This window comes from Taurulus bubalis (assembly GCF_910589615.1).
Source record: "Taurulus bubalis genome assembly, chromosome: 5".
Taxonomy (NCBI): domain Eukaryota; kingdom Metazoa; phylum Chordata; class Actinopteri; order Perciformes; family Cottidae; genus Taurulus; species Taurulus bubalis.
Window position 1 is genome coordinate 4,699,830 of NC_136593.1, and position 63,884 is coordinate 4,763,713.

At 42.0% G+C, this 63,884-nt stretch overlaps 5 protein-coding genes across 5 annotated transcripts in view; 3 read left to right on the forward strand and 2 right to left on the reverse strand.

The window, feature by feature from the left end:
• pdhb (pyruvate dehydrogenase E1 subunit beta) overlaps window positions 1-82 on the forward strand; it is a 5,407-nt gene extending 5,325 nt beyond the window's left edge. The window contains exon 11 of the mRNA XM_079217744.1: window positions 1-82. This exon is cut by the window's left edge and continues 736 nt beyond it. The gene's annotated coding sequence lies outside the window, so the exon portion shown is untranslated.
• A 1,123-nt stretch (window positions 83-1,205) lies between these two features.
• Window positions 1,206-10,096, reverse strand: LOC306736595 (DNA-directed RNA polymerase III subunit RPC5-like; the record flags this gene model as incomplete). The annotated part of the gene is made up of 20 exons (XM_079218248.1): window positions 1,206-1,262; window positions 1,350-1,472; window positions 1,691-1,719; window positions 1,981-2,199; window positions 2,298-2,349; window positions 2,482-2,643; window positions 2,986-3,045; window positions 3,154-3,235; window positions 3,408-3,528; window positions 4,084-4,175; window positions 4,271-4,315; window positions 5,222-5,307; window positions 5,415-5,534; window positions 5,656-5,705; window positions 7,092-7,199; window positions 7,423-7,505; window positions 8,415-8,530; window positions 8,611-8,688; window positions 8,820-8,870; window positions 10,058-10,096. The coding sequence occupies 20 exons, from the start codon at window positions 10,094-10,096 to the stop codon at window positions 1,206-1,208; spliced, it is 1,773 nt and encodes a 590-aa protein (XP_079074374.1).
• A 5,321-nt stretch (window positions 10,097-15,417) lies between these two features.
• LOC306736596 (uncharacterized protein) lies at window positions 15,418-21,435 on the reverse strand (the record flags this gene model as incomplete). The annotated part of the gene is made up of 7 exons (XM_079218249.1): window positions 15,418-15,558; window positions 15,817-15,948; window positions 18,615-18,719; window positions 19,506-19,746; window positions 19,906-20,084; window positions 20,209-20,376; window positions 20,905-21,435. The coding sequence occupies 7 exons, from the start codon at window positions 21,433-21,435 to the stop codon at window positions 15,418-15,420; spliced, it is 1,497 nt and encodes a 498-aa protein (XP_079074375.1).
• Window positions 21,436-38,608: 17,173 nt separating this feature from the next.
• On the forward strand, window positions 38,609-39,267 carry LOC306736463 (transcription factor HES-5-like; the record flags this gene model as incomplete). Its single annotated transcript, XM_079218105.1, has 2 exons — window positions 38,609-38,731; window positions 38,845-39,267. The coding sequence occupies 2 exons, from the start codon at window positions 38,609-38,611 to the stop codon at window positions 39,265-39,267; spliced, it is 546 nt and encodes a 181-aa protein (XP_079074231.1).
• Window positions 39,268-51,499: 12,232 nt separating this feature from the next.
• Window positions 51,500-60,657, forward strand: kctd6a (potassium channel tetramerization domain containing 6a). Its single transcript, XM_079218550.1, has 6 exons — window positions 51,500-51,638; window positions 53,985-54,087; window positions 55,206-55,375; window positions 57,353-57,605; window positions 59,629-59,787; window positions 60,121-60,657. Exons 2-6 carry the CDS (start codon window positions 54,061-54,063, stop codon window positions 60,229-60,231), a joined length of 720 nt encoding a protein of 239 aa, XP_079074676.1. The 5' UTR covers window positions 51,500-51,638; window positions 53,985-54,060; the 3' UTR covers window positions 60,232-60,657.
• The last annotated feature ends 3,227 nt before the right edge of the window (window positions 60,658-63,884 follow it).

Here is a 63,884-nt window from a genome sequence, read left to right on the forward strand (position 1 = left end):
ATATTTATTGTAGCTGCAGCAGCTCTGCTGTTTTTGTTGCTGTAAATTACTGTTACAGAAATAAAAACCTTTCACTCCTTCACGCTGCTTCATTCTTTCAGGAGTCCGTCCGGTTTACTTCCTGGTCTTTGTCGACGAAGGCCTCTGATTGGCTGGTTTGTAGGTGGCTCTACAGGTGTTCTCGTGATGAAAAACTCGGTTTAAAATTCTGTTTTGCACCCAAACAAAGATGTCACCCTCCCAAAATGATCTATGAAGATGAAAACTGGATAAGTATGCAGAATGGCCCAGTTCACAATAAATATATAGAAAAAGTATATTACCCTTTTTAAGAGGCTGTATGTTTTAAGTATGTATAAAGTTCAAAGTTTGAACAAAGTATAAAATATCAAAATATATTGAATATGCTCAAAAGTTGCTGCAAAACAACTCAAATACACAAAATAGACGTTGAACCTTAATTTACAATACAATCTTTTTATGAAGACTAACATATATATTTGATATATTCATCATATAAGATAATTAGTGACATGCATACATCACTAGTGCTGGGAAGCTTAACCTAAAATAAATATATCATTATTTATTCGTCGATTTATATTTTGTAATCTGCAGATTAACCAGCACCGAATTCTGTCAATTAAATAAAGTAAAAAGTACTAACTTTGCATATAAAATGATATAAAGTAGCATTAAATACTTTTAATTCTCCATTCAGGTAAATAAATAAAAATAACATTGTTACTAATGACATCAGGGACTTTCTGCATATTGCTTCTCACCCCCTATGCGTTTCAGTTTTGGCAACGTTTCTTCACGTGCCTCCCTGCGTTTTAATCAAGCAGCTGTCACAATCAACCATAAAGCTCAACTCTTTCATGTGTGTATTGAGCGTGGCGTTAAATACTCTAAACAAGTCAGATCAAAGACAATGTGGTAAGTTAATAGAGGAGAAAACAAGTCAGGGCTTAACCAATGTTTGCTTTGCTGATGATACGATAAAGTAACGCTTGTGTCCTCTGGCAAAATGCATGAATCAGGAGTAAAATGAAAGCAGTTTGAGCCACGTTGCTTTAAATGGTGAACGCCATTCTGAACTGGAACATGTTTATTTAAAAAATATTCAAACATGGCGGTCCAAACAAAATCCCAAACATTGGCTGTCGATGAGGAGGAGGAGGAGGGCGGGGCATCAGACCAAATCAGGACTGTAGCGTTCCCTTTGGGTACCACATCCCCGCGTGGCTGATGCAGCACTCCTGCAACAACAGACGACAAGTTAGATCAGTGATTCAAATAAAAGCTCCTGAAAAAGATGGTGCATGTTCAGTCTCATCTCTTCTCACATGGAGCAGCCGGTCAACGACCGCCTTCGGGACGTCTCCGAACTCCTGAGACAGTTTGACCTGGACCACGTTCCCCCTGATGCGGTGGTTCTTGTTGAACAGTTCATACAGCGCCCGACGATGCTGCGGGAGGAAAACAAGAACACAGAACTAATTTCAGGTGACAGTTTGGCATTTCGGGAAATACGCTATTATGCCGCGAGTTAGATAAGAAAATCTATAAATCTCAGGCAACTGGGAAGACTGGAAATGGGAGGGAGGAAACACCTTGTCTGAATATAACAAAATCCATCTAACAGCACCTCAAAAGCTAACTTGTGCTTGAACAGAGGTGTTTATACTCTATGCGCTGCATTATTCTCCAAAGCGCCTGAGGGCGTACAAACAACACGGTGTGTGAAGAATCAAAAAGACAACAAGTGGAACCCAGAGATATGCTCACAGACCGTAGGTGTAACTGGCAAAAAGACAGAAACCATCCTCCACAATGCCGAGGAGGGATTGTAATTTTCCGTAAACTCGTATCTCTAGACTACTTTATTGCCGTTGTAGTCAAGCACTAGATGCACTAGAAAGAAACGAAAAGGTTGAATATCATGTAAACAATTTGGTTTGGTTGGGGAGGCGGCACCGGGGGAGGCGGCACCGGGGGAGGCGGCACCGGGGTACCCGTTGGCCGAACCGTTGGGGATAGAGGAGGTGTCCATCGGCTCGTCTTCGGGTTCCTCTTTGACCTGGACGCTGCTTCCTGCCCGCCTGGCGTCCAGGTTCTTCTGTAGCGACGCCTGCCTCCCTTGAGCGCGCTCCTGAGCCACCTTCAGACGCTGCTCCCCGCTGACATGTACAGGCTCTGGAAAACAACACGCAGACACATCAGCTCAATTCTGCCGAACGCTTCATTTTCAATGTGTTAACAGCTGACTGCGAGAAACACAGCTCGGTACACACCAGGCTGCGGGGAATTCTTTGGCTTGAAGTCATCTTTGGAGAAGTTGAAGACCTTTTCCAACCTTAAAGGAAATAGATACAGCGTTTAACAACACTTCCATGACTGACAACATCAATCAACACCCTGATTCATCAGTTTAAAAAAAACAGAAGAAATATTCCTCCTGCGTCTTTAGAGTGGGACTTGCTTGCTCTGAATGCCGAGCCACAGCATTTGCTGCCTGTGGGCAATATCTGGGTGTTTCTTAATGAATTCTACATCAGTAGTCAGCAGGAACTCCCAGCCCCGGTTGACTCGAGGAACGGCCACATGCTCCAGGAACTCCTTCACATCTTCTGGAGGAAGCTGGCAGAAGACGGGAGGAAGACGTCGTTAGTTCTTTTTACCTGAATGAACGGACTCTGAAATCAGTGCAGTCTACTTCCACAAACAACTTCCTTGCACTCAGTAGAGTAATCTACCATGAAAGCGCCCTCTGGGTGGTGGTGCCTCAGACAATTTTGAGTTTTTCACTGCTAAGATAGTTGAATTACACAAAAGGGTTGCAAACTAAAACATGTTGGTTATAAAAATGTACCCTCCTTTTAAATACCTCCATGTTTTGCACAACAATGCATCTGTTGGGCCATCTTGCGATCTCATTACATTAAGCAGGAACAATCAGCCATTTGGGGAATATGGTCTTACTTTGATAATGGCTGCGATCTCCTTCCTCATCACAGAGCGCTCCAGAGTGAACCTCCACATCTACAAAAGAAACAACCGAGTCACTGACTTTGAAACCACACTAAACACATTCTCATGGCACGGCCCTTTTATTGGTTTAACTTTGGGTGAACAGTATCAGCAGCTCACCACAAAGTCTCGGCCACGACAGAGAACTTCAGCAGGGACGCCACTGTGAGGACTGCAGGTGTTTTTAGGATACAGAACATCACTGCAGAAAAAAAAAACCACAGAGACGTTAATCTGCTGCCAGGTGTGGGAGTTTAATGTGAAAAATATATAACCGTTAAGAACACACACACTCTCGTTGTAGGCTGCCGAGTTCTGTCAAACATTAAACACCTTTAATCTGTTTAAATTCTTTGAGTGACATTTTCTCTCACCTCTTGACGACCCAGTTGCCCTGAACCAGCAGCGACACCTGCTGGATGCAGCGCAGCGCTGCAGCGGAGTCTGTGCCAGAGGCGAGCAGGTCCATCAGGTTAGCGAACGGCATCACCTTCACTAAAGACGAGACATGGGCAAGGAAATATGAAATATTACTGCCAGAGGGAGGACAACCCGACTGAACGTTGATTTTAGGGTGTAAATAGGATGCATTGCATGTTTGTGAGAAATGTACAGAGCAAAAAACATCTGAAAACTAGCTGCTGAGGAAAGTCTGCACCCGTTTGAATGCGTTCAATAATTCTTTACAGAGTTTTAAGTTATTTAAAATGCTTAACATTGATATTAAGGCTTTATCGCCCCCGTCTGGCTTAAAGAAAGACTGCATGAGAAACCTTTAAACGTAATAAACAGATGTCCTACTATCTGACTGATGTGTAAATGGACTGCATTTACTACCTTACCAGACAAATAACTTTACAATTTTCCTCTCATTCACCTATTCTCACACACATATTCATAAATACACTGATCGTGGCAGAGCAGCCGTGCGCAAGGCATCGGGAGCAACTTTGCAACCACCAAGCCTGTGATTAAAGGACGACCTGCTCTGCTTCCTGGCTCTGTTTTTGTCTGAATGTGCTACGTTTGGTCTTAAACGCGTTGGCCTACCATTCTTCATCAGCGTCTTGACTTGCTCTCCCAGTGGCAGAGTGCGGAGTTGAGCCATGGAGAGAACATTACTGGGACCAACTGGTTTCACACTAGCAAACACAGAAAGAGAGGAACATATCAATGAAGCATCTCCGAGTCATCCTCTTTAAATCTCAGACTGGTTAGTAGGAGGAGGAACACTTACATTTTTTCCTCTTCAAGAGGCGGCATCAGCATTGCCAGGTACTCCCTGCACACACAAAAAGCGAGCATGTAAAAAGGGAACCATCAGGAATTATTATACTTAAGGACAGAATAATTGAACCAATAGTCTGGAATCCTGCCAGAAGATATATCAAAATCAATACAAGCCAAACCCAGGGAACGAGTTGTCACCATTATCAGACATCAAATCCATATGTGTGATATTTGCAATCAGACCAAACAAGTATTTTGGTGGCAGAAAATACTCATAGATGCAACATAAAGTAACAAAGGAAAGTCTGGCCAATTAAAAAAGGGAGTGACTATGGACAACCAGGGAAGATAGCACTGGCTTGAGATGTCACAGGAGCGAGCTCGACACTCTTGGCAAAATAACGAAGCTAGCAGTTAACGGAGGTTCATCATCTTAAACTGCACTGCAACTTTTATTCTATTTTTTGCTTTTTGATAGTTTTTTATGTTTAAAAATGAATGTTTTTAAATCTTGTTTTCTTCTGCATTATGTTTTGATGCTTTTAATGGTTTCATGTGAAGCACTTTGAATCGCTTGGTTGAAATATGCTCTACAAATGAACTTGCCTTGCCTAATGTGTTCAAGCTCTATTCAGTAAAAATGAGAATTAGGTGATGGTAAGTTATAAAGTCAACATGATGTGTTCAGATGTAATCTTGTAAAATAGAGTTTTGGGCGAAAAACCTGAATAAAATACAGTTGTGTTTCACAGTAATATAAAAAAAATATTAAAAGAGTGAATCATCAGCTGTTTAAGTTCCTAACACTAGCTCCAAGAGTTTATCGTCTTGTTTTTAAATCATGGAATCGTAAATCATGGCTTGTATCTGATATCGCGGCATCCCCATCGCAAAGTAAAACATAATCTACACTTGAAGTCACAGTCATGAGATTCAAATGTCACTTGTTGATGCTCACTTAGGAGTTTTGACCAGCTCAGAGTTCTCGGTGGAGTCTCCCGACTGGCAGAACAGGTACTGCCTTTCATGCTCCGAGCGCCCATCCTAAAAGGTAAATAACACGACGAAAGCTCTGTCACGTTTGCCCACAAACCCAAATCTAACGGTCAAAGTATTCTGTCGAGGTAGCCTGATGATGAGTGCTCCCCTACCTTGACACCGTGGTAGCGCAGGTGAACCCAGGGCTCCTCCGCCTGCTTCTTCTGGAGGAAGTCGTACGACTGGATCCTCCTCTGCCGCGCCTGCTCCGACTCGGGTCGAGAAAACCTCACCTGCAGTGGAAACATGTAGAGTTTATGTATATATATTTTAGAAGTGATGGGTTCAGTCTGTGTGTGTGTGTGTGTGTGTGTGTGTGTGTGTGTGTGTGTGTGTGTGTGTGTGTGTCTTCACCGTGATGGCCTTGACGTCCTCCTCAGCTTCATTCTGGGAGGAATCCCCACCTGCAAACAAAAGACTCTGGTCACACAACAGTTGCGTTTTAAGGCATTTTTACAAGTTAGCAAAAGCATCATGGGTATTTTTTTTCCCCCCTCTTTAAAAATAGAACAGAATTCTACATAATAACAAAACTTGGAACTATATTTCATGAAGTATTTGTGCGGAAACCCAAAACGTGAGCTCTGCTGAAGGAGCTCTGGGTTGCAACAATATTTGTTCTGAATAGTTTGATTAATTTTCTCCACAAAAGCTGATCAAATGACACAAAACATGCACGACTAATTCTCTATGCGCCGCTAAAATGGCTTCACCAGAAGAATGATATGAAATAAAGAAGGTTATATAAAACAAAGAAGGGTAGCAAGTAGGAGTGGGAATCACCAGAGGTCCCACGATTCGATTTTATCACGATATTTGGGTCCCGATTCCATACTATCACGATTCCTCGATATATTGAGTATTGCGATTTTATTCCCTTTTTTTCACCGCAAATTGTCGCCAAAGGAAAACTTTGTCAACATATTGTATCTAAGAAGTTACAGTCTGAATTGTCGCGTCATTCGAGCGCACGCGCCAGAGAGGGGGCGGGGCTTATCTCTGTGGTTTATCTCCGTGCAAAGAGTTTCCATTTCTGCCATCCACCATGAAAATAACTACTATTTCTGCTTGATACTTGTTGTGGAAATCCCAAAGAGGTCGGAGCATCAAACGCCGCCGTGTCTGGGTTCATAATATTACTTCTCCAGGAACTGCGTCGGGATGACGGTGTTACGGATTAACAGGCAGCCGTGTTAACTGGTGACTTTCGGCGGGAAGTCACCAGTTAACACGGCCGCCTGTTGATCCGTAACACCGGCCACTTCCAGCGCTACGAGAGCACCAGCAGCCAGTTTGATTCATGCTTGAGTTAACGTCTTTGACCAGCGCCGTGTCCTGTGCGCCGTGCAGCAGCTGTGCAGCAGCGCCGCTACGAGTGACAGGAAGTCCAGACGTTTGATTTACAAGCGGATGCCGCATTTCTCATTTCTTTCTCCGATGCCTCCCATAATTGATTACATTAAAAAAAGATTGATATTTGGCTTCCGTGTATCGATACACTATCGCCACGCAAACTATCGCGATACTATGCTGAATCGATTTTTCCCCCCCACCCCTAGTAGCAAGTATTGTGGCATTGTTGCTTTAATAAAAAAAATTGAAATTGATGCAACACTGAATTCTGTCATTTGGTCATTCGTTCATCTTGAATATTATAATGAAAGACAACAGTCCACCGAAAGAGTAAAAATACAAACAAATCTTTCCTCTTGTTCTCCGTTATTTAAAAATTAAATTAAAAAAAACAATCTACTCTGTCTCAATTATTTAATTTTGAAAAACTGGCACACCTTCATTGGCCGCCTCCCTCTCTCTGCTTTTGGTGTCAGCCTTGTCCAGGTAAGAGAAGCTCGGTCTCATCTGGAGGATTCCCGTCAGAGGTGTGATGTGAAGCTCACCTGTGACACAAATATTAAAACAATCACAAACCCAAATACTATGACTAGTGCTCAATTGTGGATCATAGGGAATTTGGTTGTCTTCCACGTGAACACAGAGAAGTTTACACAGATATTAAACAAAGACTGTGAACATATTAGTATTTACAAGAAGCAGCGACGAGGTAAAGACAAACCAAAACACAAGTGCGGTGCTAAAGTGGACTACTGAATCGATTCAAACCTTTACGAAACACAGCAGCAGCATATCTGGTGGTGTTGGTGGTGGCCTGGCTGGAGGTGAAGGACTGCTTATCCATCATTTTCCTGGAGAAAAAAAAAGAGAGAGAGGAACGCTCAGACCTAACGGGTTAATTATTCTGCTCTTTTGCAAAGAAAAGTCAGCCAAAACTCATCAAGTGCTACAGAAATAGTTTGAGTTTTTGGAAAGTAAACTATTTGCATTCTTGCCTAAAGTTGGATGAGAAGATCAACAACACACTCACGCCTGTACAGTAAACAGGAAGCTACAGCCAACAGCTGATCATAGCTTAGCATTAACAATGGAAACAGCTAGCCTAGCTCTGTCCAACAGAAACAAAATCTCCCAAATTAACACATTATATTCCGCGTTTTTAGTCGGAGGGCAAAGTAGCGCACAAATCAGAATTTGCCGTTTTAGGAGGGGTTAGGTGCTGAACTAGTTCCTGGTTCTGAAAAGCTGTGGTGACTTTGGAAAGCTGCTGTTCCCTGCCAAGAATTTAGCGCATTCAATTGGGACGTACTACGTCGTCATAACACTGCACCTTGAACTTTGAGCATCCGCTACGCAGAGGATTGTGGGTCAGAATGGCCAGAAAAACATGCTGAAAAGTACTGAAAATAATGCACCGTGATGCTGTGGGACATCCTGATATTTATGTATTGCTGCTTTGACTTACTATGTATGGGGACATACTTCATTTTATATTGTACCGCTCAGATAGTTCCCCTTGTTTCCTGTCTTTATGCTATGCTAAGCTAAGCGTTTCCTGGGCTGCGGCTTCCTACTTGACGTACAAACATGAGATTGGCACCCAGCGTCTCATCTAGCTGTTTGCGAGTTTAAGGCGAATGTTTCCCAAAAGGTTGAAGCTGTACTTCACAACACTAGAGGTGAGTCCCAGCTTGCTCACACTGACATATTAGACAGCAACATGCAGACAGGCTACAGATGAAGTTTGACAGGAGACTCACGCTGAATAGGTGTTGGTTTTGTCATAAGTCGTGCCGTCCACATTCAGAGCGATCTGCTCTCCTTTACTGCGACAGTAGTTTGGACTCATTGCGTCGATGGCCATTTCCAACTCCACCTATTGAGTGGGACAAAAGATATATTACAAACACGTTCTACACTGATGGATGATTTAAAAAAAGAGCCCTTTTTTAAAACCTTTTGCTGCTTGGGTTTGATCTTCGCTGTCAAGTGGTTGACATCGTCATAGGTCATAGTGGATGGTCGGACAGGGTACTAGTCAGGAAAAATAAAATCCATTAGAGATTAGAGACTCATGATACTTTGAACATGTTGAAAAGAGTTGAGATAACTTATAGAAACAAAGAGTACTCATCAGCATTAAAGGCAACAAAGGAAAGTATTACCTGGAAAAGATACAGCTTGTCTGCCAGGCTTTTGGCAAGATACACATCGATCTAAACAGACAGGGAGACATTAATCAAAGTTATTTGAGGAGCTGATGAGTCGTCTCAGTTAAGCCTCTTCTACAATGTGTGCGTTTGTATGTATGCGCGTGCGTGTGACTGGTTAGCTGGTGGTGTTTTGATGAGTCATCTCCACAAAAGAGATCTTGATTTCATTGAGATTATCTAAAAAGTGTATAAATAGATGTTCTTATGACATTCATTCATTCATTCATTCAGTTTGCAGCACCACAGTCCCCCTGGGTTTACGTTACACAACACAGGAATGATCCCAGTTCAGTGAGGCGTGCCAATTTCAAATGATGGAAAAGAAGAGGTATGATTGGGAACCAGGGTTAATAGAAACCCTGAAACGAGGAATCAGAGTCAGGAGAGAACAAGTCAGATCAGTGCAAAGCCATTTATAAGCCACAGCCAATGTATTAAACTGTGTAAATGTATGTTCTGTATTTAATAGTTAACACTTTGGACTATTCAATTCCATCGCGTCGCAGGAGGACTGAGCATGTACACAGCAAAAAACACAGCAGCCGAAGTGAAACGTTAAGGTTTACACACATCAGTTCCCTGGCAGAACCGATACACAAAAAGATTATAAAATGTAAAAAAAATCCAAGATTAATAAAATAAAACCGCACAACCAAAACAATAAATAAAATGGACAAGTTGTACTTAAATATTGTGACAGGCCTTATAGTCAGCAAATCACCGGACAGTGTTTTAGGGTCTGTCTGTCTATGCCAGGGGTATTCACCTCAAATTTAGCGAGGTCCAGTTAGAGAGAATGTCCTCATGCAAAGGTCTGGAACATCACAATAATGTTCAATTTACGTTTTATGATTTTGTGCCATATGTATTGAAGTAGCCAACAGTTGTATTAGCGTCTGTATGTAGTCAACAACTGACTGTCAAATGGATTAAAGAAAGTTCAATTGAATAACATCTAAACAATATGTATCATTACAGATTTGCTCCGACCTCAGGGTTCTATGCTGCGACCTCAGGGTTCCTGACCTCAGGGTTCTATTCTCTGACCTCAAGGTTCTATGCTAAAAAGAGAAATGTGTGTACAGGTACTTTATCTGTGGTTATTAAACCACTTGTGTCATTGTTGGGCAGTTAATTAATGTGTTAGGAAAATATCTCTAGTCCAGTCGGATACTGGCCTGCAGACATACCTCCTCTATAATGGGGTCATCGCCATCCCCGCTGGCCATATTGATGTGGAGGGGAGAGGAGATGAAACAGGAGCAGCAGATCTCAGAGATCCAACCTGGAAACAAAGACACACTTAGTTACTGGAGTTGATTCTAAGCTACACATCACTGTTGCCAAGTGGCTACACCCAAGCTGGTTATATATAAAAAAATAATAAAAAAAAGATGGCAGGTAGTTAGTTGGTTCAGTAAGGAGAATGTGATTCAGCATATCCAGGTTAAATCAGGATATAATCAGGATTTATTGCGGTTTTGTTCCAAGGTTGTCAGTCTTCAGGAGATTTTCTTTTAAATACAGTCTTTTTTCCCCACTTAACTTAAGAAAGTTAACAATGAAAACCCCAAAGTTAGCCCACAGCCAGACATGACAGACTGTCAAGTGATGCTGTGATTGACACAAACCAGTAAATCTCACATGATGCAAGACAATGCAATCAACATTAAACCACTGATCTTCGTGCAAACACTGTGTGACAAAGGTCACACGTAGCTAACACGTAATAAACAATGTCAACTTATAATAACACTCATTGCAGTATTTGTAGAAATAAGTCACATCACTGGCTAGTTTAGCTCGATTAGCAAGCTAGCAACAAACCCTCCAGTCACAGGCCTGTTCTATACATGCGGGGCATTAATGTATTCTGACACATCGTTAAAAAAAATACCTGTAAAAGAAAGCAGGAGAAAGGCCCACATATCAATATTGAAATGTCCATTACACAAACGTACGAGCAACGAAACTAGCTAACATGCAGCCTAGCACTAGCAAGCTAGCTTGGCGTGCTAACATGCACATCAAAATAGTCACCAACGGCCTGTTTGGTTTCCTAAAACAACCCTCAGAATATGTTGAGCGCTCACCTGCACACTTCACTCTTTAGTTTGAGCTTTCTCATTAGTGTCTAAAAAGTCCAGAAATGCAGAGCTGCCAACTTTTCAAAAAACCTTGGAGTGAGATTTTGTCGGGGGTGACCAAAATTTAGCCGCGCACGCAGCCACACACGTTGGTGGCTCAAATATCAGGAAATTTTAATTAGTTTGGTGTTGTACCCATGTTGTACCCTGCATTTTGGTGGTTTGTGGGGCCTAAAGTCGTTGATAGGGGCGGACTACTGGAGATGGACAACATTGGTTACATTCTGTGAAGCAAAGACATAGCTGATGGTCCACCCCAGGACATTTTGGGTTAAGTAGATGTTATTTGATGCATTCTAGTGGATTTGCTAGTGGTATGCTAAAGATGTAGCCTGGTACCAGCCAAACTTAGCCCCGCCCACAACATTTGAGGTCTGGAAGTTCGGTCTGGCACGGCTCCGTTGGGGAGAAATGATCCAAAATCAAAAATTGTTCGGACCAATCAAATTGTCAGGGCGGGCTTTATACGATGATGGACAGATGACAGTAACGTAATCAACCACGTCACCAAAGAGCGCTTGGGAACCGCATGTCATTAACATACCTTAGTCCAGGGGTGGGCAATTAATTTTCCCAAGGGGCCACATGAGAAATTTGGACCGTTGTGGAGGGCCGAACCAATAGTCTGAACTTAATTCAATTAACTCAATATGAATGTTATTACTTTATTAAAAAACTGTAAATTATATTGTTTTGAGCTGCTACTGGTAAGAATACATGTTACAATAAGGCTATGAAAATAAGTTAACAAAAATGTAAAGACCAAAGACCAGCAATTTATGAACTTCAAACAAAAGCAATAAGTGCTTTTGATGTTTTCCAGTTCAGTTGTTCTTACTCAGTGAGAAAAGTCCAGTCTGTGTTGCTTGAACAAGAGCATGAAGTCTGGTTAAATGAGGTGGAGATGAAGGACAGCTGACAGGTATCAGAGAGAGGATCTGATCTGTTGAACTTCATCACTAGAATGTTTGTTCTCATGTAGGTAGATCCAAAGAGAACCAACATCTTCTGAGCATCTTTCCTCATGTGAGGAACGTTCTCCTCTTTGAGAGAAGAGTGAAGATCCTGACTTAAAGTGCTCTGTCATAGTGGATCAGACCGCAGGTCAGATCCGCAGCGGCTTTGCGCGATTCATTTTCAATCTGGAGGCGGAGACTGCAGCGCGAGGCTCCTTGGGAGGCGGGGGTCTCGCGACAGAAACTGCAGAACAATACGCTTTCACTTCAGTCTCCAAGTCGGCAACACTGCCCGTAGTGAGGCTGCATAAACGCGCGCGCAGCCGTAAGATGCCCAGGTCTGCCTTAGCCGTGTTCACACCGGACGCGGCGCGAATTTGCGGCGCGACCAGATTACATGTTAAGTCAAGGCACAGACGCTTAGGTTGCGAAAAAGCGGATTTTTCGCCGGGCGTCGCGATAGAGGCGAAACGGCGTTGCGAATATTCGCAACTCCGCTTTTCCGCTTTTTCGCCGGCGTTGAAATATTTCAACTCCAGCGAATAATTCGCCCGACGCGGAGTTGCGAAAGCCAATCAGCGTTGAGAAGCTCCGCCCGCCATCACCGCCGTCCTGCCGTTACTGAATCTAACTGCTGGTCCGCTGAAGGAGCGCTGGAAGCGGCTTCATTCAGACGCTCGTCCTGGAGGAGTCGGAGCTGTGTGCGACTACGGATAATGTTATGAACCCAGACACGGGGCGGTTGATGTCCCGAAGTGTGTGGGACTTCCTCAACAAGTATAAAGCAGAACTAGAGGTTATTTACCTGGTGGATGAAGGAAATAGTAACTGTTTTCACAGACACAGAGATAAGCCCCGCCCCCTTTCCCCAGTGATGGTTGCCATGGTTGCGAAAAAACGGATTAACCACATAGAGCGAATTTTTCACCTGCGGCGCGATATAGGCGAAGTTATGATATGGAAGCCCGTTTCCGCCACACAAAAAAAAAAAGAGATGAAAAAAAAAACACCCTCATAATTATGAGATAAAAAAGTCGAAATTATGAGATAAAAAGTCATAGTGATGAGTTAAAAAATCATAATAATGAGATAGAAAGTCATAATTATGAGATAGAAAGTCGAAATTATGAGATAAAAAGTCATTATTATGAGATAAAAAGTCATTATTATGAGATAAAAAGTCATAATAATGAGATAAAAAGTCGAAATTATGAGATAAAAAGTCATAGTGATGAGTTAAAAAATCATAATAATGAGATAGAAAGTCATAATTATGAGATAGAAAGTCGAAATTATGAGATAAAAAGTCATTATTATGAGATAAAAAGTCATTATTATGAGATAAAAAGTCATAATAATGAGATAAAAAGTCATTATTATGAGATAAAAAGTCATAATAATGAGATAAAAAGTCGAAATTATGAGATAAAAAGTCATACTAAGCTTCCATACTAAGTGGCGTTGCGAAAATTCGCAACTGTCGGCCACGCTACCCCGTACTGGGTGATGAAGTAATACGTGAATTCGATCTCAAACTCATAGATAGATGATTAAATATAAATAATACAGCCATAATTTCATAAAATGACAACCCTCAGTTATCAAAGAAATGCGCCGGTCACTTTGAAAGTATAGACACGACTTTGATTTTCAATTTATTAACGTCTAGATACCGTAGCGTAAATAGTATATTTAGTATCACATTACTGGAAGTACTTGAGTTTAATTTGGTGCACTTTTTTTTATGAATTAATGTGCATACATTTCAAAATAAATTATTAAATAAGACATGAAAGTATATTTGCTGGATTTCTGTACGGTAGAATATTCTTTCTCGTTTTGTATGGGATGCTTGTTTGGACGCATTTTTAGGTTATTGTGTTGTAAGTGACAAAGTGTGTTGGTTGCATTTGTGAATTTGGGATTTGAGATGAACTGTTCTGAGAGCAGCATTTCTATTATAACGAGAACCATGTAAAGAGTGTTGAGAAAATTTAACTCAATATTATGAAATGCTTTTGAACATTTGTTTTCCTGTCCAAAGACATGTAACAGACCTTTAATGACAGAGCTCTTTTCTACTGGAGAGAGAAAGAAAACAGGGAGAAATAGTGACATGTTTACTCATGAAAAGCAAGCTTTATTTAACCGTTTTATACTCCAATAATTTTTAAACATGCATTCTTCCAACATGAATGTAGAGCAAAGAAGGTAAACCATTTTCATTGTTTTTATAATTCAGACCTTCTCTTCCATGCAACCACATTCAAAAGGTCTAAAGGTCAAAAGGTAATCAGAGACAGGGAATTAAAGAACAGAAACCTGGATATTTAAGCCAGATTCTAGAAGGCTGAAAACACATGCACACCCACACAGCAACTTAGCAAAAAGATAATATCATACAATAAACATATGTAAACTGTACCCATTCAGGTTGTATTTGTAAAATTAACTCCGGTGGTCTTTTTGTGATAAAAATGTGTATCTAAAATTACTCCTCCATTAGCGCCCAGGCTTCTTCAGCTTTCGTGTAGTAGTGGTTAGCCAATCGACCTTTCATGGCCTCCATGGCAGCTTCTGCTGCTTCTGTAAACAGATCACCTGCAGAGAAGGATGGAAGGAGCCGTTAGGATGGAGGCAGACACATTTATATACATCAATTAATGACATTCAATGAGAAACGTTCAATAGAGACAGTTAAGAGAAAATTACACCATTCTGCCCATTCTCAGTAAACTATTCTAAGGGAACACCGCACTGAAAATCTATCTTTTGAGTATAACAAATAATCAACCCGTGGGCTGCACGTGGTGTAGTGCATGCAATGTCGCCTCACAGCAAGAGGGGCCAGGGTTCGGATCCCGGTCTGGGCAATCCTTCTGTGTGGAGTTTGCATGTTTTTCCCGTGTTAGCGTGGGTCCCCTCCGGGTTCTCTGGCTTCCTTCCACAGCCCAGAGACATGCAGCTTAGGTTAATTGGAACCTAAATTGCCCATAGGTGTGCATGTGAATGGTTGTCTGTCTATATATGTGCCCTGCGATAGACTGGCGACCTGTCCAGCACCCCCGACCCTAATTAAGATAAGCGGTTCGGATAACAGATTGGAATAATCCACCTGTGAGGCTCTGAAGGGTTTGAAGCTTAGATTCACAGCAGTCATGATGGATCACAGGTGACCTCTGGTGTGTCATGAGTCTCTCAAACCTGCTTTCTGGAGGCATCAAAAAAAGTCATGTCTTCTCTAGAAATCCCTCAAGGGGTCAGTGTTTTCATATCTTATCTTCATCCACAAGTCCATTCATAAAACAGTCCAGTTTTCCAGAGTTTAAAACTCAAACACCTACCTGTCAGCTGACAGATTGATCCCAGAATCAAAGGCTCTGGCCACTGTGATCATAGAAGATCTGTCACCGGCCTCGGCAGCCAGCACCAGGTACTTGAAACCTTTCATCTTGTTTCCACGATGGCCTCCAGCTCTCTGCACAGCGCAGCTCTCTCCAGGTGCAACATGGCCGAGTCCTGATCCCACGGCTCGTCCTTCTCAGAGAAGCGGCCGCCTTCATGGTACCGCACCATCGCCAGGTGGACCTGGTTCAGGAGGAAGGTGATCCAGAATATATTCAACAAATGAAACTCACTTTGAAAACCAGCTTTCAGCTTTCAGCAGACAGGTGACTATCAAGACTAAATCAATCTGTGTTTGGTGTAAATGTGTGCGAGGTGTGTAGTTTTTGTTGAAAGGTTTATTCCTGTTTGAGGCCCACAAGTGTGAGTTCATTTCATTCCTTCGACCCAGCCACATACATGATCTTTATTACCGTCAAACCAACCACTCTGATCTTTCACCTTGCCGAGGATGGACTGGCCAATCTTCTTCTGCATCAGAGCGTTGAGCCGCTCCACCTCGGTGGCCACGCAGGAGGACCGGTGGACGTGAGAGCGAGACGAATGGTAGAAGCTCCAGTTCTCCTCCGTCAGCTGAGGAGGAAAAGGCAGTCAGGATATACAAAAAGGAGAAGGAATGGTGACGCTCTGAACCTCAACCGTCAGAAAACAAAGCATATGATGAAGGGAGAGTACCCAGACAGACAAGTTTGGTTTTAAATATTAGCTGATGGATGACATGATTGTCCTTGGGCTCAGAGCTGGAGGAGTACAGCCATGTAGGACTCAGTGAATGCAAAAATCATGCAAAGCATGACGGGAACAGAAGCATGCACGGACTGAAGGGCAAAGGAGAGTGAACAAGAGAAGTCTTGTATGTCAGGGTCTAATAATCATTTGTTTAAGATAATATCCGTGAATAAACTTACAAATGTGTCAAAAAATATAATAAACTCAGCGGGAAAAAGTATTTCCTTTTAAAAAAATTAAATCGAACAAAAGTCAGACGTAAATATTTACCCCGTCCACGTGGTCATTCGGGTCTCCTTCACTCCTCTCGCTGGGGTAGCCGCTGTCAGTCCTACAGGCAGAAATACGTTTTAAAAACCAGCGCAGTGACTCGTGTTAGTTGTGTTGCAGCACTGCAGTCTGAGTGCAGCTCAACCAGCTGAGAAGCATCTCAAAAATACAAGTGTGTGCTGTTTAAATGGTTATAAAGTGATTCAAACCTTTCTGCGTTAATTCTGCACCAGCTGACAGGAACGAGACGGCGAAGCCTTCAACGTTTTTATTGGTAAACTTTTACAGAATGTTGTGCGTCCGACTCGCTGCGGTTCAACTGGCTGAACATCAGATCCACAAACCAACAGACCAGAAAAACACAACCGCCACCTCGACTTCAAAACACGAAGAAAAGAAAAACATTTACTGAAGATGCGTTGAGAAGAACAAAGAACAAAAAAACCCAAATCAAACTATTACAGCGCCTCCCGGCTCAGAAACCTTCATTTCATCATTTTCTAACTGGGAGAGCCGGAGTTTTACAAACGAGGGAAGTATTCAGTAAACACCAAAGAAAAGGATCAGAAAGAAACTCTTATTTTATGGGCCCTTAAATAATATCCTAACAATGTCCTGGGAAGAACTGTGTAATCTGGTGATAATCAGAGACGGAGACACATTTTTCACGTTCATTAACCAGCCCAGTTGAGCCATCAAAGGAAGTGAACGCAGTCTCTGTTATTAGCGCCTCATTGTATTGTTATTAAATTTACATTATTGGGAGATTGTGGACAATAAAACATTGCATTAAAAATACATTTCAGTTTTTGAATTCTACGACAACGTTCATGATTTAATCGTAGACTTGTCTTCTTCACGTCGGTAACAGTTGTTCGACTTGTAGAAACCAGTCAAGTGAACATCGACCCTTTAATCCTTTAACGTAACGGCTACAAACGGATTTGTCTGAAAGCTCAGACAGAAGTCGTTAATAATTCGTGTTTCTGAAAACGAAACACGTAGAAGCCCGTCGTCGGTCAAAGTCTGTTTTTAAAAAAGTATTCTATAGTTTTAGGGTGATATTGTATTTATTATATAGTATTGTTAACCCTCACATTATCAATCCTGTGATCATACAGAAGTAAGTAGACAGGAAACTACAAATAGAAAAGAAAAACAAAGCAATAATTTTCTTATTTCCCTCAACTGAGCTTCCACTCGGCTCACAGAAACATGTCAAACAAACGAACATCATTATTCCAGAAATATAACTTTTTCTTGAAGTTATTAAATTGTTTGTGGAACATTATTTACGACAAATGTCTTGATTCATCTCATGTCCCAAAAATTGCAATCAAACTTCGTACTTCTGCCCAGAAACCTCCCTCAGAGTTGAAAACAGTACATCGGTTCATCTCGAGTAAAATTACTCGGAGATTATCGAACCTGCAAAACAAAAACGTCACAGAATAATAGATTTTGGAAGCTGCTACACGTGGAAGGCGGAACAAAAAGAGGAAGTCGGTTGATTTTGCGATCCAACCAGGCCGAGACACACGAGACCATCGGGGTAAAAACGATGCCGGTCGATCAGCTGTGAGTGTTTCATTGTTCGGTGGAGCAGTTTTGTGTTTCAGAGACTTTTCTGGAAACAAATCAACTCATTTCTGCCTCAGACTGTTGGTTTTTTTATACATTTAACGACAAAATGAAAAATTAAAGTAAAGCTCTCGATAGATTTCCTCCAGTTACGGCCCTCCTACTAGTCCCAGAATCCCTTTCAATGACACCCAGGGAAGAGGGCGGGACCTCTGTCCTGCTCTCTGATTGGACGTGAAGTCTCAGGGAGCCGACAGGTCGGATCGGCCGACTTCCGAGTGCCCCTTCAGAAGCCCGAGCCTCACCACCACCACCCGACTCTTCTTCTGCTCGGGCTCTTCCTCCTCCTCTCCTTCCACCTCCCCCCTCTCCTTCAACTTCCGTTTCCCTCTCTCCTTCCTCTTCTCCTTCTTCGCCTTCTTCTTCCTCCTCTTCTCTTCCATCTCTAACTTTTCCTTCACGGCTTGATCCTCCTCTTCCTCGTCCTGCACTTCTTCCTCCTCCACTTCTAACTCCCCCACCGCCATCTCCATTTCATTGTCTTCTTCCGCCTCATCCTCCTCTTCGCCTTCTTCTTCCTCCTCTCCCTCCTCTGATTCCTCATCATCATCGTCGTCGTCGTCTTCATCCTCCTCCTCCTCCTCCTCTTCCTCCTCCACCTCTTCCTCATTCTCCTCGATATCCCCTTCCTCCACATCGGTCAGCTGTTCTCCTTTCAGCTGCTCTAGTTTAATCTTCATCCTCTGTCGTCCGTTAAGGGTTGACTGTCAGGAGGAAACACAAAGTTAAGAAACAAGAGTTATATTTCTTCATCTCCTCAACAGATACATATAAAAAATAAATAATCATAATCTCCTCGAAAGAGGTTTCTTCCTTTTGTGTAACTCGTTATTCCTCTTGCGACCCACTGACGGTTCAGAGCCTCAGGTTGAGAACCTTTTTATCAAGTCTCCATGTTCACGGACTTCAACGAGTGAAGAAGTCGTAAAGCAGTCGACCCCTTTGTTAGCAAACCGTAAACTTACTTTACATGTTTATTATATCAGTATTTACTGACGATGTTGAAATACTTGTCTCTGAAAATGTGTTTAATACGGGAGACAGTGTTTTCTAAATCTACCTTCTTTCCCATTTCTATTAATTCATTGGGTCATTTATTTAATTGTGACAAATCATGTGCAAAACTACTTTAATATTATTTTTCGATATCATGCAGAATATTAATTTTCTATTTCAGTTTCTGTCAGTATTACTTTTTATACACTTTATATTACTTTTGAGTGGAGTTGAGTATTTTTTTTCATTTACCTAAATTTTAATGCTATTCTAGTTTGCACTGGTGCTAGTATAACTTCATATACACTAAATACTCTACTGTTAATATATTTGTAATATATTCTTTATTTTTCTTCTCATTCTTTTGTTGTAATCTTTAATCAAACTCTGGCACAAGAATGTCCTTCTGGATCATATTTTAAATGCAAACGCATACAAATATCTGGCTGCAGCAACGTTTGTGCTCAAGATACTTTGTGCGTAAAGATACTCACAGCCCTCTTGCCGTTTCGGAGCCGGTGCAGCAGCAACCGGACGGTGTCTTTGTTCTGACACAGTCCCATGGTGTTTAGGGCGTCCAGGGCCGAGCCAGAGCAACCCTGCAGGCGCAGCTCTGCCCCCAGAGCGGCCTGCAGGAAGTTGTTCTTCCAGATGTTCCTGGTGAAGAGCGGGATGGAGAGCGCCACCACGGTCCGGCGCATCAGCAGCGTCTGGGCCTGGTCCTCCGACATCTGGCTGCCGCACAAACAAACAGAACAAACGCTCATCAGATCGCGCGCGCACACACACACACACACACACACAGTCGGGTTTAGATCCAGAGAGGACAGCAGGGCCCAATCGCCCGTGCTAAATCCCCAACTGAGCGCCGGCGTGTCCCAAGCGCAGACGTACTTGCTGCTCTTGGCGAGAGCGTTGATGTCGGGGAACAGCGAGGTGAGGCAGGTGGTGACGAGCGGCGCTTTGTCCTGGGCCCAGCTCAGGCAGCGCCGCCAGGGGAAGGACGACAGCGGCTTTCGGCTCGTCACCTTCTGGTGGAAGGGATTGTCCGTCTGTCGCGTCAGCGCCTTCATCTGCACCGCCACCCGGAAACACATCGCGCCACGATTACACAACGATGACACAAAACAAACAAGCGCTGGATACGTTTGTCCCGATCGACAGGTTTAATCAACCAGGAGGAGATTCTGTCCTCACCTCTTCTTTCAACTGTTTGCTCCAGAACTCCATCATGGGCTTCCGGGCGCCTTTAGCGGACCACAGCATTTTGAAGGCGGCCTTGTAGCAGGACTTGCTCACCAGCAGCGCGGCTTTGCTCTTCTTCCCCATCCGCTGGCCTTTCTTCCTCTTGTCCCTCATCTCTGACTGCAGTCACCAACAACAAGGACACGAACGTCAAAACATCTCAATGAGTCAAGCCCGCTGACCTATTATTTATATTTACAGCTGGACACTACAGGTCATTATTTTCATTTGGTATTTCATAGCCTGCAGTCACCATTGACGTACACTAGGTTTGGACATTTTTGATCTGAGTCAAACAAATACTAGATGTAAACTATTGCAAAACACTCCAGAGCTATGACTCATTTCCTTATCCAAACAAAAGGTGTGAATGAGTTAGTACCTTGTGAAGCATTTGTTGTGATATGGCATTTTAAATGTTTATTCTCCATTATTTCCATAAACTTTAACAAATGTATTTGCTTGGTGGTGTGTAGTATAGAGCAAAGAGATGTGACATCTATACATTTCTTTGGATTTGGAACTAGGTTTGCAATGAGGGAACATGCATCAGGGGAAATACTTTCAAAACAATAAGCATGGGTGAAATGTCCACTACGAGGTTATGATCTCCAATCAATACATAACGATAGTGTCACACAGCCCTACCTGTTTGGTCTGAGGCGGTTTCAGCCACAGAGCCCGCTTCCCGCTCTGTTTGCGTTTGCATTTGCTCCGGATGACCTGAGCGCAGGTCTCGCACAGGAAGGACTTGTCGTGCACCGCGGCGTCCGGGAAGACCCACAGCACCGTCTCCGGGGTGGTGAAGGTGAACACCGCCCTGCGGTTGAAGCTGCGGCCCTGCCGCTCGAACGCAAACTTGCAGGAGGAGCAGCTCATGTCCTCCGGCCGTTTGGGACGCCTGCGGCCGCCTCGGTCAACCGAGGAGGCGGCCGCGAGGACGACCCCCGTGGCTTCCGTTTTTAGGGGTCTCTGCTCAGTCTGCGCCCCCACGTCGTGGCAGACCACCTCCGCACCCACGGCCGGCTCGGGGCGCTCCGGAGAGCCACGAACCGGTTCACCTTCCGAGCTTACCGGCGCACCTTCGTTGGCGGCCACAGCGTGGGCATAGTCGTGCTCGGGCGGGGGAGCGGCTTCCTCATCGGGCCCCAAGTTCGTCTCGGTGGTTTCACTCGCCATAACGGACATGGAGCCTCCGGTTGTTTTAGTCAACAGTCGAAACACTCGGAGAGAAAAACTCCGTCGGCGCTCATCGCTGTTCGCGGAGCAGCGAGCTAACGGGTCGAGCTAACGGGTCGAGCTAACGCAGAAGAAGAAAAACTATATGGGGTTTTCAGGCGGATCTTTCTAATGGAAAGTCTCCGGAACACTTTACGCGGCGCATGCAGTGAAGTTTGAACTATTTCAAAGCGACGGAGACTAACTAAATATCGTTTTTATAGTAAGAACTACTCTGGAGCAGATGGAAAACAGAGATGTGACCCAACCGGATGTAGCCGCCGATAAACAATGTCGTTTCCGTGTTTATGTTAACCGACGGTCCGCGGGCGCTCCCATGTGGTGGGAGGCCGGTACTACATTTTTCAAATGCAATTTCTTCACCAGCTAAAATATTTAGTAGTAAATTATTCTGTTTTTCGTTAACGCCCATAGCGCCGGGTCTGCATGCAGTTTTACCTGGATGTTTGGAAAGTAAACTCGCTTCAACTTGTTTATTTTTATTTTTTATTTAACTATTAGTAATTATTAATAATTTCACATTATTCACCTGGGAGCGAAACAATTTCCGTTTGCGGAATTAATAAAGTAACTCTCTATTTAGCCTCTAGGGAGTACACCTCTGGTGTGTGGACTTGTCACCTACGTCAGAGCAACGCGTTCCGAAATGGAACGCAGAATCAAAGATCAAAGATAAATATACATTGACATGTATACCTCTTGTCTAACTTGTCGGTGGTCTAAGCGATTAGGCGTTCGCCCCCCACACGAGAGCTCCGGGTTCAAGCCCAGCGCGGGATTGAGCCTGGGTTGAAAACACGTCCAACTGAGTGTGAACGACCCAACGGGGTTCAGTAAGCAGTTCGAGGGCAGCTCGAGTGTGCCGAGGGGGTGTCCTAGCACCGGCAGGTTAGACGGGTGGGTTGGTGTATCCTACATTACCAGGCAAAAAAAAGGATCCAATGGAGGTCTGCCTCACAGTCAAAAGACAATCCCAAAAGCTCAAAGGGATCGAATGGTGGTTCTGCAAGAGTGGGATGTAGGGATACTATGGGTTTTTTTTACAACTGTCCTAGATATAAAAAACTGTCCTTGATATAAAAAACAACATACATATTTTTATTACAATAAAAAAATTCAACATACGCATTTTGACCAAATTCCTATGTCCCAAACATTTTCTGAAATCTCGGTGTAAATATGAAAAACTCAGAAAATTTAGTATTTTAACTAACAATGACAATTACAAAGCATACAGTAAACCTTAAATGACAAAAGAATGAGTTTGATTAAAAGAATAAACATGTATATAGCTGCCTGTATGGATGCCTGCTTATTTATTTTTAAATCATCTTTCTTTTAAAAGCATATTCATTATTTCAAACTCAGAGGAAATGAACGTCATGAACATGTGAATATAACACATTTCCATGACTTTTCCAAAACTTTTGGGATTTCATTTTTTTCAAGGACTTTTCCAGGCCTGGAAATAACCATTTTAAAATGCCATGACTCTTCCATGACCGTAAGAACCCTGAAAATAAGATTGCAAAGAGATGTAATCACAACGCAAACTGCAGAAGCGAAAAAAACAATAATTGGAATTCACATATAAATGATTTTCATGTCATTTTATTTGTACAAAGAATTTTCACAAAAATATTTAGAAACTGTTGCAGACACCACGGACGCCATAAAGCAAAGGATATCACATGACCAGAACAGTGCCACAGAGAGGAAGAGAGAGAGAGAGAGACAGAGAGAGAGAGAGAGAGAGAGACAGAGAGAGAGAGACAGAGAGAGAGAGAGAAAGGGACAGAGGGAAAGAAAGATAGTACGTAAACAAACACTCTCCAGACTTCTTAGAGAGCGACTTCCTTCTGGTTCGAATCAACAACAGTTTCTAAATATTTCTGTGAAAATTCTTTGTACAAATAAAATGACATGAAAATCATTTATATGTGAATTCCAATTATTGTGTTTTTGTTTTTTTCGCTTCTGATGGAGGACACTGTGGTGTAGCACGTCCATCTTTATCGAACACATTCCCCTCAGACCTCGCTGATTATCTTACAACTTCAACACATAGGCCAAGAACTACAAGAAGGAGGAACGTGAAGTGCTCCCAGGGCTTAATATGCAGCCATACAACAAGCCTGGTGTGTGCGGCCATCAAAGTCAGACTTCATGAAGAAGTCCTGCCTGACTTGTCAAACAACACATTGAAGTTGTCTCGATCAATATGCACCGTTTGCTCGCAGCAAATCCCATTTCGACCACTTTACAACTTGTGTAGCATTGTTTTGGGGACAGGAAGTGCTGGAAGGTGCACATTTTCTGCGTATCAGCGTAGAAACGTTGTGATAGTGTTCTTTATCTTTGGCCATCTGCTTAGTGAGTCATGTCAGACTTTTCACATCTTCTGAGGTCACTTGCTGCTCCTCTGCCGGCATGTCTTGTGTTCCTTTCTATTCTTCATCTTCTTCATCCTCTGCGTGCGCTTCCTCCATGGCCGTCTCTGACCGATTTGTCTTGCCCTCTCTGGCGCCCTCCTGCTGAGCTTTCAGCGCACTGCACAGCTCCATCTCGTGGATCTCCACATCTGACGACGCGGTGGGAGGCACAGTGGGCTGAGACTTGCCGCCTGTACAGCCCTGAAAGAACCCAGAAACAAACAAACAAGTTCATTTTCAGCTCTATGTTGTTACTTGATGCATCGAAATAATAATTCATCCTGTTAACCATTCAAAGCTCAGTGGTGAGTGCCCTTACAGAGATGTTGATGGCTCGGGGCGTCCTGTGCGGATCCAGGGGTGCACCTGGCTCAGCTCCCTCTTCTGGTCCTCGCTGAAGCGTGGCTGGTGTTTCTGTATGCTCCTCAAGGCCTCGCGGTCTTCTTGCAGCACAGTCTCCATGTCTCTGTTGTGTGGAAAGAGGGGGGGAAGGGTCACTGAAAGTCTGGCATTGAGTTTGTAAAGTTCTAAACTAACTGAACTAAATCAGCTGCGGTGTTGTGTGGTCACATTTCTGGCCATCGGCAGCCAGATGGGGTCCTGCAGGACACACTTGATGAACTGCTCCTCGCCAGCATCTCCGCCGGCACTACTGCTGCCCCCTGCTGCCTGTTTGCGGGAATGATCCTTCTCTGATGAGTCGATGCTACCAAAGTACTTGCTGGTGTGGCTGCCCTGGCTGCTGCCTGAATGCACAAGGAAGTGAAAATTGAGAATTAATTTCAGAGTACAGCAACAGGGGGAAAGAAACATAAGAATAATTACACCATGATGTTTCATTTTCTATAAACAATTTTTTTTGAAATACTAGAATTTATATAAGACATCTCTCCTGGAAACTTGCCTTCTGACATCACTTATCTAGGAAGGAGTCTGTAAAGTGTGACTTACTCACGCCACTGGTGCCAAAGGAGCTGCAGCCGTTTGAGCCGGATCCTGAACCAGAGGACCTCGTGCCTGACGACCCTGAACCAGAGGCGGCTGAGCCGGTGCCTGACCGGGCGTCTTCCTGTAGCAACATATCTAGCAGGTCGCTGGAGGTGGACATGGCATCGTTGTTGGACTCATTAGCTTCACCCTAATGGGGGAAAAAAATAGTTCAAGACACATTATAAATGCCATATATAATGGTTTTCAAAGGTTAACGTCCAATCCGGAACGTCTGTGTACTTACGTTCTCCTTGGAGGCATCATCAGAGCTCCTCTGATTGGCTGAGCTCTGTCCCCCGGCTGCACCGCCATGCACAGAAGGCTTGCTGTGTTGCTACCAGGGCCGTGGTGACCTCTAAACGGTTGCTTGGTGATTCCTCCAGCTGCAAAAGGTTGAGAGGTGACGAGCATCTGGACCGGAAGAGGGGAGACTCTGCGCCCTCACGGTAAGCAGGTGTCTGGCAGTGGGACTGTGGGGTGCTGCTCCGAGACGGGGCGCAGGTGGCCACTGGAATCGGTGGGGGGGTTGAAACGATAGCTGCTTGAGTGGCAGCGGGGTATGTGAAGTTAGGGTTGAAGAAGTGTCCGGGCACGGGGCGTGGCTGAGAGATGGGTGCACCCATCTGGGGGGAAATGTAGTTGGGAATAACGAGGGCCACCATGGGCGGTACCAGCCGGGTAGCGGGGAAACATGATGGATCTGGGATGGCGATGGTCTGGGCCAATGGTGGGTAAACAGGGTAGATTGGAAGCATACCAGGAGCATAAGGGGCGGCGGGAATGCTGGCCTGAGAGCCTACAGACAGCCAGGAGGATGAGTTTGTTGGGTGTCCGATGGGCATGTTGAGAGGCATGAGAGCTGTGCTGGTCCTGGGGTCAAGCGGACTCCCGCTTAGCCCCAGAGAGCTGTGCTGGTCCTGGGGTCAAGCGGACTCCCGCTTAGCCCCAGAGAGCTGTGCTGGTCAGATGACTCCTGGTGCTTGAGCCTCTTGCTCAAGTTGTTGCTGGTCGGACCCTTGAGAGATGGACAGTTCATCGTGAAGATAAATGTGGACAAATGATTCTCTCTCACACAGACAGACAGACAGACACACACACACACACACACACACACACACACACACACACACACACACACACACAGTATTTCCCCAACTGCCAGCACCCTAATGAGAGAGCTCTTGTGTTGTCTTTCTTTCCCTCTGTCCCTTTCTCTCTCTCTCTCTCTCTCTCTTCCTCTCTGTGGCACTGTTCTGGTCATGTGATATCCTTTGCTTTATGGCGTCCGTGGTGTCTGCAACAGTTTCTAAATATTTTTGTGAAAATTCTTTGTACAAATAAAATGACATGAAAATCATTTATATGTGAATTCCAATTATTGTTTTTTTCGCTTCTGCAGTTTGCGTTGTGATTACATCTCTTTGCAATCTTATTTTCAGGGTTCTTACGGTCATGGAAGAGTCATGGCATTTTAAAATGGTTATTTCCAGGCCTGGAAAAGTCCTTGAAAAAAATGAAATCCCAAAAGGAAAAGTTTGGAAAAGTCATGGAAATGTGTTATATTCACATGTTCATGACGTTCATTTCCTCTGAGTTTGAAATAATGAATATGCTTTTAAAAGAAAGATGATTTAAAAATAAATAAGCAGGCATCCATACAGGCAGCTATATACATGTTTATTCTTTTAATCAAACTCATTCTTTTGTCATTTAAGGTTTACTGTATGCTTTGTAATTGTCATTGTTAGTTAAAATACTAAATTTTCTGAGTTTTTCATATTTACACCGAGATTTCAGAAAATGTTTGGGACATAGGAATTTGGTCAAAATGCGTATGTTGAATTTTTTTATTGTAATAAAAATATGTATGTTGTTTTTTATATCAAGGACAGTTTTTTATATCTAGGACAGTTGTAAAAAAAAACCCATAGTATCCCTACATCCCACTCTTGCAGAACCACCATTCGATCCCTTTGAGCTTTTGGGATTGTCTTTTGACTGTGAGGCAGACCTCCATTGGATCCTTTTTTTTGCCTGGTAATGTAGGATACACCAACCCACCCGTCTAACCTGCCGGTGCTAGGACACCTCGGCACACTCGAGCTGCCCTCGAACTGCTTACTGAACCCCGTTGGGTCGTTCACACTCAGTTGGACGTGTTTTCAACCCAGGCTCAATCCCGCGCTGGGCTTGAACCCGGAGCTCTCGTGTGGGAGGCGAACGCCTAATCGCTTAGACCACCGACAAGTTAGACAAGAGGTATACATGTCAATGTATATTTATCTTTGATCTTTGATTCTGCGTTCCATTTCGGAACGCGTTGCTCTGACGTAGGTGAAAAGTCCACACACCAGAGGTGTACTCCCTAGAGGCTAAATAGAGAGTTACTTTATTAATTCCGCAAACGGAAATTGTTTCGCTCCCAGGTGAATAATGTGAAATTATTAATAATTACTAATAGTTAAATAAATAATACAAATAAACAAGTTGAAGCGAGTTTACTTTCCAAACATCCAGGTAAAACTGCATGCAGACCCGGCGCTATGGGCGCGCCTTGGGGTGCCGGGCCCGCCCTCGGACTCGGCTGGACCCGGCCTGGACGGACAAGCCTGTCAGTCACTTATCACACGTAAAAGAAAAGAGCGCAACTCTCTGTCGCCGGCGACAGGAGCTGTCACAGGATGCAACACTAAGATTACCGTAACTCCTCGAATATTTACGCCATCGACGTAATTCCAACGGATTCTGAATGCTAAGAAGCGTAGCTTAAACACTGCGGCGTGTCTGTGGGGGAGGGGTGGAAGAGAGCAGGGCAGAGCAGCAGCAGAGAGCAGGGAAGAGAGTTTGACTGGCTTTTCACTGCCTTTTGAGTGGTGTTTTCTTTGGAAATAATATGTTGTGGTTGTAAATAATAGTATTAGTATAGTTTCTGAGAGTTCTGCCACTTGCTGGCCCACCTAAATCCCCCACTAAAGGCCACTTTTCTGTCCACACAAACACAAAGAAGCTGCCTCTAAAAGCCTGCCTGGATGTTTGAGGAGGGCAATAATGGGTTCTGTCTTCAGCTGGACCGGAACTGCTTAAGGGAGATAAACAAATCTCTAAAACGCCTGGACACCGACACATAAAAGCCTATAACATGGATATTGAAGCGTGTCTGTGATTGGAGAGCGAGTGATGTTGTTGTGTGGTGTTGTGTTACACTGCGGTCAAGTGAGCCCACATCCGCCGAGTGAGCCTCAGTTGCAATTCTAAATGCACCTCTATTCAAGGTGTTACGGTACGTGGGCCAGCTCAATTTCACAATATTCAAACAGCTATAAAAACAGATCCTTAGGTTTGTATATAGAAATTCCACTGCCGTCTTATTCAGGGTGACCTCTGCTATGCCCATGTGCATGGCCTCTAAATATTACTGTACAGTTTTGGACAAAATTGAATTCAAAGTCTGCTTAAATTTCATAATGATATTCATAATTTCACAATATTCAAACAGCTATAAAAACAGATCCTTAGGTTTGTATATTGAAATTCCACTGCAGTCTTGTCAGAGGGACCTATATGCTGTTGTTGCTTCATCAGGATTCTCTGCTGCTGTGAACCGGTCCATGCTGACGTGGTGGAAGCAGGAAGCTGTGGAGGACATGATGGCTCACCTCGACCAGAATAAAGACAAAGACAATTAGTACGATTGGGTGTAACTTGATGTCATCTTTTAAAAATGTACACAACCAAATGAAGAACATTAAAATACTGACTTTGATCTCCTTGTGCAGTTGACCGGCTCTGCAGACGTCTCAGGAGGACCCGGGAGGGCCTCTGACTCTACAGAGAACAAAGCAAAGCAGAGGCTTCAGGTCAGCCCAGACTGCTGAGCTGATGATTCTGTAAGAGTCTGAACGTTCAGTTGAAGTCAAGACGGGAAAGAAAGGGAGAGAGCGGCTCCAGAGTGAGAAGGGTTGTTTCAGTTTTTCCAATGTTTAAGTTTCATCCTAAACAAGGTTTGTTTATTATCAACAAATCTCATGAAAAGTCCAAAACCAACAATGCGTTGGTCCATCTCTCAATACTTTCTGACTTCCCTACCAGGCGGCAACTTCCGGTTCTAAAAAGTGAAGCCAATGCAGAGTTAAAAAGGAACTTGCATTGTGCGCACTTTAATGTCTAAAGCTACGGTCTATACGGTCAATTTTAAATACAGATTGGAGAAGAACAGTTTAGACTTAGACTTAAACTTACCGTTTATCAGCTTCTGAGAAGCTCAATGTTGTGACACGGAGCAACATCCCGACTCTCCTCTTTCTCATCCTCGCGCTCGCAAACGGCGCTGCGTGAACTTCTGGTTCATGTCTTTTATTTTAGTTTGTATTAAAGTAAAAATGTACAACAATATATAGCAGGTGATACATCACCATCACTAGGCTCTTTATAAAACAAATCACACAATGTAAATGGATTTATAACCTCATAAAGACAACACATAAATAAATAAATGCAGCAATAAATAAATAAAATGTGCATAAATAACTAAATAGAATTGCTAGAGGGTCTTCCAAGGCATCACGAATGTTCAGTACAGTGCTAGTTCTCTCATAAAAACACCATTTATATTTATGGATAAAAAAAAAGTATCCCTAAATTAAATTAAACAATACAAAAGTATTCAACAGACACAGGAGTTTTCGTATCCTCCATTATGATTCCAGTATTTATATAATTTCTCAATTAGCCCAGTCATACATGTCACCGCCCACATTCAGACTCACTGTCTCCCCCATCTGGAGAGAGCAGGAACAGCAGTCAAGACAACAAGAACTCATTTGGGCTCTCGAACTTGGCTAGTCGACTTCTGGAGTGAAGAAGAGCAGAAGTGAGGACACACCTGGAGTCCTTTTATCCCACATGGATATTTAAAATATAACCAAATCTGATATCACATGTAGAGCAGCTTGCTTTACCAACATATACTTACATTTATTATTTATACAATGGCTATACATTGTAGCCATCGGCCTTCAGTCTATTTAAGTCACAACGGGCTAGAACGCTTTATCTGGATCTATCGGGGAGCTAAAGCCAATGAAAACGCAAGCTGTCTGTTGACCTTGAAAGTGGTGTAGTGTGACCTTGGCTTTAGAGAGGACTGGTAGCACAACTTAACTCGGTAGCAGCAAATGTTGAGTTGATGTTGGGACTGAAAAGTAGCACCTGTACGTCCCTAAACTGAATCTTAACCTAATTCTATCCTTAACCCTGGAACCAAGTTTAAACCCTCAAACGACTATTTGAAGGTCCTATCAAAGACAGACGTACAACGATACACACACTCACACTGCAGCAACACAAAAGCACGTGTCATCACTGAAATGTCCCACACTGGCTGTGTACAAAATTGCATACTGACACACTATAAGTGGGAAGTCAAATGGAGTATGTTGTTGTGCGTGGCAGGCTGCACCAGAATACGCTTTAATGTCCAAGTAAGTGTGTTCTCACACGAGGAATTTAACTTGGACATAACAGCTAAACACATTAATCCACTATTTCTTTACATAACTAACGGATTTTTAAGGCTATATATTAATGTTCAAATAGAGCTCCAATTTACATAGTTGTGACCATACAGTCATGTGATGCAGAGAAGACGCGTCGCTTGAGTAAACTTCAGTGTCTGCTGGTAGTGGCATCCTTAATCGTTTATGCAGCACTGATACGTAACGTGTAGTCTGTGGACCGGATGTGACTTTGAACACAGCCACTGGTCAACTAGCAACAGGCTGAACTGAAGGAAAGCGGGACAGTTCAGACCGTGAAGAATGTCTGCAGGGAACCCTCCTCCCCCCCACACACACGCACACACACACACACACGCACACACACCATGTGACCCAGGTCTCCATTCTTCATCTGCAGCCCTCGGCCGGCTGACCGCGGTCGTTTCTCTTCAGGGTCGTCAGACTGTTGAGATCATTTCCACCAACACCTGCAAACAAGGGGTCGATGAGATGGTTGCCATGGAGATGGGCGACCAGCTGATGCTACGTTGCCACGGTCCAGACATCATCTGGCCGATTAGTCTTGTGTAACTGATGTGTGCTCGCCATGTGCCAGCCAGGGAGAAACAGGAGGAGGAGGAGGAGGAGGAGGAGCTGGTTTCTTAAATCTCAGAACCCAACGCTGATTTTAAACGGACAGATTGATTCGTGACGCGACGTTTTAACGAGCTGCGATCAAATCGTACGTCACGAATGAAACTCGGCTGCGTTCAAGGCGGAGAATCTCTCAATGTCCGTTTGAATTTTCCGCATGCTGCAAATTGATGCAGCAGCACCAGAGATAGTCCTTTTTCATTGCATGCAATCGGCTTCATTGTCAAAACATGCCGCCTACATTACCCACAATGCAACTCGATTGGTGACACTTTATTCAAAGTGAGGTTTCACCACTCTGCAGTAGGTTGAAGGGAGAAGCTTTGTGGCCTCTTTCAGCTATAAGATACAGATTTATTGTTTTGGTCGGTCTCACAGCTGTTTCCATCAAACACGATACTTACGGCCCAACGGAAAGGTGTCTTTCTTTCTACAGTAATATGTACAGCAGTCAACTGCAACAGACTAAAGTTAGTCAACTTAAAAAGGTAATTTGTCTCTCGTCTCACACGATGCCCGTCGCCAAGTTCAGCAGTTTTTGTATAATATATCTTTTATTCATTAACCCCTCTATAATTTGACCCATTTGTTTTCTGATAGATGCATTACTGCATTCCTTTTTTAATTTCATTTAAACATTTCTCTAATAATTGTATTATTTCCTCTTTTTGTAACTGTCCGCTGCTGAGACACGTGGAGGAGGCAGCTTCTCAAGGTGTTAATCGACCGGAGCAAAGACCTCGACCTCGTGGTTAAGGTCAGGATGGAGGACTTTGAATATGTCATGTTTGTGGTACCGGCATCAGGCCGAGGGGAATTCTGGACCAGCGGTTGCACAGGCTAGGTAGCACTGTGTAGCCGGTAGGTGTAACTGTGAATTGACAGAGAGAGGACCAACTTTATGCTCAGGCTCAGAGCTGGATTTATTCTGAACTCAATTACAGATCAAAACCTTTATCAATTTACATAATATACAAACAAATACTGGCTAACACTCCTTTAAAACACATTCTCCTCTTACAAGCTATGGTGTAACACTGAAGGTCACGGACTGAGCTAGCTAGGTAGCATTAGGACGGTCGTCAGAACCGTTAGCTACAAACTGAGGCAAAACACATTTAACACACATCTCCAAGTCATGTTAAAACATTACATAACATTTACTACTGCATTCACCTTAGATGGAAACCCAAACTAAAGACATAAAGGGTCTGTTTTACTATAACTAACCTGTAGTATTTCCAACCTACTACATTTGCGACCTCAGGGTCCACAAAATGGACAGCAGAGTCTGAGTCCAGTGAGGAGGAGGACTCTACTGGTAGTGAATCATCTGGGTCTAGAAGTCGTAGTGGCAGAAAACTACAGTGTGGAAAGAATTCAAAGGTTTCTCAAGTAAACTAAGAACGCGAGGGAAATTAGATGGGTTATGGGAATCTGCTCTGTCTCTCATGCGCAGCAAAGGCAGAGGAGGCTTCACTGATCTGGAGTACTACAGGGTCAAGAAGCTGGTGCGGAGGATCGTTGATGAGCTGTATGATGAGAGTGAAAGAAAAGGAATCCGGAAGGGAACAGGGCCAGGATGGAGAGCTGGAGTCCATTTGGCAGAGCGGGAGCATCCTGGTGGACCGAGAGACTGACGGAGGAGGGAGGATGCTGCAGGAGTTCAGGAGAGGAGAGCCGGGCTACACACTGTGTGGAGCTGAATGGACATTCGACGAGGAGACCGTGTCTCGTGTTTTTTTGTTGTTGTTGTGAATTAAACTGATCTCTCTCTCCTCCTCCCCAGTATAAAACATTAAACTCAGAGATATATCTATTTCAAAATATTATGCACCAAATGCTGCTGATCATCAGGGACTTTTACTAATCAAACACGCCTTAAAAAACACTGGGTTTCACTTCTAACTGGCATCACACTCACAAACATATAAGATAAAAGGACCAAAAAAAGAGAGGCATTACTGCAGTTGCAAGCTTTCAATTCAACTTCAAACCATCATTAAGAGCAGGCAAGGAGTGTATTACAATACCCATAATACCATACTATTCAGCATGCCAGAACACTATGTAGAATGCCCCAAAGTGTGATCAAATGCAGCAGGAGGTCAGAGATACCTGGATGTCCTCCTCCAGCCGGTCACATTTTTTTAGAATTCAAGCCGGCACGGTTCTCTGACTATTCTGACCCACTATAGTTATATATATATATATATATATATATATATATATATATATATATATATATATATATATATATATATAGGATATTAGTTGCATTAATTAGGCTGGTGATGTCACAGGCCTACAGCTTTTGTTGTCCTATGTCCAATGGAGACCAAATCCTAAAAAAGGAGGAAGAAAAACAACATATTTAGTCCTCCTATAGGCTGTTTTCATAGCTGACATTTGAGCTTGTCTAGGATGAAAAGCGCAGGTGTAGGTGATCACACGCCATGAAGCAGCTGTGACGAGTCTGTAAATACTGGTGAATGACTCTACTGCAGCAGAGAATGCTGCATGAAATGCTGCAGATGCTTTCTCTAGATGCAAGACTACCCTCAACACTCCTTGTGGTTGGAGCATGGAGTCTGCATTTAATCAGAGCTGTGGATATTTTCTGCAATTTCTGCGGTTTCAAGTCTGAAATGCACCGTTAAGTTACGTTAGCTGGCGTACGTTCGTTAGCCGCCATTTTCAATTCAATTCAATGCAATTCAATACAGTTTATTTTATATAGCCCAACATCACAAATACAAGGTTGTCTCGTAGGGCTTTACAATCTGTACACAAGACATCCCTATCCCGGGACCTCACATCGGATCAGGAAAAAAGATTCTCAGTCAAACAAGCTAGTTTGGTTGAAGACTGTCCCGCCGTGCTCCTCGGCTGGTCCGATATGCACCGCCAAGTAACGTTAGCTAGTGCTAACCTACGTTTGTTAGCTAGAGTACGTTAGAGTACGTTAGCACACGATTAGCGTATGTTAGCAAGTACGTTAGCACTACTTTAGCACACGTTAGCTAACGTTAGCAGAAGACTGAAGTCTCTCAGCGAGTGGAGCAGACGTAGTAATATCGCTCGCGAAGCAAAGTCCGGAAAATTATTTAAATTAAATTATTGTTTTACTTTTTCGAGGTTTGGCAACTGGCTGATTGTAACATAATTTAACTTCACAGATTATATCAATTTATATAGGCTAAAAGCACTTATATATAAGCACTTACAATACTAATTCAGTTGAATGTGAATTAAATTGTCATTGAGATGTTGTGTTATCATGACAACTTCAATAATCTTTTGTTATATCAGAATCAAAAACCGTTTATTGCCAGGAATGTTTACACAAACGAGGAATTTTGCTAGGTGGAAGGAGCCTTCATTAGACGAGACAAACAACAATCAACAGTCAGCGACAGCAACAGTGCACTGATATTTAAATCAAGTATAAGATAAAGTGCTCAGACAAACAGATAACGTTAATGTAAGTGTATGTTAAGTGGCATGAGTGTTTAAATATGAAGTGTGCAGTGGAGTGACCGGTGAGAAGAAAGAAAAGAAAGAAAAATAGTCAGAAAAATCTTGAGAGGGGCGGGTGGTGACACACTTCCTGTCCAAGGAGCAGGTGAAGACACCGTCCAAGAGAAGACTGATGCACCACTTCAACAAGCTGCAGTCTTCCTCTGATAAGAACCTGAGAGAGGCTGACTTCTCTCCTCTGAGCTCCACAGTCCAGACCAGCATCAGCAAAGAGAAGAGTCCAGTCAACAGCGCCCCCTGGAGGCCGTGGTAGACGCCTACAGACTGGAGCTACTAGCAGACAAACTGAGATGACCACATTGGTCAAAGATTACTGGAAGTGAATTCTTCTGAATTCTGAGATGTTATGATCTTGTTCTTCTGTTTGTACAGAAGGTTGTTTTTAGTTTCTGATTTCTTTGTGGAAGATGACATTTCCTGAGGAAATAACAGCAACTTCATCTTTCAAGTTAAGAAAGAGAACATCTTGTCATGCATGTTGCATGAACCAAATCTGATTGCATCAGCATTTATTACTCTACATCACTGTACTACATGTATTGATGGATGGTTAAAGCTATGGATACATTAGTATATTTTCATTGTTATTGATCATTTTGAGCAGAAACTTTAACTCTTCTTTTTGACACATGTTATAGGACTTTAATCTCTGATTACTCCAAACTGATCTGTTGTTACATCCAAATGTGTATCCCTTTTCTCTTAAGGAGGTATTAATGACACAATTTTCCTGTGATACTTTTATTCCTGACAACATGTCATGTGTTGGTACAATATTATGCATTGGGAATTTTTGTTACCTCTTGATTAATATTGATTCATTTTGATTTCATTTTCCTTTTATTGGTGGATCTGTCATAATGGATTTTTCCTCACATTATGTGATTAATGAAACATTTAATTGTAAAAGGTTTGTTTTACGTCACACTGTCACAGTTTTACAGTGACAATGAGAATTTTACATTTTGGGATTCAATTGAATTCATTGTTTACTAAGAAGAATGTGACCTGTTCTCAGGTCAGTTTTTACTAATATATTGTTCGCTAAGTGAAAATGTTTAAATCCATTTGTAAAAGTATTGTTTAAAGACAGTGAGTTCTGTGTCCTCTAATATTGTAAATGGTTTGTCTTTTATAAAGACAGTTGTTCCTTTACTCTCTCTGAGTACAGTGTGTCTTGTAGAAATCTACAAGTTGTTGTTGTGATGAATCATCACCTCTAGTTGCAGCTTTCATACTTTATGAGGCTCATTGTGACTTGTTGAATAAACAAAACACTTCTAACTGAAAATGTTGTCTTCTCATGTCATCGTTTATTAATTTCATCATAACTGATAGAGGTCTACAACAGCAATCATATCTTTGAAAGACAAATCAAGATAAAGGGTCTGAACACACAGTAATTGATCATAAGCAACTGTGGTGTTGGGGGCGTGGTTATGCTCAGCTGCAGAGGGGTGTGGTTGTGGGTGGCTCGGGGGATGGTGCCTGGAAGAGGCCTGATTGGCCTCAACTGGACTGATTGTTTGGTCCCAACATAAAAAGAGAGCAGGAACCAACAATAAACCGGTTAAGAACCTTCAACCGTGGTGTGCCGTGTCTTTGTGCTGAGGGGGAAACCCACTGCGATAACGGGAGATCGTTACACTGGCGCCCAACGTGGGGCCCCTTAAAAAAACAAGCACAAGGAGAGCGACGGGCACCACCCGGGTCTGCCGACCCAGCCAATGATTGTGCTGGGGAAGATGCTGGGGGGAATTGCCGCTATGCAGCGGGACCAGGCAGAGGTGAACCGGCAGTTCGTGGAGGCGCTCCAGGCTCAGACAGAGCGGCAGACTCACGCCCTGGAATAGCTCGCCGCCCGGTCCGCTCTGGCGGCGCCGATACCGAACACCTCCACCATGGCGGGGGTCGCACTACAAAAAATGACAACGCCGGACGACGTCCAGTCTTTTTTGGAGATGTTCGAGGCGGTGGCTGCGATAACGGGAGATTGTTACAGCAACATTCCTGTTTATGACTAAACTATGTATAGGAATGTGGTTCAATTAACATTATTGATTATCAGTTATACATCACTCTATATGGAATAAGTCAATTCATCAAAAAGAGAAAGTACATTTCCAAGACAACTGAATTGTCTTGGAAATGTACTTTATTTTTGTATGTTTCAGGTGTTGAAATGTAAAAACTTTAATGTTAAGCATCTCCCTCTTTAAAGGGTCAGACATTGTATCTGATGTGATGCATAATGAGACACACTTCTATTGTTCCTCAGTCAAAGGACAGAGTGTGGGAAACCAGAGGAGGCTCACTCACAGAGCCCTGTGGGACACCAGATCCAGACCTTTGACCTGAAGGGACGGAGACTAAAAGAGACTCTGGACCTCAAAATTGCAAAGTTCCTAATCGGTTTCCAATCCTAGATTTATGTTATTTCAACATCTATACTTTTTTTACTATATTGTTGATAGGTAATTCAAATAGAAATATTTGGTTTGTCTCAGGGCTACAGTCTCATGATATTTTGACACTAGCAAAGAGAACATGGTTCAGTATAAATAGCACACAGGTCAGTGTTTTACTGACAGAATAGAACCACACCTTTCACATGATGACCTCAGAGTATATTGGTACGTTAACATCACAGGATTTGTGAATATTTAAAATACATGTGATTCCAGAAAAGGGTCCCAGCACAGCTAATTTTTACTTTATATATTTTGAGATTAAATGATGAGTTGTAGAATATTAAAAAGAAAGGCAGACTAAAGGAACAAGCCCATTGCTACCATGTGTTCAATTTAACAAATGATAATCAAAAGACTTATTTGGATTTAAGCAAAGAGCCTAATTTATGTTAATGCACAGAGTAGGAAAACTGTGGAGATCAGAGTTTAGCATGATTATTGTCCTCAGCCCCTCCAGCACCAGATTATTCTCCAAAGGGATTTGGCACACTTCAGGAAACAGCTGCCTCCACCTCCCAGCCTCATCTACAGAGATGACATCTATAAAACATGATGATAGAAAACATGCTGAATATTGACTGGATGATAAAAAGCTCTTAACATTAACTACATAATTTGCCAAACACAATTTGGCAGATCTGTTTTTATAAAAATGTCCTGATAATTTCAAACTTTTCAGGTTGTCAGAGTCAGCCAATGGGGTTCTTTCCCTCCAGATGGTTGGTGACATCATGCTCTGTTTGTACTACAACACACGTCCAGCATCAGTCACAAAGGCTCCATTCAACGTCCTTTTGTTGTTCATTGACCACAGCATTCAAAGAGTCAGTGTGGGAAACTGAGACCAACTTCCTACCCACAATTACTACAAGACACAAGTCAGAAGACTGAAACATCTGGACTGAAAACTGATTGTTGTTCTTACGATTTTAAAAATATTATTATGGAAATTAAACTATTTTTATTAACTGAAGACATTGTCTTCAGTAATACAGAACCTGAGGAAAGGCATTGGATTTTAGGATGTGAAAAGTTCCAAAATGATTAAGACAAAATGGAGATTAAATGACATGAATGGCAACTTGCGAGATTGTTCTGTTGTGGATAAATAAAATCATTCAGAAAAATACAAACAAATTCCACTTATTTATAATTATTTATATGCAAGACGTTATTGAGTACTTTTAACTAAGAGGCAATTACTTGCCAGCCCCCACGTGTGTGATGTGATGATGAGCGTGTGCTCAGTCAGAGTCATTGATCCCAGCATCAGGCAGCAGATCTGCTCTCTCTACAGGGTCACCACTTTCCCAGATTCACACAGAGCTCTGAGAGTCTCCCTCCATCACCCCCCCAGTCCTCCACCTGTTCCCCTGAGACCTAACCATTGTCCCACAGGAATTAGGAGCAGTAAGTGTGCTGCATCCCTCATTGTCTCATGAAGCTCTCTGATTGGTTGAGACTGTGGGAAACTCCATCTAGACCAAGACCCACACATTCATATGGAGATGAGGGAGTATAAATAGGAGGGATGAAGCCAGCAGAGATCAGATTCTCTCTACAGAGACCTCTACAGCACAGAGATCCAGACATGGCACCTACAACCACTGCAGCAATGACCAATTCTCAGGAGCATCTGACTCTGACCCACAAGGTAAATTGAAGATTCAAGAAGATTTAAATGTTGTCGATGAGAAGTTGTCTTTTTTCATGCTAACTCTATCCTCCAGAATCAGTTTATTAATGACCTTATTCCTCTTTCTGCAGATCAGAAAGCCTCTGGTGGAGAAGTTACGCAGAGAGAGAATCAACAGCAGCATTGAGCAGCTCAAGTCTCTCCTGGATCCAGAGTTCCTCAAACAGCAGCCAGACTCCAAGCTGGAGAAAGCAGACATCCTGGAGATGACAGTTTGTGTCCTGAGACGACTGCAGCAGCAGAATCAAGCTGTGGACTCTGCAGCTGTTGGTCAGGGCTACTCCAGATGTGTCCAAGAGGTGACACACTTCCTGTCCAAGGAGCAGGTGAAGACACCGTCCAAGAGAAGACTGATGCACCACTTCAACAAGCTGCAGTCTTCCTCTGATAAGAACCTGAGAGAGGCTGACTTCTCTCCTCTGAGCTCCACAGTCCAGACCAGCATCAGCAAAGAGAAGAGTCCAGTCAACAGCGCCCCCTGGAGGCCGTGGTAGACGCCTACAGACTGGAGCTACTAGCAGACAAACTGAGATGACCACATTGGTCAAAGATTACTGGAAGTGAATTCTTCTGAATTCTGAGATGTTATGAACTTGTTCTTCTGTTTGTACAGAAGGTTGTTTTTAGTTTCTGCTTTCTTTGTGGAAGATGACATTTCCTGAGGAAATAACAGCAACTTCATCTTTCAAGTTAAGAAAGAGAACATCTTGTCATGCATGTTGCATGAAAAAAATCTGATTGCATCAGCAATTATTACTATACATCACTGTACTTCATGTATTGATGGATGGTAAAAGCTATGGATACATTAGTATCTTTTAATTGTTATTGATCATTTTGATCAGAAACTTTGATTCTTCTTTTTGACATGTGTTAAAGGACTTTAATGTCTCTGATTACTCCAAACTGATCTGTTGTTAGATTCAAATGTTTATCCTTTTTCTCTAAAAGATTTATTAATGTCACAATTTTCATGTGATACTTTCATTCCTGACATCATGTCATGTGTTGGTACAATATTATACATTGGTGATTGTTGCTACCTCTTGATTAATATTTATCATTTTGATAAAAAACGTAAATTGTCCTTTTTAGTGACATTTTGTCATCAATGATTTTTCCTCACATTATGTGATTATTGAAAAAATGATCTGTTTTAAGATCAATATGTTTATCCTTTTATTGTAAAAGGTTTGTTTATCATCACACTGTCACAGTTTTACAGTGACAATGAGAATTTTACATTTTGGGATTCAATTGAATTCATTGTTTACTAAGAAGAATGTGACCTGTTCTCAGGTCAGTTTTCACTATTTGTTTTGTTCACTAAGTGAAAATGTTTAAATCCATTTGTAAAAGTATTGTTTAAAGACAGTGAGTACTGTGTCCTCTAATATTGTAAATGGTTTGTCTTTTATAAAGACAGTTGTTCCTTTACTCTCTCTGAGTACAGTGTGTCTTGTAGAAATCTACAAGTTGTTGTTGTGATGAATCATCACCTCTAGTTGCAGCTTTCATACTTTATGAGGCTCATTGTGACTTGTTGAATAAACAAAACACTTCTCACTGAAAATGTTGTCTTCTCATGTCATTGTTTATTAATTTCATCATAACTGATCAAGGTCTCTATCATCGATCATATCTTTGAATGTCAAATCAAGATAAAGGGTCAGAGCATAAAGTAATTGATCAAAAGCAACATTCCTGTTCATGTTTAAACTATGTATATGAATGTGTTTAAATTAAGATTATTGATTAAGAGGGAATATCAATTATACATGATTCTATATGAATTAAGTCAATGCATCAACCAAATGAGGAAAAGTACATTTCTAAAACAATTTGGTTGTCTTTGAAATGTACTTTATTTTTGTATGTTTCAAGTGTTGAAATGTAAAAACTTTAAAGTGAAGCATCTCCCTCTTTAAAGGGTCAGACATTGTATCTGATGTGATGCATAATGAGACACACTTCTATTGTTCCTCAGTCAAAGGACAGAGTGTGGGAAACCAGAGGAGGCTCACTCACAGAGCCCTGTGGGACACCAGATCCAGACCTTTGACCTGAAGGGACGGAGACTAAAAGAGACTCTGAACCTTCAAACTGGAACTTGTTTTAAAAAAAGTCTTTACTTCTAAATGTTCTTTTCTTGTATGAATCAGAATAAAAACCTTTATGGAATGTTGACATTTCATCAAATAAGAGCCAATATTTTCAGCATGACGTTTAAAAAGGTTTCTCTCAGTTAAGTTATGAACCTAATCATTTGGTTGATAAGTTTGAATGTTGGAAGCTTTCAACACGTATATTCTTTCTCACTCCTTACGAATATTCTACCACTACTTCTATTGGAACATAACCAATAAAACAATTTTCAACCGTGTTATTTAAAGTCTGCTATTATTTTACGTGTTTGTATCTTTCATGCTACTTCCTGAATAAAAAAAATTTATTTAAACAAGTCACAACACATGGGAATTCCTTACATTAAATCAACTTTCTTATATCTTTCACACAATTAAAGCAAATCACTTTTCATGTTATTCAATATTTAACATTCACACTGCAAATTCTTCATAAACTGCTTCCTGCAGTTGAACGTAATGTTATGTTCCAGAGAACCACTTTCACTTTAATGATAAATTATTTTTGAGGAGGCCCCACCCTCATTTCTTAACATCACACACTGCGTGCAGAGGATCCATTATGAGAGGAACACATGCCTCCTTACTGCTAATAGACGGAGTGTGGGAAAGCTCTGGAGGAAAGAGTTGAGTGTGAATGACATTCATCCCACCAGCAGCCGAGGAATTCTCCAAAGAGATTTGGCACACTTCAGGAAACAGCTGCTCCTGAAACCTCCCACCTTCATGTGTAGAGCTGGAGGTTTGATCCAGTTAACGGTCAATAATGAGGCATGATTATTAATAAAGGTTCAGAATGTATGAATATGATTGGACACTGAAAGTATGATATGATTCAGTTTTTTGGTGAAACTATGTGATAAATATGTTCATCAAAATGTCCAACTTTACAAAGATTCAGAAACAGCCAATGGGCTTCTTTCCCTCCAGATGGTTGGTGATGTCAGACTCTGTTTCTACGACAACACACAGCCAGCATCTGTCACAGAAGTGCCTTTGTGGTTCATTGACCGGACCATACAGGGAGTCAGTGTGGGAAACTGAGCTCAACTTGTTACTCACACCGACTGCAAGGCACGTGTCAAAAGACTCTGCAGCATCTGGACAGCAGGATGAGGATTGTGTTGAGTTGGTTTCTAGCATCAGGAATGGGAATCAAACTGGTGACTGGTGAAGCATGGATCAAGATTGAATGGTCAAGTATAAATATCAAATTCAAAATCTCAATAGATTCAATCAACATATTGATTCCACCTGATATAGTTTAAATTTCCATTCATAAAATCACAAGACAACAAATATAACATTAGTTTTAATATGTCTTTTACACATAAATGAAACCATATTTTATGGATGGAATGCGATTTCCTTTTTTCACTGTGATGGGATGATGAGTGTGTGCTCAGTTAAAGTCATTGATCCCAGCATCAGATATATAGACAGATAGATAGATAGATAGATAGATAGATAGATAGATAGATAGATAGATAGATAGATAGATAGATAGATAGAGCATACATAACAACAATATTGCTCTATGTTTAAATCATTGGTGAAGGTTTTTGGATGATAAAAAATGTGAATGGATTTATTGCCATTGATATTTAGCTCTGTCCGGAGATAAAGAAGTTTCTCCATGTTGTTAAACATGCAGAATACAACCAACTCAATGACGACCAGTGGCTGCTAGACTTGGCATTTTGAACCGATCTGACCAACATGTTGAATGACCTTAATTTAGAGCTGCAAGGAAAAGACAAAACCGTGGTTGATCAGCTTAGTTAATGCTTTCAAACGAAAAATGCAACATCTGTCCTCAAAGCTGCAAAACCTCGCGTCAGAGCTGGAGTGTCTGTCAGAGTTTGACAAACGCTCTTCAAGCCTTTCCTTTACTGGAGCCAGTCGCTACATTCATGTGATACCCATTTCACTTCAAACGTAATCACAATCCGTACGTTTTTAACAGAAACCGAAGGTCTCTACATTTAGATGATTCATATTTTATTAATTCAGTTAACCATAAAATATGCTTTCTGTACATTTGATGCAGCTGGTTCGTCCTCGTTGCTTTATTTGGCTCAGTGGCTGCAGCTTTCTGCTTTTTTTTAAGTAAAAATAATTAAGTTGCAATTGTAATGACTATTATTGAGACAAATTGGGAATTTATAAAGTATTGTTCAACTTTATTCTTAAACTAGTGAATTATAATATCAACCGAATAGTGAATAATAATATCAACCGAATAGTGAATTATAATATCAACCGAATAGTGAATAATAATATCAACCGAATAGTGAATTATAATATCAACCGAATAGCTTTTTTAATTTTTTTAAATAAAAAACACACGGTGGTTGCATATAGCGCACACGCCACACTAACAGAGAGTTCGTTGATCTCTTCGCTCGTGCGGCAAAAATACGATTGTTGAGCTAGCAGGCTAGCTGCCATTTGCTTGACTTTCACTTCATTATATTTCTAGAACTGCAGTTGGCCACTCCTGGTCTAATGTATGCACCACCCTCCAAGACAAATTCTTCATATGTGTAAAACACACGTGGCAAATAAATGGTTCTGATTCTGACTGATTCTGATTCTGAATACATAAACTACTGTTAGTGAAGGCAGAAAGTATCACATGCATAATTGTTATTACATAAAGGAAAAGGAGCATAAGGTAAAGACTGATACGTGCCCTCATCACGGCTGGGGTCAAGTCATAGTCGCGAGGACGAGAAGTAGAACACCAGAACACACACATGACCAGAACACGTCAACATGAGACGGGAGATGAAGTCGTGCTTCATGTGGGAGAAGAGCTCATGGTCCAGTTGTGTCCGTCGACGGCAGCACATTTTGGGTTAAAAACCTCTTTCTGTTCCCAACCCCTGTCGTTGTCTGGCAGACGATGACGCAAATCACCTGTTAAACACACACAAAACAACATCATATATGCTGAATAGAACACAGACATGTGGCATATGATTATTATGTAATATCAAGCACAATATGACTTTTCTATTTGAGTTAATATTAGACACTGTTGTTATTACTACTGCTTAAACACTTTATATTTGTATGTTTGTTTGTAATCTTATGTTATTCAAATGTAAAATTGTATTTAAGTTATAATTATGTTTTACTATATTGACCTCACTCTTATTGCTATTCTTTTTTTGCACTGGTATAAATGTCACTACATAACCACTTAATACCTATTTTACTTTATTGTTTACACGTACAGTATATAATAGACTATGTTTACTCTATTGTTCTTTCCAATTTGTCTATTGTAATATTTGTTTAATCAGTTTTGAGGAAAACTCCCCACAACTGAGCAACCGGATTAATAAAAATAAAAAAATAAAAAACCCGTAGTCCATTCAAACCTCGTGTACTTTTCCTCATTTTGATGAATTTACTTAATCCATATAGAGTGATGTATCATTGATAATCCCTCTTAATCAATAATCTTAATTGATACACATTCCTATACATAGTTTAACCATAAACAGGAATGTTGCTGTTAATTAATTACTTTATGTTCTGACCCTTTATCTTGATTTGACATTCAAAGTGCGGTCTGAAAAATGTATTGCGCGGCCACTTCGACTGGCCTGCGCGGCCGCGCACGCGCGCAGTTTAGATGGAACACTGACGCCCACCTTCATTAACGTCATTGAGCAGCCTGAAGCTACACAACTCAGACAAAAGCAACACAATGACAATAACGTAAACACAATTGCTCGGGTGAGAATCACCCAACGTTAGTGAAGGGTTAAAGTAAAAATATACACGGTGTTTGATTAGTCCACACGACAAACACATCTCAAGCCTTGTTTCGTACCAGCCCACCAGGGTTGAACGTAATTCCCGTCTATGTCGTTATTCAGAGAATCACTATCAGAGTCCTGACATTATGTGGAGGCTTCGACAAATCCTTCTCCTATCAGTACCGTCTTTGCCTTATCCATGTTTTCGAACCCCGGGCTCTCGACTCACAAACGAGTGCACTATCCACTCACCCACCATGCTAGGATACAATGTATATGTACATGTATATATTTATCTTTCATATTTTTATTATTAGTCGAGGAGAGTGATGTGAGGCCGGACGGAACACTCACAGAGAACACGGAGCATGTGTTTTTATTTTAGTTTTATACAAATATATAAATTTTAACTTCTCACGAGAGCGACTGGACCACCGCAGACTCAAACTGCTCCACCTGTGCGTCATCAAAGAGCTTCAGAAACAACAGCTCCTCTCCTTTGTGCTTTGGAGGAGGAAGAACTGAGAGGTGGCTGAAGTCACGCTGCACGCCGCGCTGCACTCTTCACAGTATTTTTGTGCGCGTGTTGCAAGTCGTTAAATATGGATGACGTCATGAAGCGAGGTCATCTGCAGAGGAGAGCCCAGGCAGATAAACAGTGGGCTGATGTCTGAACTGTTGGTCTTTATGTTTCTAGTTTATTGTAGAAACCTTCACCAATGATTTAAACATAGAGAAATATTGTTGTTTTGTATGATCGATCTATCTATCTATCTATCTGATGCTGGGATCAATGACTTTAACTGAGCACACGCTCATCATCCCATCACAGTGAAAAAAGAAAATCGCATTTCATCAATAAAATATGGTTTAATTTATGTGTAAAAGAAATATTAAAATAATTGTATATTTGTCGTCTTGTGATTTTATTGAATGAAAGCTTAAACTATATCAGGCGGAACCATTATTTTGATTGAATGTATTCAGATTTTTATTTTTATATTTATAATTGACGATTCAATCTTGATTCATGCTTTTCCAAAAAAGTTTGATTCCCATTCCTGATACTTGAAACCAGCTCAACACAATCCTCATCCTTGAAACATACCAAAACAAAGTGCATTTCAAAGACAACCAAATAGTTTTGGAAATGTACTTTTCCTCTTTTGGTTTGATGCATTGACTTAGTTCATATAGAATAATGTATAATTGATGTTGCCTTTTAATCAATAATCTTAATTTAACCACATTCATAGTTGAACCATAAACAGGAATGTTGCTGTTAATTAATTACTTTATGTTCTGACGATTATCTTGATTTGTCATTCAAAGATATGATTGATGATGTAGACCTCTATCAGTTATGATGACATTAATAAACAATGACATAAGAAGTCAACATTTTCAGTGAGAAGTGTTTTGTTTATTCAACAAGTCACAATGAGCCTCATAAAGTATGAAAGCTGCAACTAGAGGTGATGATTCATCACAACAACAGCTTGTAGATTTCTACAAGACACACTGTACTGTACTGCTAGCTTATTTATATAAATGTTGAAAAGTGTCGGACTCAGATTGCAGCCTTGACTAACGCCTCTTTTCTGGGTGAAGAAGTCAGTGCACCTGTCTCCTATTTTTACGCCTTTTTATTGTTCAAATACATTGATTTGACCTCCTCCGCGAATCGCCACCTTAACGTGGTGGAGGAGTTTGAGTCGCTCAGTGATCTTGGGAGCTATTCTCCGCGACATCAGCCTAGGGTCTCCCAAGGCAAACAGGTCTCGGGGGAGAGCCCAGACGAAGAGCGGTTCAAAAACCCTGATGAATAGCGGCCCACGTGTTGAAGCTATCTCGCCCGGACAATAGAAACCGGGGCACCCTCCCGGAGCCAGACCCAGGAGGAGTGCTTGTCGGCGAGCGTCTGGTGGCCGGGTTTTGGCCCATGGGGCCCGGTCGGGCTCAGTCCGAAGAAACATCACGGAGCAGCAACCACCCTGTGGACCCTCCACTCGCAGGGAGAAGCATCGGGGTCGGGTGCTATGTAGACCGGGCGGCGGGCCAGGCAGGAGGCCTGGGCGAGCCGATCGCTGGCAGCATAGACTAGCTCTAGGGACGTGGAACGTCACCTCGCTAGCGGGCCGTCCTGGTGAAGAGGAGCTGAGCCTAAAGCCGAAGCTCTCCATTTACTGGTCGGTCTACGTTCCAACCCTCACCTATGGTCACAAACTCTGGGTCGTGACCGAAAGAACGAGGTCTCGGATACAAGCGGCCGAAATGAGCTTCCTCCGCTGGGTGGCCGGGCTCAGCCTTAGAGATAGGGTAAGGAGCTCGGACATCAGGAGGGAGCTTGGAGTCGAGTCGCTGCTCCTTCGTGTCGAAAGGAGTCAGCTGAGGTGGTTCGGGCATCTAGTCAGGATGCCTCCTGGACGCCTCCCATTAGAGGTTTTCCAGGCACGTCCAACTGGTAGGAGACCCCGGGGAAGACCGAGGACACGCTGGAGGGATTACATCTCCCGGCTGGCCTTGGAACGCCTCGGGATCCCCCAGAATGAGCTGGAAAGGGTTGCGGGTGAGAGGGAAGCCTGGATCATCCTGCTGAACCTGCTGCCACCGCGACCCGACCCCGGATAAGCGGCTGATAATGGATGGATGGATTTTATAATATCATAGACTTTGCCTCCAATGCCAGATTGCAGAAGTCTGTAACATAGTCCTGGACTGCTCCATGAATGAGCAGAGAGTTCCCTCTTAAATACATCAATGAAACAATCACAGAAGCTCTCATGACGTCTTCAGATTCGCTTGCATCGGCATGGTCATGATAACAAGGAGCACCACGTTCTTCACACAGAGGCATGTAGGCATCCACAGTCTCAAGACTATCAGAAGGTCACTGTTAAAGCATACGTATGTTTTAACAGGAGAGGAGGTCACATGAGAAGCCACAAGCCTTTACACAGTATATGATTAATAATATAACTGTGAAACAGTAGTTGATTAAGAGTAAATATGTTTTTCTTCTAACATTTCCCTCATTGTTATACTAAGTATAACAATTTAATTAAAAGAAAAACGTTTTAGAATATATCATCAAAAAAATCTTATTGTCTAGTCTACACCTATACACAGCAAGGAGTGTATTACAATACCCATACTACCATACTATTCAGAATGCCAGAAAACTATGTAGAATGCCTCAAAGTGTGATCAAATGCAGCAGGTCAGAGATACCTGGATGTCCTCCAGCTGGTCACATTTTTCAGAATTCAAGCCAGCACAGTTTTCTGACTATTCTGACCCACTATATATATATATTTACATATATATATATATATATATATATATATATATATATATATATATATATATATATATATATATATATATATGTATGATATTAGTTGCATTAATTAGGCTGGTGAGGTCACAGGCCTACATCTTTTGTTGTCCTATAGGTCGACTTGAAAAAATGGAGACCAAATCCTAAAAGAAAAGGAGGAAGAAAAACAACATTTTTAGTCTTTTTTAGGCATCAAGGCTCGTCTGGTGGGGAGGAGGAGACTGCGAGGAGGAGCAGGGGGGAAAGGGCAAACATTTCAATAATAATTGTTGATGTATAAAACTCATGTTGAACTATTTTTCCTGGTCAGACCTCGGAACCATCTGTGGTGACGAGCTCTGTCCATTCAATTGAATTATTCCAAGTTTCTGTTTAATAAATGCTCAAAGACATTTAAGTGTTTCACATCACATTTGTTTTCTCTAAAGGAGATTGATAAGGTTATTTAATTTCCATTACACTTTCCCTAGATGACAGATTACCCACGTCTGCATTTAATCAGAGCTGTGGATATGTTCTGCAATGACTCTGTAGCTGCACTTGAAGCCATGGTTGTAGTTGTAGTCAGTGCAATGAAATCCTTCTGAGAATTGCACTTGCTTTCACCAAGAGTCCAGCTTTTTACCTTTCAGCCACGCTGAGACTGAACGCATTCCTCAAGCTGAGGCTGGCAGGTGTGTTAATGAAGTTGCAATTGCTATGACTATTATTGAGACAAATTGGGAATTTGTATTGTCCAAATTTATTCTTGAAACTACACTCATAAACCGTTTATTTTTTTTAAATAAAACACACGGTGGTTCCATAGCGCACACGCCACACTAACAGAGAGTTCGTTGATCTCTTCGCGGGGCCACTCTTCTACTGCCGTCTTCAAGCCGTGGTTGCGGGACCTTCCACACGCCTGTGAGGACCTTGATTACAATGGGTTTCTCGTCAATGTCGTTCTTCCGAAAGGTTCATATGTCATGGTCCCGATTGTGTTGCAAGTCGTTAAAAATGGATGACGTCATGATAGTTGATCTTTATGTTTCTAGTTTATTGTAGAAAGACCTTAAATAGGGTTTATCATCCAAAAACCTTCACCAATGATTTAAACAGAGAAATATTGTCGTTATGTATTATCATTATGCTGTGATTTTACTGGTCTGGCCCACTTGAGATCAACATGGGCAGCATGTGGCCCCTTCACTAAAATGAGTTTGACCCCCCTGATCTAGGCCCTGTCAACTTGGTGCAGTAACTTCAGATCCACCGTCTCCACCCGGATGACTTTGTGCCGATGCATCGGACCATTGCGGTCTACCTGCACTGTGATTGGTTACTCAACACAAGTACTCAACATTATTTGGGTTCTGTCATCACTAAGCAAACCCTGAATGTTTTGTGAATCTGGACTTGTACACACACACACACAGCTGGCATCTGACTTCCTATCTAAATAAACATCTGCAGAATAGTAATACTTGACATACTGCCATAAAACTGTGTATAAGCCCCCTTTAGACCTTCATACCATACAAGCTACCAGCATCAGTACATGTTATGCAATATTGTGATAATGTGATTAGATTAAGAGGTAGGACTGTCATACAATATTTCAACACACTTTATGTATATACATACAGTATATGTTTTGACTAGTGACTGATTCAAAAGGTGTAACAATGTGAAATAAATACAATTTATTGCAGCTCTACAGTCATCCGTTCGTATTTCTGGGCTCTTTAGTCCCCCTTTTGCAGAAAGTTGTCACCAAATCAAAGATATCATCTGGATGAATGATGATGATGACAGCAATGCTATACACAAGCTCATTTTATTTCAACTATGGCTTGCAGTAGAGAAGGTGGCCGGGAGAGGGAGGAATGTGTAAATGGTTTCAGTGCAGTTCAAACTTGAGCAGCCTCCTCTTCGTCCTCATCCTTCACCTGTGGGGAAAAAAGAACAAGGTCAGTTAACACTTTCAAGTAGCACTGATTTTTCCCACCACATAATGCTGATCCTAATCCAGCGCTCTGGTAGCCAATGACTACGAGAAGGACACATCACAGAAGAGAGATTCAAAGGGTTACTACAGCAGAAATTACACTTTAGCAACACATTCATGCTGCTAAAAACTGAATAATAACTGCTCATGCAAACCTGTTTCCACCCTACCACGTGGGAGGGAGTTATAGATTCAAAGAGGAATAAAAATAATTCACTCAAAGCCTTTTGTGAACAGTGATAATACAACATGTAATTCCTTTGTAGCAAGAGTAAGGGCAATATGTAAACTAACCCTGCAAGGATTCATGCAGCACATATTATGTTATTTAATCATCTTTTATCTAGGAGGAGTCGCAATACATGTCTGCATTTGACTAAATCATATGAATAAGATTTTATTATAAAGCACCTTTAAATTCAGAATGTTGTGATTACTGACATTAAAATACATCCAGATATACACCATGGGATACATGATCATATTTGTTTGGCACAGTGGTGCCGTCACCTCAAAGAAATCTCAGGTGTCAAACCTGCCGCTAGGCTGGGACATTTCTCCTCTAAAAACACGCAGGTTAGGTTAACTGGTGACTCTGAATTGCCCGAATGTTTGAATGCGAGTATGAATGGTTGTCCGTTTTTATGTGTCAACCCTGAACTAGATATCTAGATGGTATTATACATTTGATATACATATAAACCTATTTCAACTAATTAAAAACTATATGCACCACATTTACTATGACAATCCTACAAAATGATTGGTCCAGCCAGAAGTCACATGATTATTGGAATGGTGATCACTTCTGGAAGTTACTCAATTAACTTTCATTGAAAAAAAAAAAGATAAACCAGACTGAATTTAAGCACTATAGTAAACTACAGTTTGACTTGAAGGGGGCGTGTTTATTTATATACTTAGCGTTCATGTTGTTGGGCTGAGAGAAGTGTTTATAATACGGCATTAATTGAACAAACACACTTTGAGAACAGTCTGGCTCATATTTTAGGAGTTAAAAGAGTAAAAGAAACGTACATTACATCACGCTGCTCTATTAAGTAATACTCATTGTGCGTCACACTGCAACTTAGCTAGCTAACTGTTAGCTAGCTGTTAATAGCTAACGCTTCTGGTACGTGAGAGGTCGATGCATTCGTGCAAGCGTTAAAAAAATAAAATGAGAGGACGTCGCACTCTCACAACTGACGGAAAGTTAAACTTACGGACGTGAAATCCTTGCTGAAATACCCAACAACCTGCCGACCTGCCTGTAAGTCGCCATGTTTGTTTTCTTCTTCTTCGGTGGTTTTTAACGGCAGCTTTCATCCTTTCTGTTGCATTGCTGCCATCTCCCGGTTCACAACTCCTACACATTCCCCATCCGTCCTGTTGCTCGCACCCATGTTTGTTTTGGTGACCTACAAACCGGAAGTCTCTTCTGTCTGCGGAAGTGACGTATATTATTGTGCGCTTGCTGTAGTTCACCCCTTAACGTTAGCTAAAACAATTTCAAAAGCTCTGATATAACGTTAAGTTATATACCGTGTGGAAGAACCTTCAGGCGGGGAAGGGACTCGTCAGATGTCGAGGAGGATGAGACAACTAAAGAAGTCAGGTAAAATACTTGAATACTAGCGGACGTTGGATTAACGTTATGCTAGCTAAATTAGCCAACTGCGCCGTCCCTTCAAAACAGTAACTTCATATGTATTAACGGACTTTGTGTTTTATTGTTTTGTTTCATGCCATTTAATACGTGTATTTATACGTGTATTCTTTGTTGTTTAGATCAAAAGTAGCAGAGGCGAAAGAGCTACAGAGTTTGCGGAAACGACAGACCGGAGTATATACCAACATACAAAAATAACACATTTAAATCACAAGAAAACAGCTGAATTCGATCATTTGTGTAAGAAATACTCCTATCTTTTTCTTAAGTAAAGGTAAACACAATGTATAAATACTCTGTTAGTAAGTACACATATTATCAGCGAAATATACTTATACACTTGTAACGTTATTACCAAAAATAAAAAGGCTACTCATCATGCAGAATGAATCATTTAAAAATATTATTATATTATTCATGTTGTTATTTTACCTATTAATGTTGCAGCTGGTGAAGTGTATGTAATTGTAATTACTTATATACTTACAGTATTAGTAGCCTAATTTATAGTAATAACATTATTAGTTATTAGATTTTGTATTATGAGTCAGTTATTACATACATGTCATGTTGTGAAAAGTAAAATGTTTTCCTCTTAAATGTAGTGGAGCAAAAGTATAAAGAAAAAAATGAAAGTACAAGTACCTCCAGTACAGTGACCTTAATACTTTTCTGTCAGCCAATTATCTGTTATACAGTTTCTGCTCCATTACTGATGAGGGCTGCAATAAAAACAGATATTTTCATCACAGAGGCCTGAAGGCTGTCAGTGTTGCCAACAGTGATGAAAGCTACTCTCATTGGAAAAGAGTTGGCGACACAGGGATGTTTTTTTAGTTTGGATAATTCTTTTAAATTCTAGCCTTAAGAGATCCTTAAGCATACCGACCCGAGCTTTAAATCGGGTCGGTACTGGTAGTGCATGTTGTCTGCAATGTGTTTCATGACCCTGATGAGAGCTCATTGAGATGGAAATGTCCAGCCTGACAGTGTGAAGGTTGGGCCTTTCCATACATTGTGTTTTTGGGGGTGTTAATTACAGCGCCACCATGTGGCTGATTGGGAAGCACTTCCACATTATTTACAGTTGGCCTCCAAAGATTATGTACAGTTGTCAACGTCGAGAGAAAAAAAATTGTTGATCCCAATCCCCATTTTAAATGTGCCATAAATTACAGATTTGATGTTTGTCAATTTAACTGAAAATATGTCGTTAGAAAGACTACACATGCAAAAGTCGTGTCTCACACGAACAATGGGTTTTGATAAAAAAAAGAAGTTTTTGCTTTATACCTGTAAAAGGAAGTCATCCGGTAAGATAACGTTTCATTTGTGCACAAGTATAGTCAAGTTACTGAGCTAGCTATCAAGCTAAGGTAACGCCTTGGCGACGGGCATCGTGTGAGACGAGAGACAAATTACCTTTTTAAGTTGACTAACTTTAGTCTGTTGCAGTTGACTGCTGTACATATTACTGTAGAAAGAAAGACACCTTTCTGTTGGGCCAAGTATCGTGTTTCTAGCTTGTTTTGCTGCGGCAGAACAAACAACAACAAACCAACATTAACTCAGCAGGTTCTGCACTTTCAGGGGGGTTTAATCCAGCCTAATGGTTTTATACCCTTCTGTTATTCAGCATCAAGTCCAATGTTCACAATCCTTTAAACTCTGGTTTGGTCTCAATGTCCGGGTGTCTTTGGTGCTGCTGGGCAGCGAGCGGGTTCATCAGGGCTGTTTGATGGAAACAGCTGTGAGACTGACCAAAACAATAAATCTGTATCTTATAGCTGAAAGAGGCCACAAAGCTTCTCCCTTCAACCTACTGCAGAGTGGTGAAACCTCACTTTGAATAAAGTGTCACCAATCGAGTTGCATTGTGGGTAATGTAGGCGGCATGTTTTGACAATGAAGCCGATTGCATGCAATGAAAAAGGACTATCTCTGGTGCTGCTGCATCAATTTGCAGCATGCGGAAAATTCAAACGGACATTGAGAGATTCTCCGCCTTGAACGCAGCCGAGTTTCATTCGTGACGTACGATTTGATCGCAGCTCGTTAAAACGTCGCGTCACGAATCAATCTGTCCGTTTAAAATCAGCGTTGGGTTCTGAGATTTAAGAAACCAGCTCCTCCTCCTCCTCCTCCTCCTCCTGTTTCTCCCTGGCTGGCACATGGCGAGCACACATCAGTTACACAAGACTAATCGGCCAGATGATGTCTGGACCGTGGCAACGTAGCATCAGCTGGTCGCCCATCTCCATGGCAACCATCTCATCGACCCCTTGTTTGCAGGTGTTGGTGGGAATGATCTCAACAGTCTGACGACCCTGAAGAGAAACGACCGCGGTCAGCCGGCCGAGGGCTGCAGATGAAGAATGGAGACCTGGGTCACATGGTGTGTGTGTGTGTGTGTGTGTGTGTGTGTGTGTGTGTGTGTGTGTGTGGGGGGGGGGGAGGAGGGCTCCCTGCAGACATTCTTCACGGTCTGAACTGTCCCGCTTTCCTTCAGTTCAGCCTGTTGCTAGTTGACCAGTGGCTGTGTTCAAAGTCACATCCGGTCCACAGACTACACGTTACGTATCAGTGCTGCATAAACGATTAAGGATGCCACTACCAGCAGACACTGAAGTTTACTCAAGCGACGCGTCTTCTCTGCATCACATGACTGTATGGTCACAACTATGTAAATTGGAGCTCTATTTGAACATTAATATATAGCCTTAAAAATCCGTTAGTTATGTAAAGAAATAGTGGATTAATGTGTTTAGCTGTTATGTCCAAGTTAAATTCCTCGTGTGAGAACACACTTACTTGGACATTAAAGCGTATTCTGGTGCAGCCTGCCACGCACAACAACATACTCTATTTGACTTCCCACTTATAGTGTGTCAGTATGCAATTTTGTGCACAGCCAGTGTGGGACATTTCAGTGATGACACATGCTTTCGTGTTGCTGCAGTGTGAGTGTGTGTATCGTTGTACGTCTGTCTTTGATAGGACCTTCAAATAGTCGTTTGAGGGTTTAAACTTGGTTCCAGGGTTAAGGATAGAATTAGGTTAAGATTCAGTTTAGGGACGTACAGGTGCTACTTTTCAGTCCCAACATCAACTCAACATTTGCTGCTACCGAGTTAAGTTGTGATACCAGTCCTCTCTAAAGCCAAGGTCACACTACACCACTTTCAAGGTCAACAGACAGCTTGCGTTTTCATTGGCTTTAGCTCCCCGATAGATCCAGATAAAGCGTTCTAGCCCGTTGTGACTTAAATAGACTGAAGGCCGATGGCTACAATGTATAGCCATTGTATAAATAATAAATGTAAGTATATGTTGGTAAAACAAGCTGCTCTACATGTGATATCAGATTTGGTTATATTTTAAATATCCATGTGGGATAAAAGGACTACAGGTGTGTCCTCACTTCTGCTCTTCTTCACTCCAGAAGTCGACTAGCCAAGTTCGAGAGCCCAAATGAGTTCTTGTTGTCTTGACTGCTGTTCCTGCTCTCTCCAGATGGGGGAGACAGTGAGTCTGAATGTGGGCGGCTGTGTGTACAGCACGACTCTTTCCACGCTGCTGCGCTACCCCGAGTCCATGCTGGGAGCCATGTTCGGAGGAGACCTCCCCACCGTCCGGGACGCCCGCGGGAACTACTTCATCGACCGCGACGGCCCGCTGTTCCGGTGAGTGCAGCTGCTAGCCGATCAAAGGAATCGGCCGATGACAAACGAGTTGTGCTCCTGTTAGCTGGCTAGCTTTCTCCGGGATGCAGAGACACAAAATGGATCAGTTTTTCAAACAAACAAAAGTGACGGGAGAGACAACTCTCCGCCATTAAGGCCACATTAAAGTACCAGGAGTGGGCGACCACAATCCCCCAAGCATCATCACAACTAAACTGTGGCCCCGGCCAACCCGCACAAGCCACAGCCACGCATGATTTACACACAATAAAACATTAAATAGTCCATAATGACTGCAGTTTAATTGTATAACTGTTGCAGCATCAAATACAAATCAAACAATCATTATGAGCCCTTAGTGAAGCTCACATATACGATATAAAAGGTTCAGGCCAGCTCACTGTGGGCCAATATCCATCTCATCATACACACACACACACACACACACACACACACACACACACACACACACGCACACACGCACACACGCACAGAGAGAGATTCATGAAGAGAAACAGATCTCAGTCAGATATACAACTGCGAGAAAACGTGTTTTCTTTCTCTCGGTTGTAAAAAACCTCTGCTGCCGTTGCGTCTCTACACACAAAGCATGCTGTTGCGCTGCTGGTAGCGCAAAACTGAAGCACACACACACATTTCAAGCTTTCAAGATGTTCTCTTTCTCCATCTGATTAAATATAAAAATGCCCCTTGAGCCCTTTTACGTCGTCGGCTGCCGGGGCTCGAGCCCCAGTACGGCCGTGCATTAAAGCGGCTGTGGTGAGGAAATATGACCCTGAATACATTACACTTGGATTCATGATGGCAGGCAGTGATGGGTAGCAGAATATTTATTCAGGTCATTATTGCTGACGGTGTCATAACGCGTATTTATAGCCCCGTTTATTTTTTCAAATAGTTTTCATCATGTTATGTTTTTTTTCTGGTGTATATGGGACAATAGTCCTTGGACATCTTTAAACAATCAGAAGTGGGCCTGAAGATTACAAAAGATGATGTTTGTTAAAAACTATAGTTGTAGTGTAGCCCTTCGACAGACAGTCCTGCACTTTGACTGATGATTTTGAATTTATTTATTGGTTTTGGAATGAATAACTCATTGTTCGGTGGAGTGCTAAAACCGCTTCTTTCTCCAATCTGTATTTATAATTGACCGTATAGAACGTAGTTTTAGACATTAAAGTGCGCACAATGCAACGTCCTTTTTAACTGTTTTCCGCCTTCAAAATAAAAGCACCTCATCTCAAAACAGGAAACCATATACATTTTGCTTAAGGCAGACAAAAAACATGCAACAAAAGCAACAAAATTGATTGACAAACAGTTTCTAACATCAGAACACAAATTGAGTTACTTACAATAGTGAACAGCTGATTTTTTTTCTCAGTGTCTTTACAAACTATATATTTGTGAGCTGTTTTCAAAGATGTAAACCCTCGGTAGGAACCAAAAGGGTTGAGAACCACAGACAGGGTTGGGAACGTGGACTGTATGTAAGAAGGGGACGTAGTCACCATGACGTCACCCATTGGTTTGTGGACTAATGTTGTGAAGCTTTGAGTTCAGCGGGTTGGCCGTCGCCATCTTTGATTACGGCCGCCGCCATCTTTGGAATCAGTAAACGGAAGTGACCATATAAGGACTGCGGGCGAGTGATATAGACATACGGTGTATGGCTATAGTCACCAGGTAACCCCGCCCTAAAGCATCCCCAGCTTTATGGTCTGTTTGACTCTAAACAGACCGTAATTTTGGACTTTTCATGGGATTGGTTGATAACAAACAAACCTTGTTTAGGATGAAACTTAAACGTTAGAAAAAACAAAACAACCCTTCTCACTCTGGAGCCGCTCTCTCCTTTCCTTTCCCGTCTTGACTTCAACTGACCGTTCAGACTCTTACAGAATCATCAGCTCAGCAGTCTGGGCTGACCTGTCTCTGTTTCTGCTGTTTCAGCTACATCCTCAACTTCCTGCGGACGTCTGAGCTGACGTTGCCGTGCGACTTCAAGGAGGCTGAGCTGCTCAGGAAGGAGGCTGACTTCTATCAGATTGAGCCCCTGATTCAGTGTCTAGGAGACCCCAAACCCCTGCCGCCCTACCCCACTGACACCTATGAGGAGGTGGTGGAGCTGTCCAGCACCAGGAAGCTGTCCAAGTCCTCCAACCCCGTCGCAGTCATCATCACCCAGCTCACCATCACCACCAAGGTCAGTGTAGAGATATGTAGAAATATCATGACCGGATATTCTGTGATACCAAAACCTGATTATATGCATTATAATCTCATTTCTACTGAGGTATTTCAGTCCAGGTTCATACCTTTGTCTTTTCCCTTAATGGGCACATTTACATCTAATGGATTTTGATTATTTTATTCTAACAATGGTATTTAATAGTACTGACTTATGCTACGTTCACACCAAAAGCGAATTTTCGCAACACTTTACTCATGTGAGGTTACTCGCTCGACTATATGTGGTTTATTCGCCTCACTCGCGCCGGAAAGGGGGCGTGGCTTATCTCCGTGGTTTATCTCCCTAAAAACAGTTACCATTTCCCCAATCCACCATGGTAATAACCACTATTTCTGCTTTATACTTGTTGTGGAAATTCCACAAACGTCGGAAAATCAGACGCCCTCGCGTCTGAGTCCATAATATTATTCGTAGCCGCACACAGCTCGGTGACGGCTCCTCCAGGAACTGTGTCTGAATGAAGCCGCTTCCAGCGCTACTTCGGGCGGGTTTTGATTAAATGACGGCAGTGATGATGGGCGGAGCTTCTCAACACTGATTGGCTTTCGCAACTCAACGTCGGCCTAGTTGATTTTCATGCCGCCCAGGGGAAATTTGCGTTGTTCGCAACCATTCGCGTCTGTGCATTGATTTTGCATGCAATCCATGCATGCGAATCAAACTCCAACATTTGCAAGTTAAAACTTGGAGTTGTGTGTGTATGTGTGTATATACGTGTATATACTGTGTGTGTGTGTATATATATATATATATATATATCAATACATCAGTGGCGGTCCGTGGATTTTCTACCTGCGCTTCAGTGCCCCCTCGCGAGCTAACAGCGAGCGCTAGTTAGCTCCCGATCTAGCGCAGACCTGCTTTCCAACGCGCAATGTGTATATATATATATATGTGTATATATATATGTATATGAATGGTTATGTTTATATAAAAGGTCATATTAATATATATATATATATATATATATATATATATATATATATATATATATATATACACATTGCGCGTTGGAAAGCAGGTCTGCGCTAGATCGGGAGCTAACTAGCGCTCGCTGTTAGTTCATTTTAGGCTGAAACATGCAAATACTCAAATGTTTTTGGTGTTAATTTCAGTCAATATTGCAAGTGCATGAAGCGGCATGCTAACAGTCAACATTGTTACCTCAAATGATTGAGTTCAGGCATTGACCTGGAATTGTTCAATTTAGGTATTAACCTCTATATGTTTACGGTTAGGCATTGACCAGGAATAGTTGAGGTTAGGCGCATGTCTCTAAATGGTTAAGGGTTAGGCTTTTGACCTGGAATGGTTAAATTTAGGAAATGACCTTGAATTGTTAAGGTTAGGTATTTACCTGGACTAGTCAAGTGTAGGCATTGTCCTTAAATGGTTAAATCCATGCATTGACCTTGCATGGTTAGGTTTAGTCATTAACCTATATATGGTCAAGGTGAGGCATTGACCAGGAATGTTTAAGTATAGGCATTAACCTATGTGTTTAAATATAGGCATTGACCTTAAAAGGTTATGTTTAGGCATTGACCTTGAATGGTTACGTTTAGGCAATAACCTCTGTGTTTAAGTAGAGGCATTGACCTTGAAAGGTTATGTTTAGGCATTGACCTTGAACGGTTACGTTTAGGCATTGACCTTAAATGGTTTAGATTAGGCATTGACCTTGAATGGTTACATTCATGCATTGACCTTGAATGGTTAAATTCATGCATTGACCTTGAATGATTATGTTTAGACATTAACCTGGAATGGTTTAGTTTAGACATGCACCTTGAATGGTTCCATTCATGCATTGACCTTGAATGGTTCCATTAATGCATTGACCTTGAATGGTTGCATTCATGCATTGACCTTGAATGGTTTAGGTTAGGATATGTCGTTGTTTTTGGCAAATTGTAGGTTCCCATTTAGACACAACCAGTGGTCACATGACTCTCTTCTCTCTCTCTTTTTTTAGATTAATGCAATGTTGGAGTCCATCTCCAGCAGTTTCACAAAGTGGAGCAAACACATGATGGACTCCAGAGACCACCAGGTGTCCTTCACCTTTGGACCAAGTGACCACCAACAGGAAGTCGGCCTGCGCGTCCATCTGCTGGACTTCATCTCCAAAGCTGTACGTGGCTTTTATCTCGTCTTTAACATCATGTGTAGAAATGATCTTTCAGCTAGAAATCCCTGTTGAGATCATTCTGAGTACTTTAACTTCCGACATCAACACCATGGAATGAGATCGTAGCTTTTTACTGCTAGCTGGTGTTTTTAGCTTAATGGTCAATATTATAGTTTTTGCGTTATTGAAAAACATGAAGGCTGATGTTTCTTTGCTTTGTTTTGCATTTGAGAAAGAAGAAGGGGAAATAGCTTTTTCCCCCTTTTTATTCATTTTTTTATAATAATGGCTAATAGTAAAATGATGACTCAGTCTACCTGTCTCATTACTTTCCAGGGTTTCACAATACGCAACACACGTGTTCACCACATGAGCGAACGGGCCAATGAGAACACGGTAGAACATCACTGGACGTTCTGCCGACGAGCTCACAGAGTGAGCGGCTGACAGACGAAGCATGGTTGGACTTCCTGACAGAAGATGTCGTCGCTGCGTCAACAGACACATAGACAGAGACTTGTTAGTGCTGGCTTTGTTGTTATGTGTTCATATTGTGTATGATGTGTGTTGTTTTTTAAACAAAATCTTTTCTTTTGGAAAGGGAGGTCATTTTTTTGGAAAGTGAGGTCATTTTTTTGGAAAGTGAGGTCATTTTTGAATCATTGTTATTTCCCTCAGCACAACTAGAGGTTTTTTGAAGGCTAGTAAATTAGCCACATGTGGTACCTTATCGTGAGATGTTTTATTTTTATTCGACTATCACACAGTAAACATATGACCACAGTATGTATTTATGAAAGCTACATACTGTATATCACAGATATGTTGTATATCAATGACTAGGAAATAATATTATTTGCAATAAAACAATCTGGACAATTATGATCTCAGGTCAATTTTCTTACCCACCGTCAGTTCTCTTTTTTGTCCCCACGACCAATTTTTGACCAATTGAAAGTATAGGTTCCTCCTCCTGCACAATGTTAGTGATGGGGACAAAATCCACCTTTCACAATCTGTATAATAATGTATTCAAACGTTTATTTGAAGTTGCAATTTGGGAATCTTTGGGCCCTAACCTGCCACCACCAGGCCTGTTGAAGTGTGACAACCCCATGATATGTTCTATGCTCTGTGGTAAAGGAAATATATTCCTGTTAGAATATTTATAGTTCACTCAACACCGGAGACAGTCAAACATATAAAAGCTTGCACAGCAGGCTTGTAAACCATCTCGCTCGGTGGCTGTGTGCTATCTTTATGCTCTCTCAATAGAAAATGACCTCAAAGCAAAGTCCTTTGACGGTGAAAGTGACATCGAGGACATTGTGTCTGAGACTGAGGGAAATGTTGAGGAGGACCTTGGTTGTGAGGTATCCTCTGAAGAGAATGATACTCTTGGGTTTGATCCTCCTGTTGTCTCTCAGCCACCAGTAGATTCTGTTCTCACTTGGTCTCCAAAAGTGGACATGTTAACCTCCAGAAATGGAAAGTCATGGTCCTTCTCCTTACTTGAACTGTATTGGGGACAGTTGGACAGACTTGGATGTGAACCACTTGCAAGCTCACATTGGGTTGCTCCTTTTGGCAGGAGAGTCTAAGTCAAAAGGCAAAGCAACAACAAGCCTTTGGAATGCTGCTGCTGCTGGAACAGCAATATTTCCAGCCACCATGTCTCTGAAGACTTTCCATGCTTTCTTCTGCTTTGTGACAACTCACAACGATACAGGCTGTAAAGGCCATGTGGGCCCAATGATTACCCTTTCTGTACAATCCAGGCACTCACTTATACTTTTGATTGATGTCTGAACAAATTCTGTATCAAAATGAAGGCAGCATGTAATGCACAGGCCAGCTCTGTCTGAAACATGCATATGTACACTGAGAAACCCTGTTGGGGAAACAACTGAGGAGAATCTGAGCATAAGGGTGGTACTACACATGACCGAAGGACTGAATGGTCAGAATAACGTTACATGTGTGCTAAGGTGCCTTAAACTTGCATTTTTTCTAACGGCCATCAAGGGGCGACTTCTCTGCTTAAAAAATAAGTCAGATTGTATAGAAGTCTATGAGAAAATGGCTCTACTTCTCTCTTGATTTATTCCCTCAGTAAACATTGTAAACATGAGTTTGTCTGAATCTCTAGTTTCAAGTCTTCTTCAATACAGCATGATGTTCATTCAGTAAATGATGGTCCATTCATAGTCAAACAGACCACAAAGCAGGGTATGCTTTAGGGCAGGGCTACCTCGTGACTGAGAGGTCTCTACCAGAGCTGCATATGGCGCATCTCTACGTCACTCCTCCATAGTCCAAATATGGTCACTTCAGTTCACTGGTTGCAAAAAAACAAAATGTTGACGGCCAAAATCAGCCAAACCGCAATCCACAAAGAAATGGGTGACGTCACAACGACTACATCTATTTATTTGATTGTTTGTATTTCTGTTACATCACTTCTCCAAAGCCGCGCCTACAAGAGTATTTTGATTTCTTTCTTTGTACTCCAGCTAGCATATTGGCTAAGGGCTTATCCCGGTTTCTGAAAAACGAATATGGTGTTGATGTGTGTAAACACATAAACGAAATACTCCAAGAACCCGTTCATAAGCTAACACTGAATCATATATTTTGTAATGTGCTGAGAGCTTAATTTCCAGTATTGTGCTGTGCTGGGATTTTAATGCTAAACCGTGGTTAAGGAAAAAGTAAAAAACGATAGATGCTTTGGAGAGGCGAGAAGGAGAGTTTGATTAGACGGCGTTGTTAACATTATTTTATTTTATGATGTTGTTTAGTCCCAAACTGTCGACTCTATCTCAGAAGCAACCTTGAAAGATTAGAATTAATTTAAAACAATAGATAGAGTTTATTCTATCTATTATCTATCTATCTGTCTCAATCTTTCAAATAAATTCGGATCACCAGCATTGTTTCAACATATATTCGTCATATTATTTAGTACACACCTTAAAAAAATATGTTTAAGTGTGCAAGTTAGTAACTACTAACTAATGTCAAATAAATGTTTAAAGTAAATATTTGCCTATAAAAACGTGGTACCATAGTATGTTCTTAGTTAGCCTTTATTTCGCTACTGATAGGCCACTGGGACTGGTTGGGTTATGCGTAAGCCACGCCCAGTAGTGACGTCACAATGTACTGAGGCGTCATGGTTTCCAATAATTACTATGAAACAAAAACGTATTTTTTTTTTGTTGTCTTTTAATTTAGTTTTTACTGTGGATTTTGTTTCATGACATGATTTTTTTTTTTTTGTAATTAAAAAATATTCTCGGTTGAATATTTTCTCAGCCTCTTGCGCCCGTTCCCCACCCCCACCCCCTCGGCGGGGTTAACAGAGCCCGCCCCCCTCGCCTCTCTCCCCGGCTGCCTCCGCCTCTCTTCCCTTGGTCTGTCATCCACACCGCTGTTGTTGCAGCCATTTTACCGTGGAGCGTCGGCGCAGCGGTGACCGGAGAGGATGCCGAAACAGCGCCGTTAAAAGGTAATACCGCCTTTTTTTTTTTTTTTTTCGCTGAGCGCTTTCCTTCACTTCGGTAACCTTCACGGTACCGACTCCTCAAAAACGTCGGATAATGCTCCGGCGAGGCTGGAGGGGCCTGGTTGACCGGAAGGGCTGAGGGAGCCTCCAGGACTCGTAGCTGCTCAGACAGAAGAAAGATTGCTGGGAGAGTGTTTGTTCGAGGCAGGCTTGTCGGCAGTTCACAAGTCCGTGTGGAAAAAATGGCGACGTCTTTCATCAAACCCTTGAAAGTTATAAGTGAGCTTCTGTACGGCTGCTGCGTGAATGTGTCTGGCTTCAGTTGAGCGTTCATGGAAATTAAACTGAGTCCTACTGCCACTTCGTGAAGGAGGGGGGCGCTCGAGAGCTACGTCATCGCGCAGCTTTGCGCACGTTTTTGTAGCTTAACGCTGATTAGCTCTTCTGTTTTTTTGTTGTTGTATACAAATGAAAAGTATTGACACCATTTATAGATTTTCTTTGTTCTTGGCGTTAAGACATCGGTGTGTTTTGGTTTCGTTAGTTAACCTGTAGAAGTTAGTGGGTTATCGTGGTCGACAGCAAGACGCAT

Coding starts and splice junctions, on each gene's coding strand:
- kctd6a (XM_079218550.1), top strand. CDS start 54,061: ATGAAGAATGGAGACCTGGGTCACATG. Junction 54,088..55,205: donor ATGGAGACCTGGGTCACATG/GTGTGTGTGTGT, acceptor TGCTCTCTCCAG/ATGGGGGAGACAGTGAGTCT. Junction 55,376..57,352: donor CGCGACGGCCCGCTGTTCCG/GTGAGTGCAGCT, acceptor CTGCTGTTTCAG/CTACATCCTCAACTTCCTGC.